At 43.4% G+C, this 71,526-nt stretch overlaps 1 protein-coding gene across 1 annotated transcript; it reads left to right on the top strand.

Annotated features, from left to right (window-relative positions):
* Nucleotides 1-19,788: 19,788 nt before the first annotated feature.
* UMODL1 (uromodulin like 1) lies at nucleotides 19,789-69,550 on the top strand. Its single transcript, XM_066177311.1, has 21 exons — nucleotides 19,789-19,864; nucleotides 24,442-24,684; nucleotides 31,066-31,227; nucleotides 31,635-31,741; nucleotides 32,981-33,176; nucleotides 34,020-34,160; nucleotides 34,929-35,045; nucleotides 36,348-36,602; nucleotides 38,049-38,161; nucleotides 40,698-40,863; nucleotides 44,142-44,279; nucleotides 44,801-45,466; nucleotides 48,865-48,977; nucleotides 53,677-53,866; nucleotides 57,192-57,649; nucleotides 58,420-58,562; nucleotides 60,127-60,363; nucleotides 61,249-61,408; nucleotides 64,166-64,253; nucleotides 66,761-66,968; nucleotides 69,003-69,550. The coding sequence occupies exons 1-20, from the start codon at nucleotides 19,789-19,791 to the stop codon at nucleotides 66,946-66,948; spliced, it is 3,957 nt and encodes a 1,318-aa protein (XP_066033408.1). The 3' UTR covers nucleotides 66,949-66,968; nucleotides 69,003-69,550.
* Nucleotides 69,551-71,526: the final 1,976 nt, after the last annotated feature.

Genomic DNA, 71,526 nt, shown 5'->3' with positions numbered 1-71,526 from the left:
TGTGTACTCTGAACAGTTCACTGTCTATAACACTAACATTTTCAATATAAGAATAGTTAGAATAAAGTCATATCCTGGAGCTGATCTGTCTTTTTTTTTCAGATCTGTAGTTTCAGCTCTTTTATGTGTAGAGACCTAAAATTTTCTTTAATGAAGATTTGGACCTTGTGTGATTAATTTAAATCTAATGACATCAGGTTCTTTTCCTGCAGAGATCCTTAGAAGTACCTCAGATACCCTGAGGCACTCCTCTATTAGCAGCTGGGAAAGAGTTTTGCAGAGAGGAGTTTGATTTTGAGGAAGGAGAGAGGATAAGGACAGAAGAAGCTGCTTCATTTCGGTGGGGAACCTTGACTAGATGGAGGTGCTGACATTTTTCATCTGGGTAAATTTTCTTCAAGTCTTCTGTCCATACAGAGAGATCTGTTCTGTGTTTTGGTGTCTTTGGGAGTGTATCCTGCTGGAGCAGCCTTTTTCCCCCTTGGCAGTGGGGCTTTTCCAGCTCCAAGCTGCTCCTGTAACCACTGTAAAAACAGAAATGCAAAACCCCAGCAACAGGGTTTTGTCTCTTGTTTCTCACCAAATCCTCTGGAAACTGATTATTGCCAAGGCCATATTGCAGAGGGAGATAATTAATCTCTGAGAAACTCCCTTCTGTCTCTCTGGTCCTGAAAATCTTATCAGTGGAGCAAATGCTGTGGCTGTTACCCCATTCCTTCAGATACCAGCTTCTATCCCAGAACTTCTGGGATGTGGAGCACAGTTACTTGGGATTACAGAACACACTTGAATGAATCCATTCCTTTTAATGAAGCAGATGTTCCTGGGAACTCCAGAGGTCTCACTTTCTTGATTCCAAATATTTTGCCAAAACTTAATGACTTGCCAAAATGCAAACACAGAATTTTCCACCAGTTTCTCTCATTGCTGACAGCTGTGCACAGAAAAGGGTGCCTGGATTTTTATTTATTTCTTCTCATGTGTCCAGATGACACTTCCTATAACAAATACTAGCAGGTAAGTAAGGAGTCTTACTTTTTCTAGTTAAAACCTGTCACTTATCTTGTCCTGAAAGTAAAGACACTTCCCAGTATTCAGAGGAAAAAACAGACAGAGAGATACACAACGTGAACATTTAAAAAATTGCAGTGATTGTATTACTGATGTGACGCAAGGCACACAGACAAGACTCTTCCTGAAGATGTAAATTTCTTACCAGGAAAATAACTGTAATACAGAATAATGTAAAACTGCCTTCATTCCTGGTATTGCTTCTGAGTGCCTAAGTTTTGAGGTTTTTTAGCTGTCAGCCCCATTCTTCTGCAAATATTACAATCTATTTAATATTTTCCACTTGGAACCCACATGCAGCAGCTCGGACAGGTTCAGATAAATGGTGCCAGACAGTGACAAGCTTGGTGGCAATATTAACCGAGAAAGCTGTTAAAAGAGCAAGAAACACATTCCTATTTGAAAAAAAGGTGATTGTTCCACAGGCTGGACAACAATTCAGGGACAAATAAGCCACAGGTATTGGTGTGTGTCTTCTCTAAGTGGGCAGACGGTCAGTCATGGGTTACTACGCCTGAAGCATACAAAAGTCTTCATTTGCAGCTAGTAAGGGGTTGCAAATTCGTGGGTATTTCTAAAAAAACATGTTGATGAAAAGCTGCAGGAGCAACCGAAATAGAAAATCTGTCACAGCGCAGCAGATACGGTGCAATTTTGTGTTAGCAGCTCTCCCAGCTCTGCGTAACTTCAGCTGGAGTTTTGGTGTCTGAGCCTTCTAAAATTAAAATCCTGAGTATTCTGATTACAGTGGAAGTGTAAAATCCTGAGTATTCTGATTACAGTAAGAATATTAAAAAGTGACTTTGGTTTCCTAGTTACAAGGGTGTTCATCCCAGCTCATTGTGGATGTGAAGAAATTCAGGAAAAACCAAATGGAGAGACGGATGACATGGCAAGCCTTTTTCTGTAATTCTGTCCAGACAATAAGTTCAAGCAAGAAAAAGCAAGAAAAAACAATTTCCTGGTGGTTATTAAAAAAAAAAAAAAAGGAAGGCTTATGTTTTGGTTCGTGTTTTACAAATTTAATTTCCAGGAAGAACAAACAGAATGATAGGGCAAAATTTTGCTTTAGTACAGTAATTCCGTTAATGTCCTGCTTTCCTGTAAATGTGGCTTTAGGGATTGAGTTTCTTGGCAGAAAGCAGCGTGGCTATCGCCTCAGCTCTTGAGAAGGTTTGTGTAAGTGAATCAGAGAGAGCACCAAAGAGCTGTTAGGGCTGTGGTACACTGGGAAAGTGAGCTTGATGCTCTCATTCCTCAGTATCAGTCAGTTTGGCCTCAAATGACAATCTTCTGGGGTTGGAGATTCCACAGAGATGGACAGCAATTTCCAGAATTTCAGCGAGTCCATTTGTGTTTGTGTATGGCTGAGATGCTGGAAAAGTGTGGTGTGTGTTGAGTAGATTATTTTTCTTTTCAGCAATTGTTTCCAAGTGTTAGAGGTGATTTGTGTGGTAAGTTCTTGTCAAGTAAAAAGTGCAAAAGTTAGGAAGGAAAGGTATTGGCTCGACTGAAAAAAAAGAAAAAGTTTTAATTTCTTTGTTTCATCAGATCCTGCCAGGGTGCTGCTGTGTCACTGATTTAATTTCTGGTGGTTCTTAGGAGACAAAACATGTATTTCAAGGAGAATTTGCAATTTATAACAACTTCAGACCTATGCTTGTGCCTTTCTGTGCACTATAAAGACAAACCCATGGTGTGAGATGAGGAAATAACACTTGCTTTCAGGTCATGAACAGAAGCTCTGCCCTGTGACAGCTGAGGGTCAGCTCTGCATTTCTATGGCCTGAGCACTCTGACTGATGTCATCTCCACATGGATTTATTCATTACTGAGGGGAAAGCTCAAGAGGCATAGCAAAAATAGCCGAGGTACAGAATTATTGATGTCTTTGTGTTCAGGCTGCTGACTGAATTTATTGTCGATTTTGGACCGTTAAAATTACATTCTATGCATGGTGAATTCAGCCCCCAAAACAGAATGGGGATTTATTTAGTCAGTGTTGCTTTACAGTTCTGAAGGACAGAAGCAGTGCACTGGAAGAGGCCTTTTTTGCCTGACCTGCTTTTCTGTCAATGTAACACTCTTTTCCCCAGTTCCCTGTGGCAGTTCATTACACAGGAGCCAGCGATACATGGGCAAGAGAGAAGCTGGTTGCCTCTCCAGAACCAGCATCCTGCTGGGGGCCAAACTGCCTGCAACTTGTTATATTCCAGGGATTTGGGAGCTACGTGTGCTTACACAGCCCTGTTTGTACATATAATTTTGAATGCTGAATGTGAAGAGGCAAAATTTGTCTGTGCCATTACACAGTTGGCTTCCCCTCTCTTAATTATACAAATGAGATCTCTCCAATGTCTTTCTCTTAAGTTATGTTCAACAGAGGTCACAGCTCTGGGTCACATGTGACCACTACAGCAAGAATATGTCCTGGAGACTCACAGCACAAGTGTTTCTGTTTGAAAACAACCCTGATGGTAAAATCCTACACATGAGCTGCACTGTTTTGTTTGTCAGACTCTTGATGACTTCCTACAGCATCTTCCTTGGTGTTGTCATGGACCTTCTTGAGGGGAAAAAAACCCACTTTTTTTTTTTAAGGTTTTAATGGGGAGAACTATCCAGATCTACTGACAGCTAATCAGAGTAATTGCACAAAGGATAAAGATATGCAGAGAAATCTGGCTCTAAGCATTTTTGGTTTTGTGCTTTGTGATGTTCATGTGTCTGAAGCATTGTTGTCTGTACTGCACATTTCACTGGCTGTGAGAGCTGAGGACTCAGGACTAGGAAAAACTTATCCTGACATTGAGCCTTGGGTTGAAATTGCCTTCAGGGTTATGCAGGTGTATTTTGGTGCTGGCTAAAAGATTATGGCACTTATCTGGCCAATTAATGTCTAATGAAAGCACGGAAAATAGTGGGAGTCTCAAAGTGGCATAGAAAGACTCAGCTGTGGCATTTCAGTGTATGTGGCAGTTCTTTCTGCTCTTTAGGTCTACTCCTATTTCTAGAGCAGCACAAAGTATTAGTGAAGTTGTCTTTAAATACAAAAGGGAAGTTCCTTGTTGGGGAGGACACAGTGAAAATACAAATTTCCCTTTGTATGTGGACCATGAAGTGGGAAAAGGCAGAGGGTGTCATGCTGCAAGGATGGCATGGAGGGGGATTGCAGCTGGAACCTGACACACTCACAGGAGAGATTAGCATTTTCCAGGCTAATCTAGAGTATCTGAGGCATCTGACCCCTGCAGTCTTGTCAGTGGACTCTCCAGTTACTGAAGGGGCATATTTTTTCCCAGGAATCTGCAGAAATATGTGATGTACAACAGAAATTCTCTCCTCTCTTCTCTGACAGGCTGCTCAGCTGCCTGAATATGGGGGTTTCCCCCCTTAAGCAGGAGACTTTTTTTTCATTTAAATTAGGACTGTGAATATGTAAAGTCTCTTCATTGGAAACTTTTCCCCTGTTGCTTCCCAACTGCTGCAGACCTGAGAGCTGCTCTGGCCTCATTTTATTTATTAGGACTACACTGGAAGAGAGGAAGTGAGAGTGGGACCTGGTAATTCACGCTGTATTTAACATCCTATGTTAAAAAAAAGATGATAAATGGATTTTTGATTTATTTGATATCTTTAACTGGTGGTGTCACTCTTGGAGGCAGGCTGGCTTGTGTGGCACTTTGGGTGTTGCCTGGCTTTTGTGCCTGAGACCTGCAGAAGGGCAGACCTGCCCATGTTAGCTTGTAAGAGAGAAACTCTCCACTGTACCTGCACAGAGCTGCAGTAACCAACACTTTCTTACAGTTTCTGTTGGCCAAATATTTTTGAGAGATTATGTCTGAATTTATTTTGCTGTAAAAGCTAAAATGACACACTTTGTTCCCTCGCATGTTTCATCATTCCCTCTATTTTAGGTCAGATGATTCATCTCTGCATTACTGGTTCTGCATTTCCATTGCCTTAATTGGGTCTGTCAGAGTCATTACAGTCTGTATAGAATTGTCAATGCTATTTCTAACAACATACACATTTCTTCCTTCCCTTCATTCCTCCCTTCCATGGCAGGGAATGTTGGAATCAGATGACCTTTAAGGTGCCTTCCAATCCATTCGGTGATTCTTTTCTTCCTTCCTCCTCTCCTCTGCTTTCCCTGATGCCCCCTCCTCACCTGCCTCAGTCCCAGGTGATTTCTTTCCTCCTGTCTTTGCTGCAGCCCAGCTCTTCAGGGAGTGAGCTGGGTTTCACTCACCCTCCTGCTGAAAGGTGACTCGTTTTCTTTAGCCACAAGTGACTCTTCATGCAGTTTTAAGGCACAGCTAAGTACATAGAAAAATCTTTGCAGGTAAAGGCTGTCAGGAGATGCCCTGGCCCAGCACATTTCCTGATTATTTCAGATACTACATCAGCATTCATTCTGCATGAACACATTTTCTGTATTCAGTTATTCTCATTTTCGGCAGCAGGTCCCAGCACACGGTGGGGTGTCATGGTTGCTTTTCTTCCCACCTTTTTCCCACCCAGATGCCTGCAGACACCAAGAACAGCCCCCACCCGAGTGTCTGCCAGCACAGGACAGCACTTGCTTCTGTGTGCAGTGATTAAGAGCTGGGCTTAACCTAATTGCACCTCCATATGTCAGTAAGGTGCAGCTGCTGGGTGTGGAGGGACCATGGCAAGTGCTGGAATAAACCACAGTTTATCAGATTATGACTGGCCACCTGAACTGAAAAATCTGGCTGGAAGCATGCTTTTAGCCAGTGGTGAACAAAATAAAATACCAAGAAGAGCATTTAATATTTAAAAGTGCCACCCATGAAGCCTAATTGTTCTTAGATTTGTGTTCAAAGGCGCTGTGTGCGTTCACGGTCGAAAGGAAGCATTTAAAAAGGAAGCAATTTGTCATTGCTACTCACAGAGAAACTTTCTGTTTGGGATTTTAAAATCCTGAAGTTAAAGAGTACAATCATGTAATACACCTCTGCACGTTAATAATCCTCATTAACCCTGCACGAAATTTATGGCTTCTGGTAGAGCTGTGCCTTTTCTGCTTGCTTGAAAGACTCGAACCTTTCAAAGTCATCTCTCCAATTAAAACTGAGGAAAGAATGAGCATTTGCTCTCAAAATATTTTAAGAAAAAAAAAAAAAAAAAAGAAAAGAAAAAAAAAAGGTAATTAATGTTAAAGTTTCCAGGACTGGGAGCTATAAATTCAAGAAAGAAGGGAAAGGAGGGTTATTTTAACTGTGAGGATTATTAAGCACTGGAAAAATTTGCTGAGGGACGTGGTGGCTTCCCTGCCACCAAGACTGGGCTCCTGTGGAGGTTGTGCCACAGCTGCTGAGTGTGCCCAGCGTGTTCCCCAGGTGTGGCGGTGTGCCCAGAGCCTGTGGGAAAATTTCAGCAGGAAATTTTCCCCCACAGATCCCCTGAAGCTCCAAATGGGGCTGGGGCAGCACTTCAGGTAATGCTCAGGTAATACTTATGGATAATGTTGAGTGGGCACAGCAAAACTCCAAATTCCTGCTAAGCTGCCTGCTGATTGCTGTCACTCAGTAGCTTCAGAGTTTGGTGAACTAAAGAGATTGGAGTTTCCTAAACTGATGAAATTTCTGGACATCTTTGGCTTCAAGGCTGGGCTCACTGAAATAAAACCTGGGCGAAACTTTGAGTTGTGTCACTAACGGATGACCTAAAAAGAATAAATTCAGGGCATTCTCTCAAGATAGAGCAATAATTTTCTGTTGCTTGGCAATGTCTCTGGCACCGAATACAGAGCTGGGAGTTTATTTTATGATGCTGTGCAGAAAAAATTGTTTACAGTTTTCCACTGTGATTCCCCCAAGAGGAAGAACCCATGGCTCATACAGAGAGAGCAAACATTAATGACACCTTCTATTCATCTTGGCAAATTTATGACCAAGTTTCCATTCCTCCTTCTGTATTTCCAGAAATATTTATGCAGAGACTTGTGTTGTCTCAATTCATCCCACTTATATTCAGTGGGAATTAGTTTGAAACTATTCCGAACAGCTTATTATAGCACAATTTAAATTTTAGTTGATTTTTATGTATTCCTTTTTAAATAATCATGTCTTCACATGGCAAGCAAAAATCTTTTCCCATTTTTTTCATGGAGGAATAAGTAATTTGGAATTTTCTAACGTATTTGTAGATGACATTTTATTAACCATACAGTACATTTGGTGTGGTTTAAAGGGAATTTTATTCACCCATGATGTCCTATGCTTGATAGAAGAATCTGAAGACCCAAACTTCATCATATCCTTCAGGCAAGTAAGCTGCTGTATCCCCACAAACAACAGTATTTACTATCACTAGTAGGACTGGGATATTTTTGTGGCTCAATTAAGTCCCAGCAACAAAAAAGATAAATTGAATGTTTTGGTTGTTGTGTTTTTTTTTTCTCTTGGAGCATACTGCTAAGAGGGGGTCAGAAACCTCCATGGTTTCTTGGTCTGGAATAATTTTTTCCTGTGACCTGGGATAGACCCAGCCTGCATTTTTGGGGGAATGCATTAACACTGGGAAGAGGCTTGTATGAACTGACTCCACAAAGAAGGTCATGAAATCAATCATCCAGAGCTGTTCTGATGACAGCCACCTATTACACATTTAGAAAGCCAATGCCTGCTAAAATCAACAGTTTAAAATACTCTGAATTTCTTGTCTCCATTGGTATTTTAACATTTGGTCAATCCCTGTGATAACAGAAACCCCCAAATCTCCTTTTATGGTCAATTCCATCAGAGAGGATCCTGCTGATGGAGGAAGAGCTGATCAAAATTAGGCTTGGCTGGTGATGAGCTCAACAGAGCCAGCGAGATTTTGTTCTTGTTTTCCTTTTGTTTACATGGTAACTGTCTCTTTCCCCTCCCCATACAGATGAATGTCATGTAGCCCAGCAGAGATGTGCTGCCCTTTACTTGCCAGCAGAAGTTTCTAATAATTGAATCACTTGAACGCTGAAATTTAGAGGCAAGACTTTTCAAAGGAAAAAAAAAATATTAATATGCAACCAGTTGAACTTTGTGGCATGTCAAGACCACCCTGTCACTCCTACATCTTAAAAATAATTAATTCTTTTCTTCTTGTGGGAAAGGTGATGAAGTTGTCTAAGTCATCAAAATTCACTGTTCAAGTCACAGATTTTTTTGCAGAATCTTGATGGTTTTAAGCATAACCTCAGCAGCAAATTCTTTTTGTGGTATAGCAAAAAAAAAAAAAAAAAAAATCAGACATCAAACTGATCCTAACTCAGTCTGTTAAGTACTTTCTGAAGAGGTCAGATTTTGAACTGCTCCTTCAACACAGGAAAACAGGATAAGTTTCATTTGTTTTCATAGCAGCTAATTGCATAATGTGATTTAGCTTGAATGCAGAGGGCTGGAAAGAATAAACAACTTAATAAGGTGCTGTGGGACTTGCCTTTATGATGCACATGTAAAGACTTGTTAAGGATAGAGGCTTAAAGTAAACTGATAGATAAAAGCTTCTACAGGGTGTTTACAACATCCAGCTCAAGCACCCAACAACGTGCAGGGAACATTTCCCTCCTCATGGATTGCACACAGTTGCAACCCACTGTTTCCATTTTTTTTTCCCCCATCCTTATCACATTTGCTTTCAGTTAAAAATGTGATGCTTAAAGAATGTAATAGTCGTGGTTGAAAAGTGGGGTTTGCAAGATCAGGTTTCAACAGGGTGATACAGTTATATCATATTAAATTTAAATATTAACAATGTTGAATGAAACACAATTCCTCTTGCAAGGGTTGTAGCTTTGCATGGATGTATTTTTTGCATGGATGTATTTATCCACTTACATATGGTTTGGGGGGGGGTTTTTTGTGCCTATATGTATTTGTTTAAATATATAATAAAGCATGTATGTTTGTGTGTATATATATATACATATAGCCATGCACGTGTATAAAAATAAATGTGTATAATGGCAGAGACATTTGTAAGGGAACAAACCTAAGCAAAACATCAGTCTGCATTTAACATTCAGAGTGATAGAAATGTAAAAAAGGGGAAGACAGAAGAGGGCCTAAAAGTAAATAAGATGAAAAAGACCTTTCTGTTTAGATAATCATTAGTGCTGCTTACAGGAATGCGGAAGAGGTTTTCCAATGGACACTGAGTTACTGTGCATAACCCTTGCCCTTTTGGGAAAACAGTCCTCTCAAATTTATTTTTAGACAGGTCTAGATAGAAAACCAGGCCATTTTGTTAGGGACAAGGTAGTTGCATAACGTGGGCACGTGATTATTCAAAATGTGGATGTTTGCTTTGAAAAAAATGAAGCTGGGCTTCCCATTTTTTGTTGTTGGTGCAGCTGAAGGAAAGGGAACACAAGTATTAGTGGAATTTGACTTTGCCTACTCTTGATTATGTCTGCCTTGGAGTGTGTTTCAGCAGCATCTGACAGGCAAAAGTGTTCTGACTAATCCTCCTTTTCTCTGCCTCAAGGAGCAGAGAATTACACAGATTGTTTCAGGTGTACATCATCCTTTGTTGTGCATTAAACTCCAGGGAATGTGCTGAGTTTTTTGGCTGCTTCCTGGCACTTGCTGCAGCTGTTCAGAGTGCAAAATTGCCTCAGCCATGCCGGTTTTGACATGGAAATACTTCTTTGGTTGTGGATCATGTGAGAAATCCTTTCTTACTGGACCCTTGTTACCCATAAAATATCCTCGTTACCATGAGGATACTTTTCTGTGTCCTTGCACAGCCTGAGGTTTCCACCTTGCTGGTAAGGAAACATCTTCCCCACATCCTGAGGAAGCGTCAAATACCGGCCCTGACACCAGGGTGATTTTCTCAGACCGATGATTAAGGTTCTACCCATCTGCTGTTGTTTATAAGCCCTCAGGGCTCATCCTGTGAACTTTTCCAGTGCCTAAAGTTGTCTGAAGTATTTTTGTCCCTTTTGCTTCTGGAAGGATGAGGCCCATCAAAACCAGATCTTTTGCAAGCAGGGAATGATGTTGCCCCTCAATGTTTTTCATTTTGGTTAGAAACAGGGACATTTAGGCAAAGTGTTCACTTATTCTCATCATCAGCCAAGCTTTTGCATTCTTATTTAAGAAATAAATTGCATGGAAGTTTCATAGACTGTCCTAAAGCCTTCTGTGACTTTGCCAGTGGGTCTCAGTCCATGCATCTCATCAGATTTCTGAGAACAGTGAACCAAACAAAAATGTGGTAGATGCAAATTTACTTCATCTGCCTCCCACTTTTCAAGGCATGCACATCTCTTATCTCTCATGAAGCTGATTTCACTGATTCGGGTAATTAAATCAGCATTGTTGCCTTTTGGAGGAGGCTGACACACCCTTGGCTCCCACCTTTCCCTAAGAATTTGAAGCCCTAGATCAGTTTGTGAGTTCTGTCTCTCAAGTTGGACAATACTCAGTAGTTTTTAGAATATGATAGAAACGAATTGCAAAGATGGAGAGCGATGAAATATGTGTGCTGATATTTATACTTGGCATTTTAGTAATAAATGAATGATAATCACAGCAACAGTCACGCTCTCATCATCTTTCAGTGGCAGCATTAGCATTATTGTATCCATAAACTGAAATTCTTGTCATTTTCTGCAGCAAATAACAAAGGAAATCCTCCCTGCCCCAGAGCTGTTGCAGTCCAAATATCACAAAGGATAGGGTTGTGTGTCTCCTTAACCAAAGCCAGATGTTTGATTTCAAGGAGGGAATTAAAATCTATTTTCACTAGGGATTTTTTCTCATGCAGAAGGTCAGCATGGGAGAAAGCATGCAGGAAGTTCCCCTACTGGCATCTGTGCTAATTAAGGGTGCAGAACACATTCAGTAAATAACCCACTGCTTTCTCAAGCCAATAAACATTTTGAAAATCATCTCCTTGGGAGCTTTAAATATCAGCTCTCAATATCTGGCAAAATAAGTTTTGTTGTGGAATTTTTTTTTCTTTTAGTTAGAGTGAGATAGTTTCAGTCAGGGTTTTTGTGGAACAAAAAATCATGAAGATTATTTTCCTTCTGTTTTACAGTGCATGACCACATATTTCTCTTCACCTGAGAATGCCAAAACCTGGTGTGAAGTCTCTTGGCGCTCCAGCCATGGAACTTCCTTGCCAGGCATCTCTCCTTTTTCCTGATTCGCTTTGCAAAAAAGGTGATCCATGGCTTCTTTTATGGATTACCAAACCAGTGATGCAATATATAATCTTTATTCCAAAGCATTTACATTTCTGCTTCTCCTTTCAGCACTCTGGTATCATAAAGAAACTGCCAAAGTTTGTGTCAGCACTTGATGCTGTTAGAAGGTAGGAATGATTTCCTGAGTACCTGGAAAATCCAAGAGTGCTGTTTAATCAAGGCAGGGGCTGCACTTTGGAAAGGGTGCGGAAAGAGCAGATTTCTTGGCATCAGAAGTGGAAATATGAGTGCTGAGAAATTCCTGGGAGACAGAGGCTGTATCCCCAGAGTGGTGTCAAACTCCTGCTCTGAGGATGGAGCTGCCCAGCCCTGGAGGTGCCTTCCTTGTGAGACACCTGTGGGCTGGTATTCCACTCTTCCATTGCTCAGGTGCTGATGAAACAAACCCTGCTGGGGAACTCTGTGCAAGCTGGAGCTTTGCCCCCTCCCCCCCGCCCCCGTTTCAACAGCAGCTTCAGCTCAGCAGATGCTTCAGAGATGGGTGGGTGAAACCATTGGCAAATGCAGAGTTCGAGCAGCAGCAGCAGGAGCCTCCTGCTGCCTGCAGAGCCATTCCCAGGGTGGATCAGCCCAGCTCTGCCTTCTGGGCAAGGCTGCATTTTTTCTTCAGACTTGGCTTGTTCCTGAGAGAAAGGACAGACTTGTCTTTACAAACAAGCAGTGGGTCTGCTGGTAGATAAAATTAGCACTGAGAGATGAAAGAAGCAACGGGAAGGGTTCCACTGATTGATGAATGGAAAAGAAGATATTTGCCTTTACGAACAAACTGTGGGTTTGCTGAGAAATGAAATTGAATATTGAAAGATGAAAGAAACAGTGGGGAAAACCCATAAATTCCATACGAATTAAAAATTAAAGGGGGGGGGTTGTACATTTAAGGGGAAATCTTAGGTATTAGGCACTCGGGGAAGTCTGTAATTCTCAAGTACCTCAGCCAATGGGGAAAGAGAGAGGGAAATGCAGCCAGGAAATTGGGATCAATAGGACGCTGCATCCTCCAAAAATCTGAGACACCCCAGGGAAAATGCCCCATGGCCTCTCCCTTTATTCGAATAAAGTAAAAGACTCCTCTGCCTCCTTTTTTGGACATAAAACTCTGGCATTTCTGGATTAATTTTCCTAACATTCCTGACACACACCTGGTGCAGGGGTTCTGACAAGGAGTTTGCAGTATTTATCTGAGGGAAGGGTGTGAGAAAGGCCATGGAAAACCCAGAGAAGCTTTGATTTTGATTGCGTGGATGATTTAGCATCAAATCTTAAAAAAAAAAAAAAAAAAAAAATTATTTTAAAGGGACAGTTACACTTGACAGCCAGCCAGGATTTTCTCTTAGAAAAAGAGAAGGGAAAAGCATTTCCTCACTGTGAACAGTGAGATCTGTTAAGACACCAGTGAATTTTCTGTTTATTCAGAATCCCCTCAGAGATATGGATTTGGGTTCATAACTTGTCTGGCCATTACATTTTGGCAGAAATATTAAAACACGTATTCTTGTCCTTGCATCTCAAGTTTACCTCAAACTTTCATTTCATATTTGTTTTAATAGTTTGTTGTTTCAGTCATCTGGTGCTTTTCTGCCCACTTTAAAAGCTCCTCACTTCCTTTGTACTGAGTACTGGGTTAGTCACAACAGAGATGAACAGGGAGGAAAAAAGAGACAATACACCTCCCCCAAACAACTTACTTTGTTCCTTCTTCTAAACAAACCTATTTAAACATTAGTATCTTCTAACCAGGTTAAAATGTGCTGGTTTTTTGCAAACCTGAGTGAATTCCTCACTCAGTATTCACACAGTAGGAGCAGGATGCTATATCCCATACCTTGTCTGTATCTTAGGATCCCTAGATCCAGTGTTTCTGCTCTGAAGGGCTCCTCCTCCTTCAGAGGCTGCTCTGGTTTTAGTTGAGCTGGCTCAGGAGCACACACAGCAATGTGCCTTTAGGTTCTTCAAAATGAGAAGCTTCCTATAAACATTTAAATTTTATGCATCACTAGAAGCTCTGACGAAAAATGTGAAACAAGTTCTGGGGTTTGGGCTCTAGATTCACCTCTGAAACAGCTTAGGAAAATCTGTCATCAGAAACGTGTGCTTGGGTCTGTGTCTATGTGTCTGTAACTCTTAGCTGGCAGTGAGAGTTAAATCTTACGCTGACCAACAGCAAAAAGCAAATTGTTTGTTTTGGGTTGGTTTATTCTGTGCTTCAGATCTGCTGAACAGAGGCGGGGTTTGCATCTGTGTGCAGGAGACGGACTCACAAGTGGAATTTCCAGTTGCGTGCACAGCCCTCTGTCCTTGCCATCTGTATCTCAGCTGTATGTCAGACAGGATTTGGAGGGATAAAAAAGGAGACGTCATCCTTTTTATGAGAGGAGCAGCAGGTGCCCTCAGTCAAAAAAGGCTCCCAGGCAGCAGCAAGGGCACAAGCCAGGGAAGCAGGGCCAGATCTTTGGGCTGGTCCCTGGTGTTTGCTGTTGGTGAGCCTGGTGGCATCGGGAGTGAGGGAGTGGGATTGGTGTCAGTGCTCATTCCCAGAGTTCTGCTGCAGGGATCTGATGGCTCAGGCAGAGCCAGGAGGGGCTCAGTGCCATCAGCAGCTCAGAGCCCCACCTGAGTGGGACCTTCAGGTGGATTTGCCCTTGTAACCCCTGGGGGGATGCCGAGCAGGAGACCATCTGACTCTTCTCCCAGTAAAAACAAGAAGCAGGCTAGGTAATGTCTCAGATGGGATTTACTCCCCTGCAGCACTGCTAAGTCATGGATGAGGTGTGATCAAGTCTCATCTGGTGCCCAGCTCGTTCTGGGGGTGGGAGAAGCCCTGAAAATGCTGTAGGGAACAAGAGTTTCCCTGTGCTGGGATTGCACAACCTCCTCTGTCAGAGGTTCAGCGTGACCTCTGCCTGACTCATGTTTTTTCCTCCTGTTACCAATAAGAACTTTTTCCTCATGAGTCACTTTGAAACAGTTTGTGTGTGTTCAGGGGAAAAAGAAATAAAAAAAAAAAGAAGAAAACAACCGACAAAACCCAAAGATTTTCCTGAGGAACAGTCTGCTGATGAGACAGAACAAATCACTGGGTACTGGCAGGGACTGTTCTGCCTGCACTGTTCAGTTAATGAGCTCCTAGGGCTGTCAGGGATTTATTTTTTTTTTTAACTGTCATTTGTTTGTCCCTTCATTTTAATGCTTTCTTCTCTGAAATGCAATAGTGAAAAACACAAATGCTACTCTTCCACTCTTTGGATGCCTGAAGCTCAGGGAAACAATGACCCCTTCAAGGACTTGCCACTTTAGCTGTGTCCATCCTAACACAGTCCTAAAATATGCTGGCAAAACCGTGGTTGTTTTCTTCCACTTTATCCTCAGGTAATGTAAATGAAAGCGCATTTTATAGTATTGTAGCTGTGACTCTTAAAAGGTTTGAAATACTGGGATTTCTGCCCCCTCCCATCCCCATGGTTTCCTTGCGGTGGCAAATTTGACCTGTGTGACTCAACAGCCCCAGAACTCTGTGGCAGAGAACTCAAGTCCCTGGAATCACACACAAGCATTTTAACTCGGAGAGCTGAGTAGTTCCTGAGAAATTATTTTCTCTGTTGGGAGTAGACATTAAGGTGTTCATAGGATGTATTCATTTTCAGTTTGTACTCTGATGGCAGGAATGATTTGTTTTTTGTATTTGGCTGCAGAAAGGTTATTTCTGGCTAAGTCAGCCTGTTCCTCTCTTCACTGGCATTGCTGATTGATTTAAGCCAGTTCTGACAGATCAGCTGCAGGCTCAAAGACAATTAAGTTTCTGTGGTTTTTGTGAAGTTTACGAACTTAGAAGAGGGAAGAAATCTTAGCATTGCCCCACTAAGGGGAAGACTGGCTTGAGCTCAACCCTTGCTAAACATCTGAAATGCCACAGCAGGGGCAGTTTTAAGACTGCCCTGATGGTGAGACAAAATTCACTGGGCACCAGAAAATGCAGTCATGGTGCAGAAATCACATGGAAATAAGGTCTCATCTGAACTACTTGTCACCTTCATTGGCAGCATGGTTTTGCCTTTGCCTTCCTGTCCTGGATTTGTTCATTTCCACAGTGAGATCTCCAGGACTGGAGTATGGATTCCATCCACTCCCACAGTCTGCTGTGGCCATGGCCTGGACTTTCTCAGACTGACAGGCTGTAATCAGGCTGAACCTGTGTGAGCCTGCTGAGGTCTCTGAGTATTTACTGACAGCTGATTCTGAGAGGTTTTTGAGTGGCCAGAAGGTCGAGGGAGGTGGTTCTGTGTGATGATTCTGGCTTATTTTTCCCTGCCAGGATCAGGATTAACACACGAGTCAAAATTCAGACTTGGATGTATATTATTTCTTATCTATTTAAGACTCACGAGCTGTGAGCTCTAAGTAACAAGTTAGAGAAATGAGGTAAAATGGGGAGCTTCTCTATCTCTATCAGGTCTTTTCAATCTGTCCAATTATGAAATGCCAGCTAAATTATTTTTATTTTAAACCCAATAACTAACTACTTGAAGTCTGCAATGCGGACTCCATCAACCAGTTACAGAAAAGCACCCAAACCCTTGAAGAAGAAGGAAGAAGAAGGTGAAGAACGACTCAGACAATGCTCAAAGTTCTCCATCTTAACTCACATGTATTACTATATACTAAAATCCCCAAATCCAAGTTTCCAGAATTCCAACAGTTCTGTCCCTCTTCTCTGCCCTCGTGAGACCCCAACCTGGAATTCTTCATCCAGCTCTGGGGTCAAATAAGAAGGATTTGAACCTTTCAGGGTTTACCCAGAGGAGGCCACAAAGATGATCAAAAGGCTGGAACACCTCTGCTATGAAGAGAAGTCTGAGAGAAGCTGGGTTTCTTCATCCTGGAGGAAAGAAGGCTTTGGGGAGAACTTAGGGCACTTTTCAGTGACAAAAGGGGGCTTATAAAAAAGGAAGGAGATATATATTTTTATATGGCCAAATAGTGAGGGGAAAAGGGGCAGTGTTTTGAAACTGAAAGAGGGCAGGTTTAAGTTAGATATATGGAAGAAATTTTTTACTCCGAGGGTGATGAGGCCTTGGCACAGGTTGCCCAGAGAAGTTGTGGGTGCCCCATCCCTGGGAGTGTCCAAGGCCAGGTTGGATGAGACTTGAAGCAACCTGGGATAGTGGAAGGTGTCCCTGCCCAAGGCAAGGGTTTGGACCAGGATGAGCTTTAAGGTTCCTTCCAGCCCAAGCCATTCTGTGATTCCATGATTCTGGGTTAAATGATTTAATAGTTCTCAAGCTTTAGATCCTATTCATCTACAGGAAGATGAGCTGGCTTCTGAAGCACAGAGCAGTTTTTGTTGTATTCCCAATGATATATCCGTCAAATATAAATTCCCAATGAGCCCATAATCCTGTTCACCTCATGCATATCAGTCTGTCCTGAAATGTCATGACCATTTTCTGCATCTGAAATAATGATTGCTTTATAGACAAAATAATACAAAGCAAGAAAGAAATGTTCCAGCAATGACCTTTCTGTGTCAAATCCCTTGCCTAGAGAAGATCAAGATCTTCTAAGTGACTAATTAAATCAGAAGTGAATCTGTCTAAAGCAATAAATGCTGAAAAAGTATGATGAGGAAGCCTGCTGTCAGCCACAATATTTCAATTACTGATAGTACAGTCTAGGAGAGTCAAATCCCATCTCTAAAAATCTGCTTCTTGATCCCGTAACATTATCCACAAATGGATTTCGATGTGGCTTTTAGCCCTTCCTTGTATAAATGGCAAACTTTAGATCAGTTTAGACATTAGAAATGTAACTGCAGAAAGTATAAACAACAGAGCTGAGAGGACTGATCTGCTCCAGATGACTGTGCCAGGAGGACTGGGATGAGCTCCTTCCAGGCTGGAGTCCAGTGCACTTCCACCACCACACAGCCAGGGCTTTTATTCTGAACATCTTCTTTTCCTTCTCCGTTCCTCTCTCCACTCTCCTTCCTCACCACCAAAGAAAGAGTGGGCAAGTCCTAAATAGAATGACAGAATCATTTTGGGCTCAAAAAGACCTCCAAGATCAAAAAGTCCAACTCTTGACCTTATGCCCACCTTGTCCCCAGCCCAGAGCACTGAGTGCCATGCCCAGGTCTTCCTTGGACACCTCCAGGGGTGGGGACTCCAAACCTCCCTGGGTAGCCCCTTCCAATGTTGACAACTCTTCCAGTGAAGAAATTCCTCCTGGTGTCCAACCTGAACCTCCCTTGGAGCAGCTTGAGGCATTTCTTCTCGTTCTGTGAGAAAAACAAGGAAAACAGACAACACTTACTTTAAAGGGATAATGGAGAAGAGACCAAAATTTTAGCTGTGAATTACAATGATGGTAACTAAAAATATATTTATATGCAGTCATCCATGCATGTACAGATGTTCACTTATCCAAAATGTTGATGGGTCTGTAGTTTCCCTGCAGGAGACTGTGTTGGCTTGTGCTGAGCAAGGGCAACTTATCACAGTAGTACAAAGAGCATGTGCTGCTGCAGGGGATGCAGGATATAATCTCAAACCTGCTGCAATTAATACAGGACAAGGATGTGGCTGGAAGATGTGAGAAGGGCTGGACAGGACACAGGATGCATCCTTAATTGCCTGAGTGTCTTTTCCAGTGTCTGCATTGCTAAAAAGTAAATTGCTGTGAGCCTAACTGGTGGTAACTGGAGAAATAATGCTGATATAAATCAAAACCTCAAAGAATTTGTAAATTGCAAGGTAAATCCTGAGATACAAATGATTTCTGTATCCATGTCTTGTTTGGATTAATTGTTCATTGACTTTCCTCAAATTTTTATTTGAAAATTTTTAGTTGCACATTCTGTATTTAGGAACCATTTAATTCACTACTGCAATGGAGTTCCAACTCAGATGCAATCCAATTCACATGTCAGTCTGGCAAGACCTATATTTGAAATTGGACAAGACATATACTTCTTTATGGGAGGGACCAAGGAATTTCTGAGGGCTAAAGGTCTGGTTTTTGTCAGTGCTAGCCAAAACATTTCAACCAAGATATTTTTCCTGAAAATTTAGATAATTTAAAAAAAATACAGATCATGAAGAAAAATATTTATATTTGAACATTGCATTTCACTGACTTAAGTCCTCTTTGTTATGATTATTTATTTATTAGTGGGGTTTTAAAGTCAGATGCCATCCTCTGCTCAGTCTACAGCCAGGGGCTTCTTGTTTCCTTCCTGACAGGAGTTGTAAGTGATGCATCTGTGGCTGCAGCCTGGCAAGTCATCCTGGTGTTAAGGTGCACATTCTCCTTACAGCAGAAATGTTCCCACATCAATTCTTTTCTTTTTAGATTTTTTTTTTTAACTGAAGCATTCTACAATACAGATTTTTTTTTTTCTGGGCAAGCTTTAATTTTCCTCTTTTTTTCTTCCTTTTAATTTTATTTTCCCCTTGATGAGCTTGATATTTGATTTCCTAAGCCAGAAGAACTGCTCACAATTACCCCAATGCTACACAAGGCCCCAGCTCTGCTACCCGAACATACACAAATGAGAGGGTCTGTGCTTCCAGATCCCTTTCATCCACCTTGAAATTGTCTGCAACACTGGGATACCTATTTAAGTGCTTCTCTGAACATATTGCCTCAGCTCCAAGAGCTGTACCTGTGATTTTCCATCCTTTAGTGTCAGTTCCTCATAAAATATCATCCCATGTTCGCTCCTTGTCTTTGCCTGAGCCAAGTGACATTGCACTGAAGTTATTGTCACGTGTTGTGAAACTGGAGGCTCATCTATCTTGGGAATGTGCCTCAATTATTTAGACAAAAAAAAAAAGATTTTTGGATTTTCAGACCTGATTCACGCCCTGCTTAACAAGGTTCTTGGTTGCCTGGCATTGCTGTGTCTTAGGGGATGCTGGAATTGCAGTGAAATGAGGAGCACAGTGACAGCAACTGGACAAATGGCTTAAACTCCGGAATAAACATTCACAGAGATATTTGCTTTCACTCTTAGTTTGCTTTTGAGGTACAGAATTGAAGACCTTCAAAGCAGTACCACCTGATGTGTGGACAGGAACTGAATTCAAGATGTTTATACCTGATCTTTGAGGTGTGTAACTCTGATATTTGCGATGCTGAGTGTTTAAAGTGTGACAGGGACTAAGTGCCCTGAAGGATAAACAGGGATTAAACCAGCAGTTTTAAGATGCCTTTTTCTCAAAGTCAGGCCAGGGGAGCCAAGTTGAACAGGCAGAAGAGGCAGATTCTCCTCTGGAGAACACAAATCTCTGGAGAGAACACAAAGGAGAGAGAACAAGCAAAATTCCCAGCGGAGCACCTTTGTTTCTGTTGCAAGCAGTTAGCATCTCCCAGCAAAAAGTAAAAAACCCAGAGCACCTTTTCCCCTAATCCAAAAGCCTTCGTGTAAGGACAGCCAAGCTGTGCCACCTTGGAAACAAAGGGACATGGAAGGTTTATCCAGAATGGGCCCTCCAATGGCCAGGATCACTCTTATTTCTGTTCTCATCCTCTGGGCAGCCACATGGCAGGGAAGGGGAGATGAAATTACAGGTGAGTGATGCAAAGCAGAGGACAGCTTAGTTTGGATGTTGGTTAGATGTTTCTTTGAAATAAACCAGCCAAGGTGGCCATTCTCTGGAGAACTGGCAATGTCCCAGCGACCATTTAAGAATCCTCTGTCGATAATTGAACAGAGAAAATCTAACAAAGCAAAACCAAAACCTTTGTCCCCAACCTTTCATCCCCAGGAAGAATCCTTATCATTTCCTTTGTGCCAGAAATGAACAAGGAGAATTTTTGCTTGGTTTTCAGTATTGTGCAAATTTTTATGAAAGTTGTCTTTAAATAAGCTTTAGCAGGAAATGATGTAGTAATGTGCCTGGCAAATTCCTAGGGATGCATAAGATGAAGCTTAGAAAACATGCTTAAATTTCATCTGTGGTATGGGCAGTAATTTTGAAAAACCCTAACCCAACTGTAAATGCTAAATGAACCCTTAATTTACTCTTCATTTCTGGTTTGATTCATTTAGATGAGAAAATACTGTGATTTTTGACCGCTCTTCATTGGTTTTCTTTACTTAAGTGGTTTTGTGAGCCTCAGTTAAATATAAACCATATTTCTTAGGACCTTGAAGATGTTTCTGTTATTCTGTCAAAGCCACAGCTGAAAAGAGGTTTGCAGAGATTAGGGCCAATATAACTCCCATCCTAATGCTATATAAAGTAAATGGTGTTGACTTTAAAATTTGGAATTTGTAGAAAAATCAAGTCTGTGATCCATTTTTTTTTTTCATATTTTGGAGTGTTTGCATTTCAAATCTGAGCTCCATGAACCTGTTCCAGGAATTTATTTTTAAGGTTATGTCAAGACAAGAAAGGGGCTTATCTTTCAGTCTTACTGCTCTCCAGTGCGAAAAGATTTTGCAGATCCCAGATCCTGTGGCACCTGAGTGGTGAAGTTTCCAGAACTGCAGCTCTGTGGCATAAATGCTATGAAGCATTTTTTTTATTGCTGTTTTTTTTGGTCATGCTCTTAGTTCTGATCTGGGTTTAACCTTGAGTTTCAAGGAGCCTGTTCCTGTGCAGCCTTTACTCCCAGACTTTCCTCTCAGTGTTTGTGTCTATTAATAAAGGGTTTGATTTAATTGTTTATGCTCTTGCTTAACATGAAAAAAAAAAATGGTATTTTCCCTGATGGTGCTGAAAGCTGGTGGATTCTGAGACAAAATTCTAAAATCCAGAAATGATATGTGTAACATATCCATACTAATGGCAGGTGACTGCCTTCTGCTGTGCCATTGACTTCAGCTTTGAGTGGCTGAAAACAACAGGCAGCGCATTTTAATTCCATTTGATCATGCCATAATCCCATAGATGGGAGTAATGAGAACAGAAAGCCAATTTGCTAAAGAGCCCAAATTGATCCAAGCCACACTGCTCAGCCAGCAAACTGCTGTCAGCAAAATAATTGAACTCTGTGAGTGTCAAAGCTTGTTTTGAACGGTGTGGAAGTGATGGATGGGGCAAAGGGTGGTGGTGGTGCTGCACCTTTCCCTGACACCTTCAGTCCAACTTCTTGCGCTGAGAACATCTTTTTGTACCACCACAGCCTCATCTCAGAGCTTCTCTTTAGGCTTTGGCAGCCTCATTCTATACCTAGTGTGTGTGTGTGTATATATATATATATATATGTACGTAGTAACAATGTTTAAGTATGAAATATGACTTCATATCTGCTCTGACAGCTGTAGCTTCCAATTATAAACTGTGTCTAATTCTACACCATCTTATTCTCAGTTTCATACCTGTATTTATGTTGCACATTGCTGTAGAGACTAAGCCAGCTCAGCTGACACTGGAATTTTTAGCTTTCCAGCGCTACGTCCTCGCTGCAGCCTCAGCTCTGCACGGACAACACGAACCCTCAGTGCTTTCCTTACTCAGTTTTTCCCTTCCAGTCCCTGCTTTGCTCTTGCCAGGCTCTACGTGAGCTCTGGAGAAAAGGAGGGATCATAGGGATGAGGAACAAGGCTGAGCTCTTGCTTCTTACCTGCCCTACTCCCCTCTAACCTGATTTTATATAATAACAGTCTGATTCCTTAGTGGAGGAGTTTCTCTTTCTCGTTTTCATGCAACAATTTTTGTCCTGCTCCTGCCTCATTCCCTGGTCACAATGGGTGTTTGTGCACTTTCCCCAGGGAAAGGCTATAACCAGAATTGTTTAGGTATTAATTCTATTCCACTCTGGTTATTTAGACATTCAGGTTACAAACTAATTTAAAAAAAACTGAAGCAAGATTTTTCCCCTTCCCAACACCTACATGCCTGGAAGCATTTGCAGAGAAAGGTATTCTTGGAGCAGTCTTGAAACACGGCAAGGGAATGCTTTCCAAAATGCAATGACAGCTCCCTGCTTCTTCTCAGGCACTTGTGCCTCATGTGAGGTGTTAATGGATCAAACACATTGAATAAGAGGCAACCCTTGATCTCTGATTCCTGCTTCAGAAACCCATGTTTGTTCTCCTTTCCCGTTCTCCCACAGAGTTATCCCAAAGTTAGCCAGAGGGAGAGGTCACCTTTTCTCTGGCTCACTTCTCCTTCCATTTCCTCCTGCACAGCCATGTCCTGACCAGAGCTCCATCCCAACCTTTGGGATCCTCTTCCTGACCTAGGCAAGGTCTGGGCTTGAGCCAGGCTTTGAGACAGCCTGGGTGTCTTCCTGTCCCCCTTGACCACCTCCTTCCACTCCCTGCTTAGGGACAAAGAGCAGCCCTGGTGCCTTTGGGGATGTGGAGAACTCTCAGCTGCTGTCCCCAGAGCTTCAGGGAGAGGACACAGAGGTTGCCCTGCTGGAGGCTGCCCAGGAGGAAGAAGCAGGGGCTGGGGTTTCCAGCAATGCCCTCACTCTCAATATTTTCCTGCTGACCTGCTCCAAGCAGCAGCACAGAGTCCCTGGAGCCTGCTGGGAGCTCTCTGTCTCTCACAGGCACACAATCCAGCATCAGCTCTGCCTTTTGCTGCAGGAGGAAGGCACAGATGAGTGGGACAGAGCAGGGCTGGGCTTCCAGAGGCCATTTCTAGACACTAAGTCTACTCCACGTTTTCTTCTGGACTGTCCCTGGTCTACAAATGGATCCTCCTCTCCAAAGCTCTTTTCCTAGTCCTGCTCAAACTGCACAAATATCTGTTGCTTTGCTGGAAAGTTTAGCTTGAGAAGCTGAAAGAAAGAAATTGGAAACAAATATCTTCTGTTTAGCAATAATTCATGCTAAATGTGATAACAGCGCAGGATTCCTAAAAGCCTGACAGTTCTTTTTGTTTTTTCTTCTTGAATTGTTTTTAACACGTTTCATCTTTTCAGGCAGGAGATGAGTTGTACTAATAAGATAAGCTGTAAATGTTTTAATTGTATGCCTGTTGTGGATATTGTGTTAGCTTCAGTCTGTCTGTTGGCTGACCCTGGTGTCCCCAGAGCTCTCAGGAAAAAAAAAAAAAAAAACAAAAAACAACAAACCAGTCCTGCTATATTTGAATCTCTGCAGCTAATTCATATTTATCCTTATTAAAGTTTCTTCTGCTTTGGCTAGAGGATGATGCAGGCGTTTTAATTCCATCCGATCTGTTTCCCAAATGGGACACGGGGTGACTCAGCCCTTCTGGCTTCTACAACATCTCATTAGGAGCCAGCCTGATGTATGTGACATGACTGTAGGTTGCTTACTGCTAATTCTTAAACTCCATCTGCTTTTGTTGCTGTTGTTGGGGTTTCTTTGTGTTGTTTGGTGTTGGGTTTTTTTTCCCATCCCTGCTGAATATTTCAGTTTTAAGTAAAGCATGTAACACATTTGCTCCTCATCAGGAATGGTTTCAAAACTCCGGAAGCTGAGTCCCATCCCCAGACCTGTGTGAAGTGATGCAGTTAATGACTTTATCACTGACTTTGTTTATACTCGAAGTCAATGAACCTCTGCAGTTTTCCAATGGCGTGATCAACAAGGTCTGCTGCAAATGCAGAGAGGCAGCATGGGATCTCCAGGAATACCTTTTGTGTCAGATACCTGGAAGTGCTTCCCAGTGATGTATGAGTCCCCAGTTTTAGCCTAGGGTGATGTCTGAAGGATGTCTTGTTCCAGACATCTACTGTGATTCATCTGCCTCTGAGTTCCTCACCCTTTGTTCCCTTTATAGTCAATGGAGAGTGATGAAGGCTTTGGCAGCAGGAGACTGGAGTGGGCTTTTAAACTGCGTGGATGACTCTGCCCTGGAAGTGCCTATTGTGCTCCACTGTTAATTTATATTAACATATGTAAATTTCCTTAATAGTAACTTGAGTTAAATTGCCCTTTTCCCGCCTCGCACCTGAAGGCACCAAGAACTCTTTGAATTTCCTGCCAATCTTCTTCCTTTTGTGACCAAAGTGATGCCTATGACGAGCAGTCACTACCAATCCTTTCTTGTGTCTGCTTTCTGAAGTGATGTTCTCCCCAACGTCAGCCTTCCCTGGAAATCATGCATCTGTGTTGGTTCTGTCACTGCTTTCTTATAACACTGGATACTGCAGGGAACTTCTGCCCCAGGGTGATGAGTTAGTGCTGATCCCTTTCTTTTCCTGTTTCTGTTTCCTAGAAAAAGGCCTCTCTCTGCTGGGGTACCATCTGTGCAACTACACCCTGACCAGAAGTGTGTTTAAAATGGTTGCCTACCAAAAGTCCTATGAGAAGAACACCTCCTGTGGAGGGTGGATCCCATGGATGGTGTGTCCCCAGACACACCACAGAACAGAGTTTCACGGCATTGAGGTCCCTGAAACCATTACTCTCACAGATTGCTGTGAAGGATATGAACAAGTTGGACTCTACTGCTCTCTAGGTAAGTTTTAGTCAGAGAGGAAATAAATGCTTCTTGTGGGAGAAGATTCACTTCAGCTGAGATGTGTAAAGGCTTAATTCAGTTCTGGGCCATATGTTTCTAATCACTGAAATTAATGAGTTTAAAATAATGCACAGTAGACTTTGTCCAACATGGCAAGGTGTAGACATAGCAGATTAAAGCTCCTGATTCTTGCACTTTGCCACCTCTAGTCACAAATTCACTAAACTTCCAGGGGAGCCTGGGGAAGGTACCTGTTTGTCAGCCCTCCAAGGGCTCATTACCTGTCCAGGTTGAGGCCACTATCCCTGGCCAAGAGCAGTAATTCACTGTCTGGTGCCTGCATGTACACCAGGACCTTTCTCCTCAAAAGTAATTCAGGATGCACTTGGCATAACATCTGCTTTTGATGTGGAGCAGGGTCTGCTCCCAGAATGCAAACCCAACTTTGGTTCAAATTTAAAACAACCTGTGACCTCAGGGGAACTTGGTACCAGATGCTTTCCAACCAAAACTATACTAGGACCCGTTTCTTAAGACTTCCTTGGTTACCTCTGGCTGTGTGGGAGGTCTGAGAACTGGTGAACTTTTTGGTGGATCTGATCTAACATGTGAGTGTTAATAAGACTCTACTCAGGAAGACTTAATCACCTTTGTCTCAAGATGGAAGCTTTTCCCCCTTCCCACATCAGGGTTACTAGCTGTCAATCAGAAATTCCCAGTTTTATCAGAACTTAAGACATAGATGGAGGGGATTCCTGGGAGGAAAGGAACTTTTTTCCTCCAGTGGATAAATTTAGATGCTTTTAAGCTGAACAGACATCTTGAATTATCTAAACCAGCTTTGAACTGTTCTGTCATCCAGAAAAGTTCTGCAGGACACAGTTTTGTTTCCTATTTTCAGTATGACATTGCATTTTCTCTATTTCCACTTTTCAGTATGGACCTGGGCATTCCCAGAATCGCACACAGGAACAGCAGATTGAAAGGAAAGGTTCTGCTGCAGCCCTGGCCCTTGTTTTGGGTCATAAGACTTGGGTGACTCAGATATGTGGGAATGTCCCCAAACCTGCTCCTGCACCGGATCATATAACGTGGCACGAGGGGGGGATGAGCCATATGTCCTGTCATGGGATCTGTCAAGAACAGTGTGTTCATCCCACATTTGAGTTGCTTCAGAGCATTTGAGAAAGAATTTCCAATTTATTTTTTTTCCCCAGGTGTTTTCTCCACAGTCACAGGTAGAATATTGTGCCTAGAAGGATTTTAACAGAAGGACGGGAACACAGAAATGGTCGATGTGTTTTACTTGTCCCTAAAATTATTTGCTAGAGAAGAGAAATTAAAGCATAATTCCCAGTTTACTGTATCCTGCTATTGTTTGGCTTCATGGCTGTTGTGGAGTCCCAGCAAAGCAGAATTTGAGCTGCAGGTTACTGTGTGGCTGAGCAGATTTGTCAGACAGGCAAAGGATCTGCTGCTGATCATCTCTATTTTCCAAGCATCAATTCCACGCTGGGGAAAATCTCCAGTACAACTAATTATGGCTGAAATGTTGCTTCACTGAAGTCTTTTGGATATACAGACATGTGCATACATGTGTGCCTATAAGTATCAAATGGCAAGACTGAGAGGCAATCAGAGACAATGGCTTTTCAGTTCTGTAGTACAAGGAAAGAGCTGTGCCAGCTAAATGTGGAAAAGTCACCGTGGTTGTCACTGTTTGCACAAGAAATTCAGGTGTTTCTGAACCTCTGAAGATCAAGACCATCGTCTTGTGCGGAGAACAAAAAAAGCATCCTGGTAACGCTTGAAATATTTCTTTCCCAGTATAATTCTGTCTCTTAAAAGCATCTCTAGGGATATTTTAGGCTTCAGAGCTGTTGGTGATTCTGTTTCATCTAACATGAACAAATCTCTTGTAAAGCTTAGCTGCAGAATTCCCACCCTGCCTTTGCCATGTTGCTGATGGGCACTCTGGGCGAGTTTGTCCATGAAATACTGTGGTCACCCTGACACTTTTTCCCATTAAAGTTAATTTGGGAATATATAAAACCATTTAAGGATTTGTATGGCTTCTAGGTGAATTCCATGTTTACATTATTCTGGTATCTTTGCTTTTCAGGGCATTAGTCATAAATTCTGTGAATGGTAATGCAGTGTCTAGACACAGTCTTAAATAAATGATGAGAAGAGAAACTGGAATTGCAGAAATTACTGCACGGCTCTCTGTTGAGCTACTGTTATTTTCTTCTTGACGTTATCCATGCTGGCGTGCTCTCCATCCTGCCAGGAGTGGAAAGGTCTCCATGACCTTTCACAGCAGCCTGTTCCTGGCCACTCCTCACCTTCTCTTCCTAGAAGGAAACAATTACCCCTGCCTGGGATATGGCAGGTCCTGCTTTTATTTTTTCTTTACTGTTGGAAAAAAAAAAATCACTAGATCACTGATCACGTTGCTCTGGTAGCTCTCACTAGTTGTGTGTCTATCCACAGGGATAGTGTTACAGGTGCACACACAAATGACTTTGACATTTTCAAATAACAGCTGGAAAGTTAAATATCTAAAAGTTAGGAAGGGCTGGAATTAATCCTTAAGGTAGAATTAAATAAAACAACCTTTGTTTCCTCTCTTTTTGCCCATGCATGCAGATCAGGGAACTCTTTTAGATCCAGCTCTGCAGTGCCCCAAGGACCACGTTTCCCAGTGCCCAGGGATGATGGAGCCCCTCTGAGAAGCTCCCCAGAGTGTGCCATCCTGACCTCCACATTAAGTGCTCTGCTCAGCCTCTCACTCAGTAGAGAATTATTTATCACCTCCTAAGGTGAATCCTGAGGGATTCACGGGCAGCAATTTGTCTTCACAAAGGCTGTAGGAAGCGAGGGAACTTCTGTGCACTTTCACAGATGGGCAAGTGAGCTGCAGAGAAACTGAGATCAAACCATTCTGTATTGGTTTCAGACCTGCTTTCAGGTCTTTTTCATAAATTTATTCTGATTTTCATGGTGCTTAGTGCTGCTTTTAACAACTGGTATGGTTGGGGCACAGGGCTGCAGGGGCAGCCTCATGGGGCTGTGAAACCCACGGCTCTGAAAGGTTGTTTCACCAGACAAAACTTCTCCCAGCATCTTGTCTTTTAGGTAGAACTAGGATCCAGTTCTCCAGGCTTGTTTCCATCTGCCTGGATGGATGGTATGGTTATTTCTACTGGTGACTGGCTTGCTGCCCACTTTCCAGCATGAGATGAAACCAGAGAGCTCCTTATCTACCATCTAACCCTGCCTGATCCCCAGCTAGGGAGGGAAGGAGTGCATCAGCAGATAATGAAGGCTGGGTTTTAAGCACACATGTGCAAAAATACCTTGAATAAGGAGGCCCAAGACAGCTTTAATTGTGGAGTTTCTTGAGAGCGCTTGATTTGCAATGTTAAAGTCATGCTTTAATCAGCGTGCCTTGTGTGCACAACTTCCGAAGGTTTTCAGAAAAAAACCAACTACTAAGTGAAAAAATGCTCCTTGTAGGTGTGCAAGCAGCTCCTCAGCAGGGCTGGGGCCTTTCAGAGCTGGCAGGCAGGTGTTCCCATGCTGGCCATAGCCAGAGCAGCAGGAGCAGGGGCACAGCTGTCCCTGTGCTTGGCTGTCACAGGAAAGGGGACAGTGGTGTCACATATGGGGAGCACTGCAGCAGCAGCCTGGGGTAGGAAGGTGCCAGAATGTCCTGTGGGACTTCACCCAGAAGCAGGTGGCTCTGGCTGCCCTGCAGTTTGTATCCCTTGTGTGCCCCCAGCAGCTGCAGAGATGGGATTATCGGCATCCCTGTCTGCTCCCCGCGGTGTCTGCTGATGGGAATCCTGTCTGGGAATTGCCTTGTCCCTTTTTAAGCCCACTGAAGCTGTCTGTCTCCACAACCCCCGTGCTGATGAACTGCAGAATTTCCCTCCTGTTTGAGTAAAGAAGTGAGTTCTTTCACCCATTTTATTACTGTGGGATCTGGTGAAAACCAGCTCTGCCTTCACCTTGCCACCTACCTTTGGGATTTTGTAAACCTTGATCACATCCCCCTCAGCCTCCTCCCCTACAAGGCAAAAGTAACACCCAGGAAGGGTGTTAAATATTTGTCAGATGCTGGATCAGCACAAATCCCAATTAAAGCCCTGGAGAGGCAATCAGGATGGAAAACGTCCACCTGAGCAAGTAAAGCCTATAAAATGCTCAAAGACCCCCAAACCAGGGTTGTATGATGAAAACTGCCAGCCTCTCTTTGCAACAGACTCTCCCAGGAGCTTTCTGTGTAATTTCATAGATTTGTCTCCACCTTCTGATACCCGAGACAAATGCAGGGTGCTGGTCCTTGGCTCCGCCACACCCTCTGGAAGAAACCATCCCTTGGAGATGGAAGGAGGGAGAGGAAGGGGGTTATGGCTGAGTTAATGTTGTCCCTCAGCATGAGTCTCCTGGGGGATGCCCCATCCTGCAGTCATGGCAGATAGAGCAGTAGCTGTCCAGAGGCAGGCTGGCAAGCGACCTTTGGTTGCTAAGCTGCAGTTCTGCTTCCATACATTTATGTAAATAACGGAGGAGAAAAGCCTGTACTTCATCCAAATGACAGAGGAGTTGGCTGGCTTGCTCCTCACTGCTTGCTTGGTAGGTGACTGTCTCCAGCATGATTGAAGAGGAGATCACAAATTGAATTTCCAAAGTGCATCTGGTACAATTAGGCAGAAATGTGAAGTGAATCCATCCCTGGTTTCAGCTGATCCGAAAACGATGACCTTTTGATTTCAGATAAATGGCTGCTGTGGCACCCAGCCAGGATTCAATGGTCTTTTCTGAGATCGCATGTGACTCATTAAACCATTTACACTGCACTTAAGCACACCAAAAAAAAAGAGACCCAGGTGGGAAAAAAAAAAACAAACCTCCTTTGAATCTCAAACCTGTTTGAACTGCACCTGAATCTCAGAGCTGGAGGAATTTCCACGCCTGGGTCCAGCTGACCAGGATCCACCTGGTTTGAACAGTAAGGAGCACTAGTGAATAGGGAATTTTCTAACACAGGGAAATCCCTTGGTGCTTGTGTTTGTGCAAAATCCAGAGGGAGAGGCTGCTTAGCTCCTGCCCAGGAGGCTGAGAAGGAGCAATCACTTGAGGCTGGGAATGTGTGTGAGACTCAGCTAAGGGCAGCCGAGGCTGTGTCACACCTAATGAGGCTTTGAAAATCATGAGAGATATTTCTAGGAGAAGGACTTGTTTGAGGGAACCACGTGTATTGCCAACCCCGGAGAGAGGAGGACCTGGAATGTGCATGTGGCAGCAAGTTACGTAGATTCAATTTAAATCTTGGTTAATCAAGATAATTTCCCTGCCTAAGAAGGTTACTTTGCTGAGGCCAAAAGTGCTAGATTCAATATCCCCTCCTGCTTCTCAGAAACCTCACATTTACTCTCATCCAGAGCCTTGGGATAACAGAAATTGTAAACCCACAGAACTGTTTATGACAGATTTACAGTTTTCTGTGGACCTTTCGTTTGCTATGGGCTTTATTACGTCAAATGTGGTTTTCCTGCACCACAACTGTTTCTATTGCCACAATCAGGTTCATTTTTTCTCCTGGCTGACTTTAATTGCCCAGTAAAGGATCAAAAACTTGGAGGAGCAAAACAAATGGAAAAGAGATTTCTTTCAGGTTGCTTAGAAAGACCAGAGCTGAGCATTACTTGGAGCTGTGTTTGAGAGTGTGGGTAAAGAAACGAGTTTGTAGGGCTTGGAAATATTTTCTTTTTCCCTCCACAGAAGAGATTTTGTGCTGGTACTGAGCCAGAACCACTGTCTGCCCTTGGCTTGGGAAGCAGCAACCTCCTGCCTCAGCTCCCCTTTCTGCAGAGCTCTCTGGCATGGGCTACCAACCACCTGGAGTGGCCAGCTGGAACAGAATTACTGCAACTTAGGTTAAATTTGTGCCACAAAATGTTAAATGAAAGTTCTCCATTTCTATCTTACACAGCACCTGGTTTTCTTTGATCATTATATATTATTTGGATTAGTCACAGCTGGTATCAGGCACATTTTCTGTTTCACAGTGCTTCAGTGTCTCCATATTTAGAAACTTAACTATGAGCCCATCCATCCGTAATTATTAATGGAAAGTTAGAAACTCTAAATTTCTGTAACAGAAATGTCATGGACAAGAGAAAGATCTGAGAATATTTACACCCTTGAAATGAAATAATGATATTTTAGGCTGCTGTTTTCTTCCCATTAAAAACTCAGAACAGACACGCTTCTAAAATGAGGAGGAGGTGTTTGGTATAAATTAAATATCACAATTTTATGGAAACAACTTTCTATATTTTTGTTCTCAGAAGTGTTTTTGTTACTTAGCACTCAACAGGTCCAGTGTATTTGCCTCAAGACCTGGTGCTTGTCCAGTGAAGGATCTGGAAACATTTGATTACCCTTGCACGTTCGATACTGAATGTCCAGGGCTGAAAAAATGCTGCAGCTCATCCAAAGGAGCAGGCTGTGTGGATCCCATGCCAGAGGGTATGTTACTGATAAATTCAACGCTGCTTCTAATAGAAATATCCTTAATTTTCCCTCCTGAGGGTGGGAGTGGGCAGGAAAACTGTTACCATAGCTCTTCCTAAAACAAATACAGGAGTCTGCCATGGATGGATTCCAGGATATTCAGCTTCAGTGCTTGCACCCGTGAGCACCGAATGGTGTGTGGGTGCTGTGGGTCCAGCAAACCTTCCTTGGCTCCTTCTCCTTGGCTGGCTGCTCTGCCTGTGGCATATGGCAGAGGAGGCCCTTGCTGGTGGCTGCTCCTGGGCCTCTCACATTTGCCAAGTCCAATCTTGCTTTGTCTCCTCAGAGTCTCTCTGGAGCTCTGTCGCCTTCTGTAGCACCAGACCTCAGATGACTTGGCTGTTTTATTTCCTACGCTGCAGGGAGGTTGTTCTGGTACAACGTGACAGTGCTGGTGAAAATGGATTTTAATGAATTAATCCGGGTGGATTCCCACCTTCTGAATCATTCCCGCCTTTTGCACTCTGTGGTATGTACAAAAACCAACTCCTCCCTCGTTGTGCCCGTGATTCTGTTACTCAGGGGCCATTCTTTGCTCCCACTTTGTTCTGCCAGATTGATTTTTTTTTTTTTTTGGCCCTGTTTCTGGTTATTTCTGTATTTCTGATTCTGGAATGCCAGGTGCATCCTAAAGCAAGTAATTGATTTATCAGCTTCTTTAGCAAAATTTTCAGATCTCTTCCAAGGGCAATTTAAAAACATACTGAAATAAAGGGGGTTTTCCTGCTTAATTAAGTGCTTGCTCCAGCTCTGTCTCAGTTCAGTTTCAGGTGCATGACAGACTGGGACCAGACTTCAAGACCTTCAAAGCATAATGTTTTCTGATATGGAATTTTAAGTTAAGCCTTTCCAAGGCAAACCTATCTGCCATAATCTGCTGGCACTGATGGGGAGAGAATAGAAATGATAACAACAGCATGAGTGTAATTCTTCCTCCTATCTGATTTCCCCTTCTCATGTCCTAAAAAACCACAAAAGGCTGGTCTTGTTGCTGTGTAGTAGGGAGTAGAGGCAAGGATCACTAAGGCTCTTATATCTTGGTCGAAAACAAGCTATGTGAAAATCAAACACTCAAGAAATGGGGAGTTGAGGTGAAGCTGTTCTATGAGCTGCTCACTCACACTCAGAGTGTGCTGCTGTCTGTTCCACTGACTCTTAATGCTCAGCCCAGCAGCAGATCCCTTCCCTCAGTCCTGACTCTCAGTTGGGGTGGCTTGGTGTCTCTGGGCTCTCTCTGTGGCTCTTAATCCCATCCCTCATCCTGAGTCTATTGATTCTCCTTTTTCTTTCTGTTCCCTTTGCCAGCATTCCATCTAGCTGTTCAAATCCAGAAGGGTTGGGCAGCTTTACTGCAGGTGGATTGCAGTGGCCTGTACAATGTATTGTAATCCACTGAGATTTTGCAAAGAAGGACTTTTCCCACCTCTTCCTGGGTTACACCTTCTGCCAAAGCATTTTGAGATCAGTTCCACATGCCCCTTAGCTGGCATTTCTGTAGCATAAATCTGTTGTGAAATGTGAAGATGAGAACTCACCCTGCATAAATACAGGCCTAAAGGTTACCAATTTGTCATGGTCTCCGAATTTCTCTCTACACTCAGGTTATGATAATAACCATAATAATTCATATGATGGTTATTATCATAATATGAATTCACCTGCTGGGAAATGAACCAGGTTGTCCAGTGTTTGCTGCCCTGTTTTCCAGATCACTGGTGCCCTGCAGCCCCTGAATGTCTCTGTGTACCACATCCAGAGTCACTGTGGGGACAACTACACTGGGACAGTGGCCTCCCAGCTTCTCCTGGGAATTCACCATCATCCAGCTCCTCTGGCAGAGGTTTCCTCGTCCCTGAAGGGCATGGTGAAGCGAGTGTATGAAGTGATTGACACGGAGGTGCAAGGTCACTGATTGTAATCCTGTCACATTTGAAGGGATTTCATCCCTGTTCACTTGGGATCTCATTTGTATAACCATTAATTTGCTTTCAAAGATGGCACAGAGGACCTTCGCAAATGTTGCAAACACAGCCCTGAGCTTTCTGTTATAGGATGGAGAGTTAATGATTATTTTGGAGTGAACAGTTTGGAAGGGAATGCTTCTGAACCCTCAAATTTATTTTCTCCCAGTAACATAGTTGTTCAGATGAAAAAGCAATTATGTGCATATTTGTAGCACAATCATTAGTTGTATTAAACAGGCTCTTAAAAGAACTGTTTTCTTGCAATATTCTGTTGCCATGTTACTTCCTAGTAGCTTGCATGAAACAAATCATATTCAGTCTGTTAATTACAATAGCATATTACTGCATACTTTTTAAATGTCACATAAACATTTCAATATATTAGTTTTAAATTATGCCAATCTACTTATTGCTCTGCAGTCATCTGAACATTTTCACTCCTGAAATGCATCCATAAGCACCATTTTCCATGCTTCTTATTCTGTGTTTACTCAGTCCAGCTTTCAGTGAAATCACTGGGTAGTCCTCCTGCCTCCTGTGCTGACATCTCTGGTTTGGATGGAATTCTACAGGTGTAAGCAGGAGCTGCCCCTAACTGTCCTCCAATTCCAAAGAATTGGGGTAAAAAGTGATAGGGTGATAACATCCAGAATGGCTTTAACAACATCACTGTTGTTTTTTTTTAAACTTTACACTGAGTTTATCAGAGCCTGGTCTTTACATAGTGCAGATTGATCTCGATGCTGCTCCCAATGTCTGTGCAAGGTGTGTTGTTCTTCCTAGACGTCAATGAATGCTCCTATGCTGGATTCAATGCTTGCCCTGAGAAAAGCAGCTGTGTAAACCTGGAGGGTTATTACAGCTGCCACCCTCAGCATGAACATGCCACTGTCATCCCTCACTGGCTGAGCCCAAGGAAAGAAGGTAGGAAATGTCTCATCTTGGGAAGTGCTGGGGATGTTCCTGCAGGACTGTGCTCCTTTGCAGGAGTCACTTGCAGGAATTTCTGGAGCACGAGTGCCCCTTCTCTTCCTGTTGGGACAAAATGCCACATAAACCTGTTACCTATTTCTGATGGAAATACAGAGTATTTATTTCACAGTCCCTTGCTCTTTCTTCTATTTCACCCTCAGCTGTCCTCACTCACCTGCCAAAACCTAAAACTTCAGACCCTACTGCTTCTCAGAGCAAGTCACTTGTTGTCAGTGCACCTCCCCAGCCTCTTGAGAAACAATTAATGGCATTATTTCTACAATTTTCTTTTTTCCTGTTTTGACTGCAGCCCGGACTCAGTGGTTGTGTGATCCCACCCTGAGCTGCTGCACTGCTGCTGAGCTCTCCGCTGCAAGCAGCTGGAGTTTGGTTCTGACTGAAATAATTCCTTGTGGCACCAGTTCAGCAAAATATACTTACAGCCCACAGACATCAATGGGCCTGCTAATAGGCTTTAAATTAATGAGATGAAGAACTGCTTGCAGATTCGATGCTTTAGTTAGAAAACAATTTTACAATCCCTTAATCTCAAAAATTAAGATAATGTATTACTTCATGCTTTTGTGATACGATAATTCTTTTATTTTCTATTTCTGTTACTTCTATCGCTGATTTTCCTGTGGAAAACATGAATGGTATTATTTTGGACTTGCTTCCTTAGAAATACTCTAACTCTTTGGTAATATGATTTTCCCCTAGGCATTGTAGCATCTACTCCAAGTTCAGTAAATGCTGTTAACACTGGCAGTAGCTCTCCTTCTATAAGGAAATCAAGTGTCTTGTCCACAACCAGCCAATCTACAGATGCTGTGTGCTGTAAGTAACCTTGGATTTTAACAAATGTTTTCTTGATTGCTGATGGGAACAAACCTCAGTAGATTTGTGTTTATGTGGGTGATCCAGCCCTTTCAGGCAAGAGTTATTACAATCCTTTTAACAACACCCTGCTCTTCTGTGGGAGGAAATAGATTTAAGCTGTTCTTGGAGAGTTCAGAGAGACAGGCTGGATGTTCTTGATCTTCACCCACAGCCTCTGATCGAAGGTGAAGCCAGAGGAATTAAACTGAGGCCCCTCTAGTGCAGGGACTAGTGGCTTTGGGGGGAGTGTTTGGCCCAAAACACCCCAAATTGTGTTCTATTGAAGCAATTTATGAAAACAACCTTTTTTTCCTTACTTTAACCATTAGCATGAAAGACTTGAAGCTGTGGTAGCAGCATGCCATGGTCTCTGGGTTAGCACAGGGTGTGATGCTCATCTCACCTGGCCCAGCTCTCTCCAGCAGAGGTTCTCGTCTGGGCTTTCTCCCTCTCTCTCGAGCCAGACAGACTGGCTCTGCTGCAGGGCAACTCATCCTACCCAATTTAAACACCTGCTCCTCCCAGGAGAGGAATCATCTCTGAAGGGCCCTGTCTTTTCCCATGGACCTGACAATGATTGCACTGGACTGGAGTGGAGTAACAGGTGAAGTGCTGCACACCACACTCCCCCAGCCTCTCTCAGCTGAGGTCTGGGCGGGTTTTCCAGGATAAATCCAGACAACCTTTGCATGAATGGGTGCATTTTGATGATTAAAGTGACAGGAGGCAAAGCAGGTGTCAACCCATGGAGAACACCCAGAGTCACTCTTCTAAGCTTATTCCTGTTGCTTGCACCTGTAGCTCACTGGCTGATTATTTATGTGACTGGAGATTTGGAGGAGATTAGGTTGCCCAGAGGAGCTGTGGCTGCCTCATCCCTGGAAGGGTTCAGGACCAGGTTGGACGGGGCTCTGAGCAGCCTGGGTCTAGTGGAAGGTGTCCCTGCCCATGGCAGGGGGTGCAACTGGGTGATCTTCCAGGTTCTTTCCAGCCCAAACTATTCTGTGATTCTATGATTCAACAGAAATGCATATAGTAAAAGGAAATAAAAAGGTTAAACACTAAATGAGTCACTCTAGTGGATGAGTCCATGGATGAGGGGATCTGCTAGTGTGAGAGGGGCAGATTGTGTCCTGATGTAAAGAGAACCTTACCCTATTGCCTGTCCAAGTGCTTGTCTGTAGTGGATTTAGAACATCACAAGGCTTTAAAAGTGAAATGTTGCTTTCTCTGTGCCAACTCTTCCTGGGACTGCAACAGATCCCTCTGCAGTTACAAACCATCGAATCCTCAGCGTTACCAGCAACAGCTTTGAAATGTCCTGGCTTGTCAGTTCCCCTCTGAACCACACCTTCAAAGTCCGGGTGTCCAATGGCAGTGAAACTGTGCAAAACCTGAAGACAGAGGAAATGCAAGTGGTTGTGTCTCACCTGGAGGCAGGTGTGATGTATTCAGTAGAGATCAGCTATGAAACTTGTGGAAAAACCATTATCTCCCATCAAAATGTTAAAACAGGTAAAGAAACCCTTTAAAATACATATGTATATAAATATAGTATATCTCTATCCTCTCCCTTCTCCTTCCGTCCCCACACACTTGAAGTTCAGCAATGTTCCTTTGGTCCTCACTGAAGAACATTTCCCACCTTCTTCAGCACTTTTTATCTCATCTACTCCAGCATTTATCCAGCCCAGAATATCCGGCAGCAGAACTTTGGCCTTAGTTGACAAAGCAGTGCTGGAGCTGATTAGACTATTGCAGATTTCAGCCTGAGCTGTAATTCTTCTTTAAAAATTTATTTCTTTGGTGCCTGGCACTGCTTTCTGCTGCCACCCATGTCCCAACAGGCCTCATTTTTTTCCTGGTTGATGGCTGTGGCCAGTGGGAAATCCAGGTAACTGGTTTGTCAAGGGCTCAGCTGAGCTTACAAGAGTGCCCAGAGGAAGGGCAGATTCTGCTGAATAAAGGATTAAAGAGAACTACAAGGACTGAGCAACAAAGCTGCAGAATACCTGCCCATTCTGTTCAATTAACTGGTGCTGGGAGCTTCCTGAGGCCCTAGTGTGTTGATCAAACATAATTTTGCCTTTTCTCTAGTCTTAAATTATTTCCTAAGCCTCCATGCAAATAAAGAAATAAATCTCTCCCCCTTTTTTCAAAGAGCAGGCAGTGAACTATTTATTACTGACCACAGTGGGAATGCTGCTGTTCATGTTTATCCCTAAGAGCCTTCCCTTTGATGAGATGAGGGATGACTCCAGTTTGGGTCAGAAGGAAATTAATCCCTTTGTGGAGGGAAAGTAGGAGGTCTGGTGGTTATGAAAACAGAGGGCTGACCTTCAGAGTATGAAGTTGGAGCCCTTGGAGAAAAAGAAAAGTTTTCCAAGGATCAGTCCAAGGAGTAACAGCCTCGGAGTGTTTATACAGGACAAAGCAGTTAGAGATTCCTTGGCTCTTGGTTTTGGCTCCTGTGCTCTGTGCAGTATCTGTCAGGGCTCACCACACACACGAGGGGCATGCAGAGCTTTTTATTGTATTTTCAGTTTAAGAGTGTATTTGCTATCCCCACTGCCGAGATCAGGAAAGTAAATAAATAAAAGCTGTGACTGGTGGGCCAGAGATGAGCCCATGGGCAATTCAACCCTGGGTGTAACTTCAAGGCAGGAGCTGTGTAGGGCTAGGCCCAGGTATGTGTAAACCCACACGTAAAGTATGTGTACACCCAGTTCTCATGCAGCTGCAATTAGGCACCAAAATATCTCTTTAGACCTGATATAAGTGCATCTGCTCAATGTATCAGAAGTTTGTAGGAGCCTATTTACTTTACTTTTTTTTTTTTCATACCAAACTCTCTCAATCTTGTCCTCCTTTCTTCCATCAGCCGGGATTTTGGTCCAGGTACATCAATTTGAACTGAATCCTTTCCTACTTTGTGAGTGGTTTTAATGTTGTGTCCTACAGAAGCCAAGATATTTGATGTTACTATGAGGATTCTCAACTACAACTTCACTGATGATTTCCACAATTCCATCAGCTCAGCATATGAGAAATTTTCAAGACTGTTACTTACAGAGGTAAAATGGCTGTATCTCTGGGTAATATATATATTTTTTTTCAATGTAAAATTTACTTAATCTAATAGAGGATTTTATGCCTGGATGAAATATTCATTCAAAATCAGCATACTATTTCCTGTGACCTTTCTTCATAATTACAACAAAATTCAACTGACTAGACAGATCAAGCCCTTGGCCTTGTTAGCAGTGAAGGCAGTGAGAATTTTTCCCTACAGAAGAGTGAAGGAATTATAAATGCAGGCATGCAACAGAGGCTCCTTTCCTTGGATCTTTAATTTGGCAATAAACTCACAGTAAATTAACTTAAGGCCTTTAAATGGATTATTGAAATGGCATTCCTGGCATTCATTTCAGCTCAATAAATGTCTTACTCCTCTCAAAGATCTTTCTTCTTTCAGGAAAAGTATCTGGATCAGGCTTTCTTCTCCAGCCCCATTCCTTGCCTGCGCACATTGTGGCCACTGTCCACAGTCAGGTGTAATCAGCCAGAAACAAAACTTGAGTCATGAAGTCTGATGCCTGCAGCTCTCAGCTTCCCAAAAAAGGGAAAAAAAGGGGGGAGGTTTGAGATGGAGCAATCTCCTACAGTTTTGCTGCACAGAACAGGGCCCATACAGAGGAACTGGGATCTCCATCCCAAACAAGTCTTCCCCAAAACAAAGGGTGACTCATAATCATGTGTGAATTTAAATGCAAGAGAAAAACCCAAAACAATAAAGGAGCTATATGTTCAAGGGCAGCAGAAAGGAGGCATTTGCTCCGCAGAAATTGCTAGCTGAACCTCCTCACATGGATTTTATTTCCCACCGTTGGAAATTGTTCACTTTTGTTGTGCAGGAAGATTCTGGTGAGTGAGTTGTCTCTGAGATTAATGAAGATCTGATTGGCTTCATCGGGTTGGGAAGGAAAAGGAGCATTGCCCACCTGTGTTGCTTCTGCCTCCTTGGGTGTTTGTGAGCACAGCATCCCCCTCTCATTTCTTCATTTTCTTGCCTCTCTACCCTGATGTGAGCTTAGACCAGCTAAACAGCTTGTTTGTAGGAATCTTTTTTGAGCAAGCTCTGACTGAATGGGAACAGAGCTGTGCTGATTCATGGCTCTGCTCGTGCTCAAAGGCAGCTTTGAGGTGTATGCAGGAACAAAAGGCTCCAACAAGGAGCAGCCTTCTAGACATGTAAGGTAAAACTGCCAGCTCCTGCACAGCTCAAATATTGACAGCAGTGTGCCAGCTTCGATGTTCAGAGTAATGCATTTGTTCAGCTGAAGTGACTGCTCACTGGTTTGGTAATTAACCATGATGAAATTGCGATGCTGCCTTGAAGCTGGGCTGTGTCAAACACGTTTTTTTTTAAGTTATCCACCCCCACTTTTCTTGTCTCTCATCCTGATGTTTCTTTGTTATTGGACTCGGCTGCAGGCTAAACTTGGACTGTCGAGTTTCAAATGCACCCTGGGAACTAAAGCCATGCCCACACTTGTAAATAAAATAAAATAAAATAAAATAAAATAAAATAAAATAAAATAAAATAAAATAAAATAAAATAAAATGTGGATGTGACATACAGAGATAACAACAAGCCTCTGCTGCATGCACTGACTGCATGCACTGACTGCTGCAGGCAAATGGGGAATTCTGCTCCCTTGAGCCAAAATTTGGAAGACCAGTGGTGAGACGGATACAGTTTTCAAAACTATCATAGAATTATATAATCACAGAAAGGTTTCGGTTGGAAGAGGCCTTGAAGATCATCCAGTTCCAAACCCCTGCCATGGGCAGGGACACCTTCCACTATCCCAGGTTGCTCCAAGTCCCATCCAGCCTGGCCTTGGACACTTTCAGGGATTGGGCAACCATAGCTTGTCTGGGCAACCTGTGCCAGGGCCTCACCACCCTCACAGTAAAAAAAAGTTTTTCCTAATATCTACTCTAACCCTACTCTCTGTCAGTTTGAAGTCATTCCCCCTTGTCCTGTCACTCCAGGCCCTTGTAAATAGTCTTGCCTCATCTTTCCAGTAAGTTCCCCTCAGGTACTGGAAGGTCACAATTAAGTCTCCCCAGAGCCTTCTGCTTTCCAGGCTGAGCAATCCCAATTCTCTCAGCCTTTCCTGACAGCAGAGCTGCTCTGATCTTGGTGCCTCCTCTAGACTGGCTCCAGCAGCTCCACATCCTTCCTGTGCTGGGCCCTGGGGCTGGATGCAGCTCTGCAGGTGGGATCTGAAGGGGTAGAGGGGCAGAATTCCCCCTCTCCCGCTGCCCACACTGCTTTGGGTGAAGCCCAGCACAGAGAGGGTTTCTGGGTCCCAGTGCACACGGCCAGGCCGGTCCAGCCCCTCATCCACCAGCACCCCCAAGTCCTTCTCAGCAGGGTTGCACCTGGCATTATTTTGTGCCACAATAATCTCTGAAAAATAAGGTTTCTGAAACACTTTGGAAGTTTTCTTTTTACAGCATCTTCTGTGTTGTGTTTTTTTAAATATTTAAAGAGGCACCTGTTGGCTCCCTAATTGTCAATGCTTCTCTCCCTTTGCTCAGCTCGAAAATTCATTTCCACCCAACGTTTCTGCCTTGTACAAATCTGGGAAGCTGAAAGTGCAGATTGAATCCCTGGCAGCAGGAAGCCTCATTGTGAGGCTCAGAATCACCGTGCAGGATCCTGAGTTTTCAGTGGGTGCCTCCACATTTGTTTTGATCATGTGCAGTATCACCAATATTCTCACAAACTAGAGAAACAAAAGATGTGGTTTGTTGAAGAGAAAACCATGATGTGAAAATTCTTCCAGGGGTTTTATCCATAAGCCCAGAAGGGTCAGACAAAGGAGCACTGGCTGTCCCCAGGTACCTTCAGGCACTGCTTCTCCTCACTGCGTTTAACCCAAGTGGAGCCCTTGGCTCCCCTATTCATTTTCCTCCCTCTCCTCTCTGTGCCCAGCTGGAAGTTTGCCATTATCTTTCTCGAGCTGAATGACAAACAGGATTACTGTGGAATATCTGTGGCCTTTAGATACACACGCCCTCTAGACAGTTTTGTGCTCCAGGATTGGGGGACTGTATCTGGGCCAAGGTTTAAGAAATCTAACATCTTCACTCTAGAAAGCCAGCCAGAGGAATTCCCAAATGTCCTTATTGTGAATAGGACTGAAGAAACATGCATGGAATTTATGTTAAACCAGGCGTTTGTTTGATCTTCAGTAATCACCACTTTTATCTTCAAAGGACTGAGTTCTGTCCTCAGGTTTCCCAGCTGGCAGACACAGCAGAGTTCAGAAAGTTGCCAAAGCCAACAGAATGGGTTATTCTTCTCTCTTGCTGAATTGAGCCTTTCTGAGCAGGAAAAACTCCCTTTGGAGTTGCAGAGCATATGGAGGTTAAGGAGAACAGGACAGGAAAAAAACAGGATTGCGCTCAAAGCCTACAAATACCACAGTGGCAGCTGAGATTGAATTGCAAGATGCTGATGTGTGCCAAAATACTTTGTAAATGTTCTTGATCCTGGGACCAAAAAGCTGAGGAAGAAGGTGATAGCTCTGGACTGTCACTTCAGCTGCAGAAAACCAGGTGGCTTCCAGTAGCACCACACTTACCCAGTGGCACAGCCAACAACTGCACTCCTCCTTAGGGGCTGAGAGAAGGGTTTATTTCTTAGCTGTACCCAAAGAAGAGTTTCTTCAACATGAGTTTCCTAGGTGGAAAATAAGGAGTGAAACACACGAAGGAAGGCTTTGTATAATGGGGTGTTTTGCTTCCTGACCCCGGAGAGCCCTAGGACATGACATTTGGCAATAAGCTCACCCAGATCCTGTCCCCTGGATCCTGCCTGCAGCCTGGCCACCACCAGGCTTTGTGCTTGGTTTAGTGGCAGCCCATTCAACTGTGAAAAGCAGGGACGAGAAGTCAGATGGGACAGTCCAACTGAAGGGAGTGGACCAGATCTCCTCAAAGATCCATAAATTATTAGGTTTATTGCCATGATAGATAAAGATAATAAAATCTGTTTTGTGGGGCATGGGAAGGGAAGAGAAGAGAAAGGGATGTGTGCTGAGTCAGGCCAAGATCCTTCTAGCACAGCCAGGAGCCAACTCCTGGAGAGGACATCACCTCCCACTAATAAACCCTTAGCCAACAACTGTTTTCAGAGGGATTTCTTAGGGTTTGTTTATCCCCCATGAATCTCCCCCATCAAATCAGATAAATCATTAGCATCTGCAACATCATTTGGCAAAGGAATTTCACAGATTTTTACCCTTTGCATGTACCCCTTACAGGTGTATAAAAGGTAATCAGAGTGAACACAAAGGTGGCTTGTTAATAATTTTCAGACTAGGACTGTTGGTTGAGGTTGGTGTAGGGAAGTGGCAAATGTGAAGGGCCAGAGAGGTGCTGAGAGTGCAGAAAGAGAGCTCAGAGCAGACCTTGGCTGAGTTGAGATGGTTTAGAGAGGAAAGAAGTGCAGAGTGTGTGTGTATGTGGACGCGCACAAGTGATGCACCAGTCAGTGCCGGTGTTTTGACCCGATGCATGATTGAATGTGGCCATCCGACGTGAAGGAATTTGCTTTAAAAGCCGTGCTAAGTGAGGAGAAAGGAAACCCTCAGAGACAATGGAGGCAGTGAATGTAAGTGATTTGGCAATTAGCATCTCTCAGATGGTGTTGGAAGTCACCAAGGGTCACAATTATTTCATAGCACGGTTAGGAATTAACGAGATTTCATCTCTGGTGTTGAGCCAGTCCTGCACACTTCTGCATTCCCTCTAAGCGGCTTAGGCTGGAACATAATAGGCAACTGCTGGCCACAGGCACATGAAATTGTCTAATGGAGACTATCACGGACACAGCAATTACCCAATGACAAAAAAAAAAAAAGAAGTGAAAAGAATTGAAATATTGGCTAGAAGGAAGGAAAAGCAAGCAGAAAGATGAGTGCATGTATGTGCATGCACATGGAATGGGACATTCCTTTGTTTCAGAGAAATAATCACCATCATTAATCTGCAGGTTTGCAGAACAAGCACTTATGGTAATTTGTCATTCAAAACAATTTTCTAGCCTCTGCTCAGAATTCTTTGTCCCAAGACACAGTTTTTAGCCTCATTTGCTGCTCTCCCTCTCTCAGGGCCCTGAGGCAGTGAAGGTGAGTGCATGAGGCAGTCACAGAGGGAGGGCTCACCTGGGATTCACTGGAATTATTCCTGTCCAAAGGACTAACTCAGCCCTTGCAGATTTGCTGGAACAGGGTGTGAATGGCAACACACGGCTCCAGATATAAATCCCTCAAAAGGGAAGAGGCTCAGCAATAAAATGGGTCTGTAACTGCATGAAAAGGCATCTCTAACTGATTCAGAGCAGCTGAATGCAGACATGAGGGACACCCTTAGAGCATCTTCATGCATTGATGAGTCAGGATGTCTCTTCTGACACTACCAGAAAGAGGGTCACAGTTTTACAGCATTACTTTTGAGAAGAAAAATTGTACAGAAAGAGATTTTGCCCTTAGCACTTCCTCTGTTAAGAACAGAATAGTGCTTCCCGTGGGAGCTACTAGCATTTACTTTTTATTTGAAGCAGAAGATTATTTGGATTAAGTCTCTGTTTAATGTTGTATCTACTGGTAGCTAGTGGTAACAGACCTATTAATTGCCTGATATATCTGGAGGTGCTGTACACAGAACTTGGTGTAGTGAGTGATTTTGATATAATTGCAGTACAAACCTACAGCGTTTTTTCACTTTAAATATGTTTACCTCTAAGAACAATTATTTTAAAAGTCTTGACTAGGAGAAAATACTTTTCAGAGTACAAGAAAAAGAGAATAACAAAACAGATAGTGTTCTGTATCACTCAGAGCTTGGCTGACTGGTAAATGATGAAAAAGGAAGACCACAGAAGTAAATCAAAAAAGGACTACTTAATGATTATTTCTAGGTCAATGCAGCCAGCAGGGAGGCTCTCTGACCCTTGTTCTTGTTTTGGTCCCACAGACTGGTATGAATGTGCTTCCCAAGCTGAGAATGACTGCTCTGTGTTTGCAGAGTGCATCAGTCTGATGGGCTCCTACATGTGCAGGTGCAAGACGACCATGGATACCAATCCATCCCGACCTGGAAGAAACTGTGAGGGTGAGAAAAAGGCCTGGCATCTAGTGGGGGTTTTGCCATGAAACATTGGAGTAAGTTGTGGGGTTTTACATCTGCTTTAATAACATATAAAATTCATGTTATTGTACCTTTGCACTCTGTGGCTGGAGGGGTATATATGGCCTGTCTCTAACCGTATGTATAAATAAAAATATAAAAATATAAAGATATATATATGTTCAGGTGAAATCTCTCTGAGATCCTTCTTGATGAGCCTGATAACTGCAAGGAGTACTTTTCCCTCTCTTGCTATGTCTGTGGCTAATTTCCTCCCACCGAGCTGACCCTTGGCCTCGCCAGCCAGAACAGGAGGCCCAGGGATCAAACCTGCTTCTTTGTGTCGGCACAAACCAGATTCAACCCCATAAAAATCACAAGTTCCACAGTGTGTCCATGAGCATCCAAGAGCTGTTTTTGTAATGCTGCCAGGGGTGGTTGAGTGGCCTTGGTGCCTCCTCATCCAGCTTCAGGCCCCATTTCAAGGTGTGTTTACTGTGTTGCAGGTGAGATTGTGGATCTTCTCGCTGAAACCATGGCTCCTGAAAGAAGAACCAGCACGGACTTTGCTCTTGAAGAAAGAAGCCCTGCAGGCCCTTCTCCCACTGCCACCACCGAGACAGCAGCTGCTGCAGGATCAAGCACCATCACACTCCTCCCTGCTGCACCAGCTCTGGGTGACAAACAAACATCCCACAGTCCCACCAGTGCTCCTCCAACCCCTTGGGAAAAAAGCCTGGCCCCGCAGACCGGTTTCAGCAAGGACAGCAGCCCCATGGCCGTGGGGGTCACCCCCAGCAGGGCACAGGCCGTGGGCACAGAAGCCACAAGCCCATCGCAGCAAAGCTCCACGGCCAAGGCTGCCCTCCCAAAATCACCCGTGGGCACAGCCAGGCAAGAGCAGCCCAGTTCAGTTTGGCTGTTTCCAAATCAAACAGCCGCCAGCACTCACACAGCTGCTGCTGTGCCCCACGCCAGCTCTCGAGGTGGCCCTGACACAGCTCTGGTGGCCACAGGGAATGCTGACATTGCCACCACTCTGGGGGCAGATGGAGAGGTGGGGAGGGAGAACAGCTCTTGGTCTGAGGGACACCCTGGAGCTTTGGGGTCACCAGCTTTGCCAGGCACCTCTCCAGCCCCCAGCCCGGCCCGCAGTGAGTACACATCCCATGGTGTTGGAATTCTGGAAACTTGGATTTGGGGATTTTAATGTATAGTAATACATGAGAGTCAAGATGGGGGATTTGGGGCATTGGCTTAGTCCTTCTTCTTCACCTTCTTCTTCTTCTTCTTGGGTTTGGGTGGTTTTCTGTAATTGGGTGAAAAAGGTCCGCATTGGGGGCTTTGGGTGGTCATTATTGGGTCAGAAATATAAATTATATAGGTGTCACCTCGTTATTGGGTAATTAGCATTTAAATAACCTTGGAAAGAGTCAGAGGTACTCCATTTTACCTCTGTTCCCTAACTTGCTAGTTAGAGCTCACAGCTTGTGAGTCTAAATAGATAAGAAATAATAAACATCCAAGTCTGAGCTCAAAACCTACACTTCCCATGGGTTAATCCCAACCTTGGCAAGGAAAAAAGGAAGCCAGAACCATCACAAACGGTGCCCCGTGTGAGGATCAAACTCACGACCTTCACCATGGGATCGGCACGAGTGGGAATTCACCTGGGGGAGAAGCAAAGCCTCACTCTGAGTTCGGAAAAAGGCATCTAAAACTTATTTTTTCATCATCAAAATTATTTTCTTGGTGCCTGCAACTTTTTTTTTTTTTTATCAGTAATATTTTCTGCAGGAATTGGCACTTTCTCTTTGCTAAATCAGCTTGTGAAAGCGATTCCTCTTCCTGGCAATTTAGCAGTTGCTTTTACTGATGTTGCATTTCTTCAGCTCCAGGAGAAGGAAGAGCATAAAAGAGTGCACTGAGCATGGCTGGTGGCAACATTTGCTTCTCGTCCTTTTCCCACACATCCTGGTTTTCCCTGCAGCCTCTGGCACCAGGACACGGCAGCAGCAGCTGTCTGTGGAGTTAATTTAGGGAGCCAGGGAGGAAAAGGACCTGCCTTCCCTTTCCCCTCAGCAGAGGATGATTAGTCAGAGTCCTCCACAAATCCCCTGTGAGGCAGGAGCTGCCTGGAAACCTGAGAGACACTGCTTCAAGAGCTGTACTTGAGAGCAACAAGGCTGGCAAAGGTTTAATCTGTTTGGGTTTGGGCAGATGTGTTGCAGATAATTAGGGGATTTTTCTGTTGATTGGAGCTGAATCATGTTTCAGAGAGTCAGATTTGGTCTTAAAATTACAGTTTTGTTTGGGATAGCAATGCTGCTGTCTCTGCCCATCACTAAATGTATTTTTTTTTCTGTAGTGTGTCACTATTCAGTTTGGCTATTTCACTTTTGCTTCTGCTTGTCTTGATTCTGTCTCTCATGCCCTTCACATCTCTCTGATCCCAAGTCACACTTCCCTCTGCTCTTTTCTCTGTCCCTCCCCTCTGATCCCCTGTTCCTGGTGGTCTCCACTCATCGAACCCCCCTTCTGGTGTTCCTTCATTCCTTTCTCCCTGGAAAATGTCTTTTTCAGCCATGTAAGGCCAGTTCTGCTGCTTCTCCAGCCTCTCTTGTCCCCCCAACCCTGCTCACCACGTGTCCCCTCCTGCCATCCTGCCCTGCCTTGGGCAGCTGTGCCAATGTCCTGTTCAGCTCCTGTCTTCTCTCCTTTTAAAAAAGAAGTTGTTTTTTTTTTTTAATGAAAACAAAGAATTTTTTTAAAGTACAAAATTAGCTCATTTTAACTGACAAACAAACCAAACAAACCAAAACAAACCAAAAAACCAAAACAAACCCCCCCCCCCCCAATCAAATCCATAAAAGTTCTTTTCTCCCAGCTGGAAAATAAACTGAAAAATTCTACACAAAAAAAGTTCAGTTTATAAAAATTTGTTTTATATTCCTGATGAATCAAATATTCAGCCAAGTGCTTTTGCTGGGAAAGAAGCTTGTGAAGGGCTTATTCCTAAGGAACAAGAGCAAGAGCCACCAGAGTGGCATCTCACTAGCCCAGGGCACGAAATTCAGAGGGCAAAAGCCCATTTTTGGTGAAGTTTCATATGCAGCTCCTCCTTGTGGCATCATCTCTGACCTGGAGGCTCAACCTCAGCCAACTCTTCATAGTCTGGTCTTTTAAATACCAGGGGGCTTTTTTCTTATTATTTGACAATTGTTCAGAACATTTTCCCCTCTCACCTGAGACAACTGAATGCGTTTTATCCCCTAAATACCTGTGTTCACATGACAGGACAAGCCATGGCAAAAAGCAAGCCCAAATCCTTTGATCTGACTGTTGGTGGTGAGGATTCCTTTGGGATCAGAATTATGCTGTGATAAAGGAACCCTCCTCCAGTGCTTCAAGCAGGCATTTCTCCCCTCCCCTCTAAAGCTTTACCTGACTACTATTTCTTTTCCTCCAGTACCTGTCCTAGCTGAAGTAATCATTTTCCCAATGTGAGTAGAACTTGGATGTAAAGTGGTCCACAGAGTTTCTGCAGAGCTTTATAATTCCTCCTGTTTCAAAGAAAGCAGCTGAAATGGCAGATTAAATCTGAATATAGGAGTGTGCCAGAGCTGGACCCTGATGCCCTGTGGAGGTGCAGCTGGGTGTGTGCAGGGAGGAAAGCAGGTTGCTACACCAGAAAGTAAAGGTGGGTGACTTGATTCAGAATTTTTAAACTGAATCCTTGGCCAGATGATAAAGTTCTTGAAGTTTGAGGTGAAGATTATCCTGTATTTATATAAAAATATTACGTTTTGCTGTGCCAGGAGTGATGATTTGTTAGGAGCTGGGGGCAGAGTGAAGGTAATTTACTGGCAATGGTCACAGCATTGGATGATTTCATCACTAAATGGATGCCAGGGGCACAAAACATGCCTTGAGAAGCATTTCCTGATTTCTCTGATCTCTGATCACTTCAGTGTCTGTAGTAACAATGCCAAAGCCAGAGGTACTGGGAAACACTGAGAAATTAGGAAATAAACTAAAACGTTTGAGTCTGCCTTAATGCCATTCAGCAGAGGTGAACTGGGGTGGAAGTGTACACCTTGCTGGGATTCATCTCATCCCACCACAGCTGTCCAAAGTGTAGATGTCTAAGCTCAGGCAGCTGCCCAGCCTTCCTCTGAGGCTGCAGGGAGGATTTGGTGCTGCAGTGGTTTCCCTCTGGAGGGACTGGAGGGACAACCAGCTGAGCCTGGGAGAGCGATTCCAGTGCCTGAATGGAGCAACACTCCAGACATCCCTGAGCATCCAAGGCAGAGCTGGCAGATGTGGGACCTCCAGGAGGTCAGTGCCTTTCTTCAGAATCATCTGGGGCTTAGTCCGGGCAGACTAAGATTCTGGATGATTTTATTTTTAGACTTCTGGGGTTTGGGCTGCATTTCCTTCTGCTGCTGTGAGTTGATACATGTGGCCAGGAATGCTGGACACTGTGACACACCTGTCCATGGACTGCAGTCCATAAAACATGTATAGAAATTTTCTTGCCTTCTTACCTTTTCTTTTTCTTACCTTGCAGCCTTCCAGAAACTTAGCGGCACAGTTCGGATAACAAACATGGAATACTCTCCAGGCTTCAGCAATACAAGCAGTGAGGAATATCAAACCTTTGCACAGCTCTTTGTGGATGAAGTAAGTGGTGAAGAAGGATGTGACCTGCTACCTGTCTCAATAAAACCCTGGATATGGTCCTTTTCCCCCACAGCCTTTATAACTCATGTGTGTCCCTTGACACACCTGTAAGGTATGGCTTCCCCTGACTGCCTGAGGCTGCAGGATAAGTGTGCAGCTGTGTTCTAGAGGAAGATCAGGATTTTGGGATTCTCTGGTACCTCCATGTCCTCTCCTTCTCATACTTGGTTGTACTGAATTATTGATCTCTTCCAGGGGTGTGGTGGAAAGTTAATGGAATTAGCGAAGTGCTCTGATACCCTTGCCCTGAACAGCACTATCCTAATTAGCTGTATGATTGTTATTATCCTTTGTAGCAGTACCTCAAGGCCGACAGTTCTTGTAATCGTCCTGGATTTTGTAGCCCCGTGTCTGGAAAGGGAGTGGTTTCTTGAAAAGTCACCTCTGCCCTCACTTCCAATTAGAGTGCAGGATATCAAAGCACAACATGATATCTGCTGTGCCTTTCACCCTCTCAGGATTCTCGGACGTTGCATTTGACAGTATCTAATATTGCAGTGGATTTGTCAGAACTTTGTTCCTTCTGGTGCTCCCTCAAACACACCCATGCCTGGAAAACCACTGGTTATGCTGGGCTGCTTTACTGCCTCCCTTACCTCCCCTTCACTGTCTGTGCTTTCAGAGGCCCTGATAAGTGTGCTGATAAATCCCTCACTGGCAATTTGATGGATTCTCAAACCCTGCAGAGGCCTCCTGAGACCGGGGACAGTTACAAAGTGCCACAGGAACACAGCTGTCACAGGGGCACGGAGTCAGAATCAAAATCTTTAGGTTGGAAGAGACCTCCAGGATCATCAAGTCCAACCCAACCCTAACCTTAACTAAACCATGGCACCAAGTGCCACATCCAGTCTTTTCTTAAACACATCCAGAGAGGGTGAATCCACCCCCTCCCCAGGCAGACCATTCCAATACTTAATTACCCTTTCTGTAAAAAGGGTAATAAAGTTCTGTAAATAGGGCACAGGGCAGGCCAGCCTGGGGTCACAGACAACTGCAGGGAGGGAAGAGGGTGATCCATTTCTCTTTCTTGGACATCAAATCAGTTTCCCACTAGTCACTGGACTGGTTTGCACCTTTCTGGGTATGTTAGCAGAGCACAGCTTTCCCGGAGCTGTTATGGCCCCAAGCTGTCACATCAGAAAAACTGTGACAGAACGAGAGTGATGTGATTAGCAAAGCGAAAAGGGAGCAATTCTCCACTGACCTCTCTCTCATTCAGCACCACGCTCTGCCTGAGGCTATTTCAGAGCAGCACAGTATTGAAATGGACTGAAATTAATGTATTTTCTTCATTCACTCAGATACCTTAGTCCAGAAAACCATGGGTACTGATGTATTTAGGAAAAATTGTAAAATAGTTGCAAAAAGGAACAAAATGAAGTTTTGTGTCAGTTTTACATGGGTCTCAAATTTTCAGGCAGAAAATGATCACTTTGATTATAAGGACCCAGCACTCCTTTTCCCAGCACTCTGGTTTTGTGGATCAGCTGGAGAAATGTGTCAGTGTTGATTCCTTCCACCTCTGAGCCACTGTAAATGGGCCATAATTGCATAGCTGCTGTAAATAATATCCCAAATACTGTATTTCTAGATGCCAAAGAAAATTCAAGAGACCAGAAGGATCTGTATATTTTCTTTTCCAGTTATGAGGACCAGAAATGGACCCTTTGAAGTAAATGAGTAAAGTTTTATGAGCTTTAAAAGCACTCTCAGGTTCCAGTTAAATACAGTTTGCCAGAGATTTTTTTTTAAAACCTCTTTGGAGTCACAATCTACAATTCAGAGGATTTATAAATCCTAATGTGTATAATGGTCTTTAGCCCCAGCACTTAAGTGCCATGTGGTTAAATTGGCAGCACAGCAAATGGAAATATCATCCTTTAAATAATGAGAAGGAGGTAAAAACTTGATGTGATAACCTGCACTGTCATTGTCCAGGCCAGTTCCACCACCTTTCTTGTAATGCAACTTAAAAACAACATGGATAAAGGTAAAAAAAAATATTTAAGTCTTGGGGTTTGCTCAGCTTGTGTTTTACAGCACCCCAAGAAGGATATCATGGCCTGTCCTCAAGAAAAGCAGTTGGGAAAGCGAAAGTTTGAGCTGAAAATACATTCACTGAGGTGCAATAAATTCCCAAGTGGAAAGGTTTGAATTTGGGTGTCTTAAACTTAGCTGAGTGACAAAAGGTATGAAACTAATAAATGATAATGCCTTATGACTCCCCCATTTGGAAGGCACATAGCCTGTGTTTGTGTAGCTGAGTGCACCTAAAATGATTGTAGTTGAAGCTATATGTATGTGCAATGAGTGTAGGAACGGGGATTCAGGAATTTTCAGTATTCCAGTGTAATTTCACCCTTTTGTTAGTTGGAGTTTATCCACCTCCACATCCTGGAAGCTGCTGTTGATGGTGGCTGGGCAGATGTGTGCTCTTCTCCCTGAAGGTGCAGCCAAACCTAAAAGACAGTGGGGAGGATTTTTTTTTCTCTCTCTGAGTGAAAAACAGTCTTCAAGCAATATTCTGTTCAAATTACTGTACCTTTTGCTTACTTATTCCCAGTTTCCAGATTGTCAGTGCGTTCCCTGCTTAGGTTTCCTTTGTGTTCTGCAGAAATTGCACATACAGTGACAGACCTGAAGATAATTTCTCTTGTAAGAGCTCCCATACTCAAGAGTATTATATATTGAATATTTCTTTCCAAAAAGTTCCGTTCCGTCCCCCCCCCCTTTTTTTTTTTTTTTTTTTTTTTTTTTTTTTTTTTTTTTTTTCTAGCCCTGCTTCATCAAGCGTTATTTGGATAAGCCAGGGTGTGGTACCTGTTGGGAAATCCTTGGAAATTCTCGGATAAAGGGTTTTGTAGTGTCATCTAGTGGCTAAATGCAAACACTGTGAATGTGCCCGGACACTATTCAAGCTCTGGGTCCTGCTTTGGGAGGAAAAAGAGGAATAAAAAGGACAGAAACAAAACAAAACGAACAAAAAACCACTGTACCCAGGTGGGGGTCAGGCGCTGGCCACAGGGAAAAAGGGACAGGGCAAGAGGAAATGGCCTCAGGCTGCTTCAGGGGAGGTTCAGTTTGGACATCAGGAGGAATTTCTGCATGGAAAGGGCGGTGAGGACTTGGAAGGAGCTGCCCAGGGAAGTTTGGAGTGCCCATCCCTGGAGGTGTCCAAGGAAGGCTTGGATGAGGCACTCAGTGCCCTGGGCTGGGGACAAGGTGGGCATTGGGCATGGGTTGGACTTGATGATCTTGGTGGTCTTTTCCAACCTCAATGATTCTGTGATTCTGTGAAAAAGAAGAACTGATAAAATTTTCAGAATAGACAGAGAAAGAGGTTGAAATCAGGGTGGGCTAAGAGGATGTCACAGGTGTCTGTGTTTATTGTTGAGAAGTTCAGACAAAAATTATGAAAGTTGAAAACTTAGGCCTTCTACTTTTCAGTACCTGCTTGTGAAACAGCAGGAAGAGAGAGCAGAAGGAGCCCAAGAGGCCCTGTCTTTGTGAAATGAGAGATTTGGGTCCTGACCAGGACAGTTTATGTTCTGCCCAGGTTTTTAGAGAGGATCCCGCTGTCTCCATCCTCCCAGCTCTGCCTGAGTGCTCCATGGGGCCCTCCATGGTTTTCTGTGGGGGAATTGCAGGCACATGGCAGCAGTTTCCAGGGGCACACAGAGGGTTTGCTCTGTGCCATGTTGCCTTGGCACCATCAGCTCTGGTGACTCAGGAAAAGGCTGCAGGACCTGCAAATCCCGGGACTGTCTGCAGGGCTGGAGTGGGGAAGTCTGGGCTGGGCAATGCACAGCAGGCAGGGCACAAGGCTGTGCAAAAGCTGTGAGAATCCAGCCCTAAATGCACCAGCTCTGTGCGTGGGTGCAAGGCAAACAAAGCTGCTTCTCCTGGTGGCTCCCAGCCTCTTCCCTGGGTTCTTCCTGGTGGGAATTACTGCTGGCATCCCAAAGCATCACACACTGAAATAAACTGTGCCTTAAGCTCATGGCTGAAATCCAGCCCTGCTGCTCCAGATATTTCCTGCAGAAGTCAGGGAGAGGAAGAAGCAGTTGGAGGTGGCCACAGGGTAGCCCCCCACCTGACCCCTTAACACCCTGGCCTGGGTATTTAGGAAGAGGTGGGTTTGGCTTGGCTCTGGTGAGAAATCAGCTGTAAAGCAAAGCTTGAAGGTCACCTGCTCAAAGTTGTAATGTTCCTGGGCTGAGAGAGCCCTCTGAGGCAGTGTGGAGTGTCAGGAGCATCTTCCACCAGCAATTCCTTGTACTGGATTGCCCCTCTCCCCAGAGGCATTCTGAGAGGCAGGACATGGGAGCTTCCCTGCAATCTCCTCCCTTCCTTTCTATTACCAGAGGCAAGGTCTTGTGCTAAATCACAGATGAGATATCTTAATCTTTTGGCTTGTTTAATATTCATGGTTAAATAACGCCCCACGTCCTTCAGCTGCTCTGGAATGAAAATGTTACAAAGCAAAAGGTCAATTTTCTGCTGCTTCCCTTCAGAGCAGGAAACACAACACTCATTTCTGAGCAGTGTACACGGCCTGAAATGTAATTGCTCCATCTGCCCATCCCCACATACATTTGGTTTTTATTCCAGGTGCGTAAATCTTTGCCCCCCCGAGGTGCTCCAGCAGATGGATGCTGGTCTGATTAAAGTGCTGATAACGGGTGTCACTAATGGGAGCACAGTGGTAAGTTTCAATTTGCTGCTTGCTGAAGAACTGGATGTCCACCATGTCATCACCACTTTTTGTGAGGCCTTGGAACACAGCTCCTGCCTCACCATCGACAGGAGCAGCCTCTCTACACACGGTGAGGAGCAGCTTGGGCCCCAGGAATTCTTCAGAACCAGACAGATGATAAAAGCTGTTATTAATCTGTGTCTTCTGAGGTGAAAATCTCTGTAAAACACATGGATGAAAAGCCTTTCTCACTCCTTGCATTGCTCCTGCTTGTCCATGCAGTAAGTTTTTCAGAGAACACCCACAGATGACATAGAAAGTGAGGTACCACTGATCCAAAAGGACAAAACCAACTGGTCTTTTTGACAATGCCTAGAATCACTTTTACAGAGAAAAAGGTAAGGAGATGTTAGAGGCCATGGATTGATGAGTTTATAAGATACCAGTGCGAATGAGTCCCTGAACACAGCCATAACGAGCACTGTTTAAAATAATTTAAAACCACATAACCCTCTGCTTTGCACTGATAATTTTTTCACGAAATAGAAATCCCAAGAAATAAATGAACATGTGAGCTCTTCTGCACTGGGAGTAGTTGTTTTCCTCACACTCCTGTGGGTCTGGTGCTCAGGTGAAAGCCCACACTTTGCCAAGCCCAGCACGATGGCTGATTGTACAACTTCTTTTCTTTTCTATGTAATTGATTTAAGTAACAAAACCCATTAATCTCCTGACTAAGAGCAGCTGAATTCTGTTTCACAAGTCACCTCTGAAAAAAAATATCAAACACTGTATCCCTGACATGATCCATTTGTCCGAGGAGCCTTGTTATAAGCTGTCAATTAGAATCACATGCAAAATTACTTCAGAAACATATTTATGCTCTTCTCTATAACTTTTTCTTTTTTTTTGCCTGTTACACTCACAGCTGTAAATCTGGATAGTCACATATCCTGGTAATTAGTAGGTTCACAACAATCTTGTGGCAGTGCTAGTGCTTTGTAGAGTGCCTGCCCCCCCTCAAACCTGGGCTAAAACAAAGGGTTTGTTTCAGGACAGGTCCCCATAGAGCAGGTGGTTGGTGCTGCGTTCTCAGTCCCACCTGTGGTCTGGTTTGCCCTGGTTTTTAGACTTCGGAAAGTAAGAAAGAGAAGTAAAAGCATGGGGTTTTTTCTCTCGAAAATGAGAATTTTGGCCAGGTAAAAATTAAGACAGCAACTAGACTGCAGCCTGGACCAGTCACGCAAGCCTTCTGCTTCACTCATGCTGGGCATTTACTCAGCATCTCCTCAGAATTGTGAAATGGGGGAAAAAACTGAGGCGGTCCTTGGGCTTAGAAGCATCCCTTTGGGCAGCTGATCACCTTAGGAGTGGGGAATGTACCATATTAATTTTTTTTTAATGCTGTAAAGTTCTTTTAACAGTTCGGTTTCTCATATTTGCCACAAAAATTAAGCAGGATTGTCAAGATTCTTAGTGATTTCCATTAGCAGCAGCAGCAGAGGGGACAGGAGAGGTAATAGAGAAAGAAACAGAAAGTACTTGATAGGTGGCTTCATCTCTGTATGGCAGCAGGGAGGAAATGCTGGTATTGCAAATTAGATATTTGTATGAGCTGATTCATCTGGCTTCTCTCTTTCCTCAGGTCGTTTGCTAGCTGATGTATGATGGGTCTTTAATTTCCTGAATTCTCTTAGGCTTTTTCAGTAGTTTATATTTGGGTTTGCAACCACAAGAATAAGGAACATTTTTTTACTGAAGTCACAATGATTTGTCAATTGATGCCAACCTTTGTTCAGTTTTAATTAAGATATTAATGTAATAACAAGCTTTTGGGAAATCCAGCTCTGGGAGAGCTCCAACTTTTATTTACCTTCCTCTATTGTGCAAATCAGTGACTTTTTCATTTGGGGATTTTCTGGAAGCTGGGCAGTTCCATAAGGATTTATATATGTGTACATATTTTATATATTTCGTGGGAAATAGGTGGTATTTTTATGTTTAAGACACTAAAATTATTTAAGAGAAGTTTTGTGTGATGAGACACATTGTTTGTGCTTCCCTGCAAACAGATTTATTGTCTTGATTCTCTCTCAGTCAGTGGTGGGTGAACACTCAAGGTGTAACCCCAGACCTGTGCTGGATGTTGGGTGTTTGACACACACACTGATCAGAACCTGTTCTTCCCTTTTTCCTGCTTTTTTCTTCCTGGAACCATTACAGATTGGCGCTGGCACATTTATTCATCTCCCTCAGGACACACTGAGTGCAATATGGGGCTGCTACATGAGGTTTGTCCCATGCATCCCCCAAAAATGAATTTCCCAAAGCGCTCAAGGTCCCATCTTTTGGGTAATAACTGGTCACAAACGAGGCCAAATCAAACTCCTGGTTAAGGCCCCAGCCAGAACTGGGAAGTCTCCTACAGCTCCAGGCAAAAACATACAAGCACTTGTTGAGCAACTTCCAGTGGGGAATATTGTGCCAGTACTGATCTTCCAAAAGCTGTTTGTACATGTATTACACACTAATTATTGCAGCTGCCAGGAAATAAAGCAATTCTGCTTTACTGATGGGCACTTTATGTGTCTCATGGGCTCCTTTCTAAAAAAAGCCCCAGCTTTGGCAGTAAGTAGAGCAGGTTAAAAGAACAAAAGAAGCTGATTTCCTGCCAGTAACTGAGAGTTTCCTCCTAAGAGTTTGCTTTTGCCTGATTGTAGGAGCATCCGCGGACGGCAGGGAGAAGGAATTCTGCTGACCTGAGATATTCTAGAATATGTGGTTTTATTGCATGGGTCGTGGGTAAAAAGGGCCTTGCCTTCAGCCACCAGCCTCGGCTGAAGGAAAGTCCCAGAGAGAGAGGGAGAAAGAACAAGGGGGTAAGAGTTGAGAGAGAATGGAGCGAGGGAGCAAGGTGCCGGGGGTCAGAGAGCAGGGGGAAGAGGTAAGAGCGCAAGAGAGCAGGGAAAAAAAGAGGTAGAAGTAAGAGAGCGAGGTCCTTGTTACAATGCATTGTATCTCCTTTTGTGATGAATATTCTAATTTACAGTGACCAACCAATACAAGACACAAAGTCCTATAGAATCTACATATAGTCTATAAGAACTACTACATTACCATACTATGTTATATTTTAAACTCTAAAAACTATTCTTTAGACTTTTCTGTTTTGCTACATTGACCTTTGGTTCCTTAGCTAGCAGAAGGGTATCATTCCATCAAAAGGGATTCTTCTTCAGCTAGCTAGGCTATTGTTTTTAGGTTATATAGTAACTAAGACTCGGTATCCTACAACTCAAAGTAAGCTTCCATTTCTGTATAGGTTTCATATTTTAAGAATCTTTTGCTAAACAATCATATTTATAAGGTCTCCCTGTTTCATCTTCCCCAACACCTGATGAGACCAAACTGAGCGTGTAAATTACAACAGTACCTTTATTTTTGGCACTCTTCAGCGTGTCCCTTTAGCCAGAAGGCAACAGTGACCGATAAGGAACCTGTGCACAGCACAATTTTACCTGTGACATCTTTGCAAACCTCAGCTCATGTTTCCTCCCCTGCTTCTCTGGACTTCTCTCCTGCTGAGCACAGAGGTCTGGAGGGCACCACATTCTCCAGCACAGTGCTGACTCCTCTCACCACGGATCCCAAGGCAACTCCTGATGTTTCTCCTCCAGCATCTCCAGCCCACCTTGTCAAACCCACCCAAGAGGTTTCCATTAAAGAGGCAGTGAGTGTGTTTTGTGAAATTGAGAGGATCGTCCTTGCCATCCAGAAGAGATTCTTGCAGCAGGAGTCCATCCCAGAGAGTTCCCTGTTCCTGGGGGAGCCTGGCTGCAATGTGAGCACCAGCAACGGCACCCACATTGTGCTGCAGGCAGGCTGGAGCGACTGTGACACCCAAGTTGAGACCGTAAGTCCTCTGATCAAGGGAATGCCAACAAGCTCTGGAGCACTGTATTTCTCTTTCAGGAGGGGAGAGGCAGTGGCAGGTCCTTAGCTAGGTCTTCAGTCTATTGGTTGCTGAGCTTCTTTTGGAGAAAGAAATCTCCCTCCTGTGATGGAAAGTTACTTCTCAGTGTGTGATGAGAAGCACCAAAGAGAAGAGGAATCTTTGAGGTCAGGCAGCAAAACTCAAGGGCCTCTCCAAACTTCCCATGCCTTTTCTGGATTCCTTTTGCAGCTGTCTTTTCTTAAAAATCATTCCATCATCCCATGCTGAAAAATACTTCAATAGCTACCGGTAGTGGGGACAAAGTGTGATATCTCTCTTTGGATCCTGAACCAATGGCCGTGTTCAGGCCACGTCAAAGTACAGAAACTCCCTTCTGGAGCAATGGCCATTGCTAAGGAATGATCATTGCCCCATCCCTGGAAGTGTTCAAGACCAGGTTAGATGGGGCTCTGGGCAATCTGGTCTAGTGGAAGGTGTCCTTGCCCATGGCAGGGGGTTTGGAACTTAATGATTTTTAAGATCCCTTCCAGCCAAAGCTGTTCTGTGATTCCATGATGTGACAACAAGGAAAAGGAGGAAGACTTCTGTATTTTCTTTGCCTCTTTGTACAGCAACAAAGATACTGAAGGTTTAATCTGTTTGATTTTTGCTGTCGGGAGAACGGGGAACACCCAAGCTCTGGTACAACCCTGGAAATACTGATGTGTTCTCTCCTTTGTGTGCTGCAGAACATGACTACAACCGTGGTGAAAACCACCCTTCGGAATGATGCTTCTGCTCAGGGAATAATCCACCACTTGAACGTTGCCAGTCCCATCCACTGTGTGTTTCAAAACGATGTCTTGACTTCCTCTGGGTACACTGACGACGGGTGAGGAACAACTCTCTCTGCTTTGAAATTCTGGTGTGTGGCTGAGTGCTGCTGCATTGGGAAAACCCCCAGGGGCCGTAGTGGTATCCAGTGACAGCACTGGGAGTAGTCTGCCATCCTGGGAGTCCTGTGCTCAGAATGGTGCCTTAAGTTTTAGCTTTTATATTTTTTAGATCCTGTACTGCATTCGTGTGCAACTCTGAACTCCATAGGGAGTGTTAGTAAGCTCTCATCACAGTTTGGTCAGACAAAACAATCCTTCCAGGCCTGAGAACCAAGGTCATCATCACAGCCTCAGGCCTGAAATGTATAAAAAAAAGTGAATTGGGGAGAAGCAAACCAGGGGGATGTGACTTCGTTACCTGAAGCTGTAATTGGACAATTAACCTCTGATACACAAATAGACCAAACTTATATCTGCCAAAAAAACTCATGACCATCATCCTTCTTGGGTGTAGCCTCTGCCAGGCTCCTGCACTGCCCAAGCTGTATCTGTCAAAGGCCTTAAATAAATATCCACTTTATTCTCTAACTCTGCCTAGCCTCTGTTCTAGGTAGCCAGTCCAAGGCATCAAGGGGATCCCTGCTCTGTGCTTCTCTCCTACTCCAACTAATGTGCCAGTAGATCCAACAAGCTTGGCCTTTACCTGGCTAAACCACAGGTGAAAATAAACCTTTGGGAAGTGCTGGTTCAGGAGTCAGAATTCCTGTCTCCTCATTGCCTTCCTGGGCAATCCCTTGTAGCAACAACAGCATTTTCCTGCTTTTGGAACATATCAGTCGTGTATCTTTCCACCTGATGTAGGCCTGCAGATTGCTGTGTGGCTTCTGAGAATGGCAGTTTTAAACCCCCTACAAATCCTTATTTGGTCAACTTGAAAAACCAAAAGAAAAATCATGCAAATCCTTTTTTTGTTGTGGAAGTCCCCATTATCAAGTGAGATGGAATCAGAGCCACACTTCACAGAAAATCAAGGCTGTGCTGTCAGAAAATGTGGCAGCTCAAGCCTTTCTCTCATGGGGAGTGTCCTCCCTTCACACCAGTGCACCTCCTCTCTTGCCTATCATCGTGCTTAAACTATCGGCACCAAATCCAGTTTCTGTTTCCTAGCCCTGTCCAGAGATTGTATTTTCCTTCCTATTCCCCAGAAAAGTCTTTGTCAGGCCACTTTTCTTTGAGCTCTATAATTTTCACATGCCTTTCACTTTCTGTTCAGATTTTCCCTATCTCATTTTTTTCGGCTCTTCTGCACTAAGCTTTTACTGTCCTTATTCTGAACTTTCAGGGAGCTCATTGTCTTGCTCCACTCAGGTATTTCTCTCGGCCCTGTTTGAATTGCTGAGACCACCCTTTGGATTTTCCCATTTGTGTTTCCATGCTTTCTACCTTCCCAGCTGAAACCTCGATGCATTTTCACCTTTCCTTTTGAACAGTGTCCTGTCATCCTGGTCTGCAGATAACCCTCCACTGTTTAAACACATGGGAAGACAGGCACTGTTTTAAGACTTGCAGAAACTTCCAGTCAAACTTGTGGTCTTTAAAGGTGACTAATTGATTTTTCAGGCTTTACACCGTCTTTGAGGATTTGCACGGATCTGGACACTTCAGAACAGAAATGCAGCTGTTTATTGGAAACTCCCCAGTCCCCAAAAATTTCAGCGTGTCTGCCAGTGAGGATGTGCTGATCGAAGTGGAGATGCAGAGGGCAGACAGCGAGCTCAAGGTGGTTCTCACTGACTGCTGGGCCACTCCAACCAATAATTCGGTGGATCCCTTGGCATTTGTTTTTATCAGCAACAGGTACAGCAATGCCACTTGCAAATACCATGAGCCATACCTTTGGTCTTACAGTGGTACTGACTAATTAGGTGTTGTATTTTAAAGGCTTTTTATGTGTGTTCTCACCATTCATATGCATAGTCCCTTTCTATTTGGCCTGGTTACACCTTCTTTGAACAAGAAAGGTAGACATGAAAAGGGATTTCAAAGGGCCATGTGGAAGTTTTTTGAGTTTGGTTGTCTTCCTTACAGCTTTGTGAGGGAATTGTGCTTTTAACTGGAAGAAACTGGATAAAATCACTTGAAGGTGATTGTGGCAGTCAGTGAAAGAGCGTTTGAGAAGTCGGTGCTTTATCTCCTCTGTGGTTCAGAGGTTTCTCTGTGGCTTCAGCTTTATCATGAGCTTATGTGCCTCTTGTCAATGAAGAAGTAGGTTATTTAATTCCTCACACATGATATTAAAGCAGCCTCTGGTGAAAGAGGAGGTTTGTTCCTGTCTGGATCCCTGATCTCACCTCAATGTTATATTTCTTAGGTTCACCTGCTACCTTAAAATACAGAATAATCATTTTGCTCAGTAACAAAATCTAGTCCTTTAATATAAATTAGATTTGATTTTTTTTTCCATTTGTGTTTGGTAAAGCCAAGTTTAAATCCTTCTTTCTGTTACCCTTTCCCTTCTTCCCCAACTCTCCAACCACTTCTCCCATCTCCTGTTCCACTTGGTTACTGTGAGATTAAAGCAGCAAAGCAGCCCCTTATCACTGCCAGAGCTGCTTCATGAAGGGTCTGGCTGTGACTTCCTAAAGGAAGGAAAACCTTAAACCCCAAGTTCTGTGCTCTAATCACAACCTGTCTTCTTCTCTAGCCTTAGTTACTCTGTGTGATTTCTGTTTCCCTTTTCAGCTGTCCCACCCCAAACACTTACACCACGCTGCTGGAAAATGGGAATTCGAGCAAAGCTCAGTTTAAGATGAAAATCTTTTCCTTTGTCAACAACTCTGTGGTTTACTTACACTGCAGAATTCGTATTTGTCTGGAGTCACCAGGAAGCACCTGCAGGACTGTAAGTGTTTTGCTCTGATGTACTATTCCCCACCCCCTACCCCCAAAAACTATATTTTTCTCAGTGCCATATGGAGTCCTGCAACGGAATGGAAGGAGTAATGTTTCCAAACAAGGTTTGAAATAACTCTTGAGGTTTCCTTTGTTCTCTGGTGAGAGCAGAGAGGAGTGGGGAAACACTATGGAAGTGTCAGCTTTTTCTCCTGTTGTTCATCTTCCTAGATAAAAGCATGGAGCAGGGTTGGGGAACCTGAGAACTGGACCTTTTACTCATTTTAAGGATGACTAAAAAGCAGTGAAATTAGGCTGGTTAGAAAAGTATCAGCTCAGATGGATGTGTCACAAAATAGGAACTCCCAGAGTAGCAGTGTCAGAAGAATGAGGAAATTTATATTTTTTTCTGTCCTTTTTTTCTTATCCCCTTCAGATTTGTTTCTCCAACTGAGAGTTTAGGTGCCGGGAAAGGAAGCTCAGTGTCATTAAGTTTCTAGGGCTGTGACTTTAATAGAGTTTATTATGGCTTTTTAAAGCCTGATTGATTTTTAAAGCAATAAACCAAGCCATGTTCTGATAAGAACTGCAGTTTTTAATTGTCTGTGCTACAAAGCATTGCATTGTTTCTTTTTACTTGCAAGTGAATACACAGCTTTATCTAAAACTGTGTTGCTACCATAGAAATAAGAAAAAATACGTTTAACTGATGGCTTTTTTTTTTTTTTCTTACTAGCAGACACTTGGGAATTCTCCTCTTCCTCTGCCAACCTTCCTGGCTCTTTTTCTGTCAAGGATGTTTTCATTAGCAGTTTGGTGTTCCCCCATTGTTTAACACTTTCCTCTAGCTCTAAATAATACAGTTTAAACCCATTATAAAGCAAATGATCTCTTCCTAAAGGATTTAAAAAGGCTACCAGAAGGTGCTTGTTTCCTTTCTCAAAGTATAAGGCTTCCTCCATTAAAAAAAAAAAAACAAAAAAAACAAAAACCCAAAACAAAACAAAACAAAAAAAAAAAAAACAAACAAAAAAAACCAAAAAACAAAGTAGGGACAGGAAACATGACTGACAATGGTAAGATGGCTCCAGTATTTGCAGCTGAGTATGAATATATATATATGTGTATGTATATATATGTGTATATATATATATGTATATATATGTATATATATATATGTATATATATGTATGTATGTATGTATATATATATATATATATATATATATATATATATATATATATATATATATATATACATACATACATTTTCTTTCTCCTATGCAAATTTACCCCTATGAGAAGTCAGTGAATTCAGTATCTTCGACTGAGGCTAAATTGTGATGTGGGGGAAGACCAGGCACATCTACACAGGGTGAGCAATGGCTTTTACAAAGAAGGGAGGAGGAGCTGCAGAAGGTGCAAAGATCAAGAAAAATTAGCAAGAACAGAGGATATTTGTAAATAATGAAAGTTGGCTGGGAAAGTGGCCTGGGTCTGGGATCCGACCCTCTGATCTGTTTCTCTGGGGAACAGTGATTTGCTTCAGGGCAGGTTTAACCCAGCTCTTCACCCACACACTTGATACTTACATCTTGTATTATTTCTTCTTACTCTGTCTATTTATTCCTTGTTTTCTCTGTGGAAGAGTGTAAGGCGCCCTAAAGTTTAGAGTTGAAAAAAAATGGACCGGCTAAGGAGAAAAGTAGTAAGAAATGAGTAAGAAAAATTCCTTTGAATGGGAAGACGAGTGATGTGCCACCACCATGCAGATGTTTGGTGGAACGTGGCTGCTCCGTGGCCATGTGGAACCAAAAATTCGTTGTCATCAGGGAGCAACTACATAAATGTCTTCTCTAACAGATCCACCTACCTGGGGAAGCTGTTTGTGGACAGACCAAAGTCATAAATAACCACATGGGTATTTCTGGGGGGATGATGCAGCTGAAGACACTGTTGCTGGCAGTGGATTGTAGATTTTCCAGTGCAGCCAAACTGGTAACACTGGTGAGATATTCTGGTGTAAACAAGCTGCTAAGACGCCCTGCTGATTTTATTGGTCATGGTATGATGCTGCCATTTCTCTGGGGGTTTTTGTGTCCTTCCAGGAGAGCCACAGGAAAAAGCCAGTAGGTTTTGGTTCCCATCAGGGACCTTTAGGCTTTGACTTAAAACAAAAAATGGCAGCAAACAAAAAAAAAAAAGGAAGTGCTCAGAAAATGCCTGTGCAAGTGCTGCTCACACAGAGCTAAAGCAGCTGATCCCCAGCAGCCCACAGGACAGGGATTGTAGTTCCCAGATTAGTGGTTCACGTGTCACTGAGGTTGTGGGTAGCTTCAGAATGACGCATGGCTTGGCAGGGACTGAAAGCTGCTGCTGCTGGTTGCAAAGTCTGCTGTGCCTGCCATGGGCAGCAGAAACATCTCAACAAAAGTGCTTGCAAAACCCTGGCATTGGTGATAAACTTATTCTCCCGTAAGGTTTCTCTAAAATAAACAGAAAGTTAATGAAAAGGTTGTCTCTGTGAAATGTCTGTTCCCAGCAGTGTGTTCCAGTGTGACTAATTACAGATTTTATACTGGTTTTTCCCTGATGCCATTTCTTTTGGACTTCCTTTTGGTGCTAATTTCAGTTTAACAGAGCATAACATTAAGGAACGAAAGCCCAGTGGCGAGAGTAGCACTGGGCTTTCACAAGCTCATCAGAAGGCTTTGTATTTTGAATTAGTAAACCGCATGACTTGCTGGAGTTTGAATTGATCGTTGCAGAGATGCCATGCGAGGGCTGGACTTCTGAAGGCTGGAGAAACCATCTCCCTGCACAGAACATCCTGGGGACCCCTGTGTAAATCAGCTGGTGAGTTGTGAACAGATTATCACGTCAACATTATTTTGTACTGGCAAAGGAACCTGAAGGCCTGTGGCACACAGGGGTTTTCGTGCCCCTCTGTATCCCTTGGGAGCAGGCATTCTTGCTGGAGCCACGTGGCAGCGTGGAGGAGCACTGTGCCCTCCTCGGAGCAGGGACTGTCAGGTTGTCAGGGGAATGTAGAAAGGAAGATAAAGTGCTTTTGTGTGGCTGTTTGCACAGGGTAACAAGTGCAACAACCACAAAACCAAACAATTATTTCAATTGTAAAGTCTGAAAGCGGAGTCGATCTTTCAGATTGCAACCGGTTTGCCAAGTGTTTGCACTGCTGTTAGTCTGCAATTATTTGGGGCTCTGAAGTCCCAAATCAGAGGATGTGAGAGATTTAATTGTGTTTCCTTTGGCTCCCTGGTATTGACTTCATTACCACGGCGAGGGGAAGTGGCAGAGCACAGCTGATGCCCAGCACCTTTGGTTAATTTGGTGCAGCACAGGTTAATTGAGGGCAAACACCAGCACTGGGGACAAGCAAGGTCCAGTTTGTTATGCACCTGCTTTTTCTGCGTTTAACCTGAATGATGCTTTCAAGGGCACCCGTGGTCTCTCATGTTTTCAGTCATTTGCCCCCCTCCAGCTTTACATTTATAACTTCTTAATGCAAAACACTCACTGAGAATGTTTTGGCTCACCAATATCAGAGTCTTCACTTGTGCCTACCATGAATAGACAGTCCATAATGTTCTTTTGGACCTCGGAACTGACTCTGACTTAGGAGAGTGTATTTTTCTTCCATTACATGGTCTGTTCAAATAGGCCCTCAGTGCTCATTTCTGAATTAGTTCTTAAAAAAAAAAAATTAAAGCAATTAGTGCAGCTTTCCTTGTTTAGTTCTTACAGCATGGAGCTCTCACTCCCATTTTTGCTGGAGACCCTGATTCTTTTCTAATTTTGAAAAATGGCCATTTCCCAAAAGGGCTTCTGGTGAGGCAAGCTTTCTTTGGGTTGTGCTAAATTGATTTCTAGGAAAAGGTGGCCCTTTTGGATGCTTTTTTTGGAAACTTGTTTCTAGTTTGGATAATCACACCACATTTTCAGTGGTCTACATCTCTGTGTTGAAAGGGATAACATGAATTATGATGTCAGGTAGTAACAGGTGTAAGTGCTGCAGTGAAACATGAAAAACTTTACCTGCTCTGCCAACACTTGGTCACATGCGATGGCAAAGGCCACTGTGCCACATCCTCAGGAGGGCTTGCTGTGTGTCTGGCTACAGGCTGCCTTTTCCACTGTGCATCTTCTACTTTATTCCTTTGTTTTATGCTGGAATTCAAAAATGAGACTAAATATATTACACAGCACTGCTTTGGCCTGTCTTGGAAGGATGCCCTGGGTGTCCTGTAGCTTGAACACTGCTCTTACTGACCTCTGTGGCTGCCAGCAGCTCCCTTTGGCCAAAAACCTTGTCTTTAATTGCAGGCATGTGTGCAGTGGTATTCATCTTCTGTGTACCTCAGGTACCACACGAGTGCCTGGCAAAACAAGTGCTGTCCTGAAGATGTAAGCAAACAAATGCATGTTTCTGTAGGTGCATCGAGCCTTTGCAGGAAGGAATGATAAAAACTTGTACAAACATGAAGAGAGGCATAATAATAAAGGGAGAGGGGTTTCTGCTTGCAGATTTGGACAAATATATGGGAGTGGTTGAAAGGGAACCAGGAGAACACTTTCTGTCTGTGATGCCTTGGGGGGCAGCTGGCAATGTGGGACTTGACTCTTGCCCACACTGGGGCGTTTGGTGTTGGTTCTTCCCTTCCCCTCTGAGTCTGGGTGCTCTTCCAGCAGAGTACAGGTCTCCTGCAGGTCTTGTCTGCCAGAGCTGTGCAGACACTGCAGACAGCCTCAGGCTGCTCACTTGGCTCTAAAGGACTGCTCAGGTGTAGCATTGAGCCTCTGGTGACCAAGCCAAGTGTCACTCCACTGACCACCCCAGCCACATCTCTGCTGGCTCAGCTGCAGCTTAGAGACCCAGCACACACAGAGAATCCTTCCCCAAATACTCTGTGCCTGCAGAACTGTTACTTCTATGTTAAAAACAAATCAAGGCATTTTTATAATCATAGATGAATGGAGACAGGATTAAGATAGGGGAATGCTTCACCTCTAAAGCACTTCTGAAGGTCAGGCAGCATTTTAAAAAGTCACCAGCATTAATTCTTTAATTCTCACTTTAGCTGAAAATCACACTCATGTCTGTAGGGACTCTACAATGGTGTGTAAAAAGAGAACATGGTCTGTCCTCACACTCTTTCCATGAGAATCACCCTTCCCAGAAGGGTGATACACTTCTGTAGCACAATTCTGTACTGGCATGTTGGCTAATTTTAATATTCAGGGCTTGTTCCCCCCCCATCCCAGTAAAAGATTCAGGAGTTTCAACGTTATTTTTTCTTTCACCTCTTGATTTTTAAATTTATTTTATTATTGTATTTTTTTAGCATCTGATTTGAAGAGAGAGAAGGAGGCTGGCATGGGAATTGGATACATCATCCTCATAGCCTTTGGTGTGTTTGGTTTTGTGCTGGGAGTTGTGACCCTTCTCATTTTCCAGTATCAGCGAAAGATGGGAAGTTACAACCTCAGGATCAAGTCTGACAACTTCAGCTACCAAGTGTTCTATGATTAGTGATTCCCAGGTTACCACATGTGAGTACTGAATTATGATCAGTTGCATTTTTTAGCTGTTTATCCCATCCTGAAATGGTGAAATACCTGTAGATGACCATCTTTTATATAAGAATATTTGAACCTGCCGTCCTTTTTGCTTTGGGTAAAGGCTATGTAAGTAAGAAAGAAATTCCTGCTGTTCTTCCCTGTTTTCAAATGATGCAAACTACAAGAGGAGGAAGAAAGTGTTGTGTCCTTCATGATTCTTCATGGCTTTGATCTTAGTCAGAGTAAATGACACATCACCTTAGAAAACAACAATAAGCATTTCCCAAAAAAAGCCACATAATTTTTGGGTTTAAACCAGTGTCTAGTGCAATAAAGGAGAGAAGCTTTACCATTTTCTTTATAAACTTTCCTCAGAAATGATCCCTTTCTGCAAAAGTTTGGGTTTAATTATTCTTTTTTGATTTTTTTTTTTTTGAGAAAGTAGTGGGATGTTAAACGTAAAGAGCTTGAAATATTGAGATGCAATATGCACTGCTTACATGTGCCTGCAGAGTCTGAAAACACAGCTCTGAGGAGACTTAACCACTGCCACACTGCCTGCCTCTGAAACTTGGGAATTTAACAGCTTTTCAGGATACCACAGGATTCAGCACGTTTTCTGTAACATTAGTCTGTTCTAGCAGCTCAGTATCATTTGCATGCTTGTCTCTTTAAGGGGAGGAGAGAGAAGTGAGAAAGCCGGCAGGCTGAGAAACAGCACCTAACACCACTTCACAGCTCAAGGATGTTTGCTGTGGATGGAATTCTGTTCCTGGAAACGGGTTTATTTGCCATTATTGCCAGAATTAGTCAGTAACCTTTCCCTGGTGCAGGCCTCCCACAGGATGATGCCATGGCCTCAGTAAATGCACTGGACACATCCTGATGGCATTTGCAGATAATTAATTCACTGAGCACAGTAATGTTTAATATATACCACAGGCAAAGGTCAGGGGACATTATCCCAAATGTTACAAGACTTCCTGCTTGTAAGTCTTGAGTGGTCACATTTAGCTGTACTTCCCTGTCTTTTATCCCACAGGCCACCCTCTTACACATCTCCGGGCAGCTCCTGGGAGATGCCTGCAGGTGAGGGTGATCCTCTGGTGGCTTCCCAGGGGCTGGATGTGTCAGCAGTCCCAAGGCAAGGTACCCAGGACTCCTTAGTACAGCTCCAGCAGCTGCAGTTCCATCAGGGATACAAATCCCACCACGGAGCCATAACCCAGCATAAAGGACATATCGAGGTGCATTGGATGAAAACCTGCAGATGAAATCTCTGAGTCTCCCCACAGAGCGAGAATGGCTTCTCTTGCATTCACCATTCTGCTCACCTGAGTAATACCTCATTGTAGTGGGAATTCTGGAGTTCTGCAAAGAGGTTGTAGCATAAAGGATATTGTGGATGCCTCGGGAAATCTGATCTGGAACAGAGACTGGACAGAGCTAGAGAATAAAGTAGATATTTATTAAAATGCCTTTAAGGATACACCTTGGGCAGGACAAGAGCCTGGCCAGGGCTACACCCAAGGTGGACCCAAAATGGTCACAAAATGGACAACTAGTCATGAAGTCTCACACTTTTATAAGTTTTGGTCCATTTACATATTGAGGTTTAATTGTCTAATTACAGTTTCAGGTTGTAAAGTCCCATCCTTCTTGTTTTCTTTCTTCAATCCACCGTTGTTTGTGCTTTTGGGCCTGAAAGTTGTACTCATTGTCCTTGGTCTTCAGCAAGAAAAGGATTTGTTTTGTCTCCCTACTCTATGAAGAGAGCTTACACTTTATATGAGGCTCAGAACTGCACCCCTAGGCAGCACAGAATCTGAAAAACATGAAAGCTAAAACTTAAGGCATGGTTGTCAGGCTCATAACACTTCTACATCATGATGGATTCTCAGTTAATGGCTCCTTTTTGGATCTGGAACTACTCAGCTCTTCTTTCCTAGGAATTTACTGTCTTTGGAAGGGAATTGATTACCTGTCTCAACCCTGATTAATTTGGTTTATATTTTTTTTTCCTAGTGGGATCATATCGCATCACATGGAGAACTGAAGTTTGTCTTCACTCAGCATTTGGTTTTCCTTGCTCTACACAACACTGTCTCTTTCAAATTGATATAATATATAAAATGTTTCTTTACCCCCTTTCTCCCCTCCACCTCTTTTTTTTGTAGCAATCTGGTTCTTCTCTAGTGTCCTAGGAACTCTTTGTGACAACAGCTCCAGGTTGAAGGAATTTTGGCAGTTTTTCCATTGATAAAACAGAAGGGAAGAAAACAAAGACATCTGGCTCTCTCTTCAAGTTCTAAGACCTGGCTTTCTTACTGTGACACATCACAGTGTGCTCATCTTAGCATCACTTGTGCCATTAATATTGACAAGCTGCGTGTTTCCATTGATATTCAAGGAAGTAAATCAGGAAACCCTCAGAAAGATCTCTTTTTCAGTTTGTGATTCACTGTTTACTCAGGGTGAGCTTGAAACGTTGAGCTGCAACAGCTTTGAAGATCTAATTGTGCAACGCCTTAAGTATACAGAAGCTGGGGAACAAGCATTGGATTTGCCACCAAGAAAGAAAAAGCCATTGTAGATCTGGGGCTTAACACACTCAGGGTGTTCTTCAGCATGAGTTTTTAAAATTTGATTCATTGTATAATCGACAAGGATTCAGTGGAAAAGAAAGAAAAAAACCCCAACAAATTATTTTTGTTGCTGACAGCCCATGTTTTTCCAGATAAATCAATAGGTACCTGTGTATTCTGCTTAATTAGACCCTAATGATTGTTCAGTCAAGCCACACGGTCCTTCCCACCTAACTGAGAGCTCTCCTTGCAAACGAAGAGTTATAAATTTGACCTGAATTTTGCCTGGCTGCAAGACCATCGGTGCAGCAGCAAAGGCTTACTTTGCATGGTCCTTTGGGTACAACAGCAGTCTGTCCAGCTGGATAAACTGGGGCCAAAATCTCTTCCATGCAGTCAGCATCTCCTGCAGGGCTCTTTCCTGGGCTGCTCTTCTCTGCTGCCCCAAATCTCCACGTCAGTGAATGTGTTGGAAGGTGGGAGGTGAAGAGGTGTCAAGAACTCGTCCCACCAGCCCTTGGTTCTGTTTGCTGGAGTCACTCCTCCTACACAGTGATAATCTGCTGTGCCTGGGTCACATCTAACTTAGTAATTTATAAACAAAATAATTCCTCCTTAGTCTCAATGGACACCATTATAAATAACTCTTAGTGGAAATTGGTCCTTAGCTTGAAGCCATGAATGTTTCTAGTAGCCATGGCACTGAGGTGCTGATTTTTGGGTACAGAATAGCACAGGAAAGTGGATTTTCTATCCTCCCAGTCCAATTTCTATTAGGTAGTACAATTACTGGGTAAAAGACTTCCACATTTTGCAGAAAGTTTTAGAGCTTTTATATATACCTTTTAAATACATCAATATTTCAGAGTAATCATTTGCATTCTGCTTTAGATTCAAGTGACTCTGTAAGGAGTAAGACATTTTGACTTGTCTTTTCCTTATGGAAATGAGAGTTACCAGATCCTGATCTAAAAAAAAAAAAAAAAAAAAAAAAAATCCATTTAGTTGAAAGTGGTGAAACTATAAATTATCTTTGCAGTCTTAGTCTTATGAACATGGAATCATAGAATGGTTTGGGTTGGAAGGGACCTTAAAGACCATCTCGCTCCAACCCCCTGTCATGGGCACGGACACCTTCCACTATCTCAGGCTGCTCAGAGCCCCATCCAACCTGGCCTTGGACACTTCCAGGGATGGGGAGTCCACAACTTCTTTGGACAACAACATAACCATTAGTTCTTGTTATGTAGGAGTCACTTGATTTTGCTCAGTTTGCTGTCAAATGTGAAATGTGTTTGCCTTCTGCACTCAGTGGCAGGATCAGCTATTTTACTATTTTACTATAAATATTTTCCTAGTTTTTAGTTACAATTTAGTTACAATTTTCTAGTTTTTACTTACAATGCTCACCTTCTTGGAGGTGACAGGATTAGAGACCTGCCTGTTGATTTTGGTGGAGCTATGCCATTTTCACAAGCTGAGCACTTCTCAGGATGAATGTGAACCAGTAGCCTGTATTTGATACCTTGCATGCTCAGCAGAAACTGTTATTTGTGATTGGGTCTTTTTATAGGAATTTTGGTATCTTAATAAAAGCATCCTTGTAACTTGCTGTTGACTTCTGTACTGTTATGTTCTCCTGTGTGATTTACTCACCGATATTAAAGATGTGCTCTTGGTGGATGTGGCAGCTTCTGAACTGTTCCAGGATCAATAAAATGCTCAGAAATCACTGAAAACATGACACAGGAATTTATCCAAACCCCAGTGGACTTCAGTTACCACCAACTATATACCTGTACCTCCTAAAGGTCTCTTTTTCATTTCTTTGCAAAGGGTAAACACGCTTTAGTTTCACCCTTTTCAGCAAAGACAACCAAAAGAGCATTCAGCTTTCCCACTCCAATTTATTGCAACAATGTGGTGATTCAATCTGAAACTATTGTCACACCAGTCTCCCCAGG

Source organism: Chamaea fasciata, unplaced genomic scaffold (assembly GCF_029207755.1).
Source record: "Chamaea fasciata isolate MVZ Bird 193981 ecotype frontalis unplaced genomic scaffold, bChaFas1.0.hap1 SCAF_2, whole genome shotgun sequence".
NCBI lineage: Eukaryota > Metazoa > Chordata > Aves > Passeriformes > Sylviidae > Chamaea > Chamaea fasciata.
This window is presented reverse-complemented; position numbering and strand designations above follow the sequence as displayed.

Bases quoted from the DNA above. Each gene is read 5' to 3' on its own strand.
- UMODL1 (XM_066177311.1), top strand. From the start codon at position 19,789: ATGGCCAGGATCACTCTTATTTCTGTTCTCATCCTCTGGGCAGCCACA. The intron at 40,864-44,141 runs GTATCACCAATA...TTGGTCCCACAG, and splicing joins ATTTGTTTTGATCATGTGCA to ACTGGTATGAATGTGCTTCC. The intron at 44,280-44,800 runs GTGAGAAAAAGG...ACTGTGTTGCAG, and splicing joins ACCTGGAAGAAACTGTGAGG to GTGAGATTGTGGATCTTCTC.